Source organism: Sorex fumeus, unplaced genomic scaffold, assembly GCF_029834395.1.
Source record: "Sorex fumeus unplaced genomic scaffold, SorFum_2.1 ptg000006l, whole genome shotgun sequence".
Taxonomy (NCBI): domain Eukaryota; kingdom Metazoa; phylum Chordata; class Mammalia; order Eulipotyphla; family Soricidae; genus Sorex; species Sorex fumeus.
In genome coordinates, this window is record NW_026606063.1 from 40,129,626 (window position 1) to 40,188,089 (window position 58,464).

A 58,464-nucleotide genomic window follows, 5' to 3' on the forward strand; every position below is an offset into this window, starting at 1 on the left:
TAGAACCAATAAAGATTCAAAACTGTGAGTGTAAATAATTTCTTAAGGAAAGGCAAGTAATCTTATGTGACCAGAGAAAACAATACAAACTGATAGTTCTGATTCTAATTCTGCTTTTGTGACTACAGCACTGATTCTTAACTTCTTTCTATTCATTTTACTTTATACTCTTCAAGTTATTGGTAACTTGCCAGAGCTTTTGTTTATGTACGTAATATTTTTTAATATTTACTATCTTAAAAAAAGAAATATTGTTTTAAAATATTTAGTTTGAAATAATATAAAATAGCATTAATGAAAATTAATCAAAATAACATTTTATTAAAATTAGTTGCTTTCCAAACAATAACAAAAATAAGCAATAAGAATGCCTTTCTTTTACATTCTTTTTGAAACTACTTTTTGTGTCTTGCTTAACAGAAGACAGATTTTCATATATGTTTCTGCTCAAATCAGTTGCAATATCACACATCCTATTGCCTCTGGAAAACTGTACTGTATACTTGTGATAGAAATTAAGAAGGCAAATCACGTTTTCATACTGTAAAAACAATTTTGAACTTCCAGGCGCTCTGTAGAGTTCAGGGGAATCCATCTCCAACCCCCCACCCACCAGAGCTCCCTGGCCCGCTCTCTGAGAATCACTGTTCCAGAGCAAAAGCAGTAGATATTACTGGGAGGAAAGCCAGAATTTCAAATTGGTAATGATGATTCTAATATTAATAATATTGAGAACTAACATTGATGAGGTGCTCACTGTTCTTATTCTAAGCAAAAACCCAAGTAGGAGTTGCGATTATACTTTCCAGATAAGGAGACGAAGGACAAAGAAATTAAATAACATGCCCAAGTTTACATAGCTAATAAACGACGGTGAAGCTGGGATACAATGCAAGCGGGCTGGCTACAAAGCTGGTAGTAACCACTACACCATTCTGCCCCTCTAACACACAAAGGCCTGCAGTGTAACTGACAAAGAGTTGAGTCATCCCACTCATGCACTGCCCCCTCTCCCTGCCATTTTCAATTTCAATGCTCTTTTCTCTTTTCTCGCCTGCTTGGGGAACTCATGTTTCTTTTCACTCTGCAGTAAGTTCTTTTTCATCACCCATTGTTCATTATTCCCACCACTCCACAGAAACTGCTCTCTCCAAAAGCACCAATGACCTTACCATTACCACTTTCTGTAGCTACTCAGCTCTGTGAGAGGTGGGCTATTGTTGCCCATTTTCTTTTTTACTAAAAGTCTCTCCTCTCTTGGTTCTTCAGACACCAGATACTTATATTTCTTTCCATTTTTTTTTTTTTGGTGGGGGATTTGCCTTGCAAGCATCCAACATGGCCGACCCGAGTTTGATTTCTCCGCCCCTCTTGGAGAGCCCGGCAAGCTACCGAGAGTATCTCACCCGCACGGCAGAGCCTGGCAAGCTACCCGTGACGTATTCGATATGCCAAACACAGTAACAACAAATCTCACAATGGAGAAGTTACTGGGCCCACTAGGACAGTGACAGTGATAGTGGTGGGGGAGGGGAGAATACCATTTGTTCAATAATACTTTTTCTGAAAATCTTTTATGAGGTCCTCTTCGTGTGTGTGTGTGTGTGTGTGTGTGTCTGTCTGTCTGTCTGTCTGTCTGTCTTTGTTGGGGGCTGGGGGTGGGGTTGGATCATACTCAGCTGTGCTTGGAGCTTTCTCCTGGGTTTGTGCTCAGGGATCACTCCTGGCAGGATTTGGAGAACCATATGTGGTATCGTGGATCAAACCTAAATCAGTAACATACAATCACCTTTACTCCCTATACTATGTTTCTGGCTCCCCGGGACTTCTTCCTTAACCTGTATTTTAAACTTCTTAATTCCTCAGTATTGTATCTTCTCCAACTGCCACACCATCTATCTCTGTGACTTTATTTACTAAATATATGTTGTTGACACCCAAAGACATGATTTATCCAAGTGATGCCTAGACTTTCCCAAACACCTTAAATTTAGCACATCCAAATCCTAATACATCATCTCTTCCTTTCAACTGGTCACTCCTTTCTTAATCTATGATCTGGGTTATTCAACCACTGTCCTCCATGACCCAGACACTTGGGAGTCTTTCCAGACTTTTGCTTCACTGCTAAGATCTGCCTAGTGGTTCTAGCTCTGAAATATTTCTGAAATCTTTTCTTCATCTCCACTGCTTCTACCCTAGCATAGACCCTTTTCTTCCACCTGGATTACTACCCTAGCCCCATGAGTAGTTCACTTCCTCTAACTGTTGGCATGTATACACAGTAGCCAGAAATGCCACTGCATATAATTCCAGACCATCATTTCATTGAATCCTCAATCATTGGTACATCTCGGAGGTAGGCAAAACACTGAGGTTTTGTAGATGCTACTGTTGAAATCTTCTTTCTAAATCCTCTGAGAAACTAAGTTACTGCATAAATTTAAACTGGTCCCATGCTTCCCATGGCCTTCAGAATAAAGCCCAAATCGGTGTTCCAGTAATTATGACTGAGAAAAATGATTTCAAACCTTGTAGTATAAAATAATAATTTTACTAGACTCCTGGATTATGTCTGTCAGAGATTTGGAAAGGGCTCAGGAGGAAAATAATATTTGCTTCTCCTTTTTTTTCTTTTTGGGTCACACCTGGCGATGCACAGGGGTTACTCCTGGCTCACGTACTCAGGAATTATTCCTGGTGGTGCTCGGGGGACCATATGGGATGCTGGGAATCAAACCCTGGTCGGCCACATGCAAGGCAAATGCCCTGCCCACTGTGCTATTGCTCCAGTCCCTGCTTCAACTTCTTGAGAAACTCTACCCTTTCGTAGGGATGCATCTTTGGATTCCAACTAGGACCTCCAAAGACTTATTCACTCATACGTCTGGTGCCTGGGGTTGGTGGAAAAGATTAGTACTGCTTATATGGTGACATAGGACAGTGAATAAGGGGCTTGCCTTGCACATGCCTGACCTAAATCCAATCCCTGGCATCCATATGGTCCCCCAAGCCTACAAGGAATGATTCCTGAGCACAGAGCCAAGAGTTACCCCAGAGCACCTAAGTGACACTTCTCCTTGTTACTTGGTGTTTCAGTAACTTGGTCACCTCAGGGTAGAAATATTTCTTAATGGCATTCAAGTCTGAGCACCCCAGAAAACAGGATGAAAGTCACTTTGACATTGACTGATGCTGAATTCATACAGTATTGCTTCTGCGACATTTTAAATTAAATTTTTTTTAATTTTTAAATTTTATCTTTATAAGGTTGTTCACATCAATTGATTGCATTCAATATTTGAACACCAATCTCACCACCATTACACCTTCCTACCACCGTTATTTCTAATTTTCCCACCACCACTCAAGCCTCTCTGCCACAGGCAGATGCTAGAAATTTATTTTCTACTTCTTGTTATGAATATTATGAGATTTGCGTGGCTATAAAAGCAGCTGCACACTTCTGGAATTCTAAAATTTTAAATAATTGGGCTCCGGAGACATCTCTGTAGTGAGCTAATCTGTTCCGAGATTCATTTGAGAGTCTCTGGATCATAGCCAGAGACATCAATGCACTTAAATGGCACCTGGAGGCAGTTTGTGGGTGTGACAACCAGAACTCTGATGGGTGCAGGGAGGTGGGAAGGAGTGGCCCGTCCCAATCCCTTGAGGCTTAGAGTTTACAGTCATTGGTCCTGCTACCTGGGTTTTTCTTCTGAAAGTTTGTGGCTGCAGGGGCTTCATTTGGAGTAGATGGAGAGAACACCTGTTCCATCCGAGGTGCCTCCGTGAAATCAACTTGTACGGGGTTCAGAGAAATCTCTGGCAAGCTGCTGTGTTCCAGGATTCATTCGTATGTCTCTGGATCAAAGCTGCTAATAGGCTTAAATGGCACCCGGAGGTAGTTCATGGATTTGACATTCAGGACCCCAAAGGGGTGGGGAGATGGGGAGGGACGGCAGTCTCCGTCTTCTGTGACATTTTGTTGGTTATATACATGTGTATCCAGATTCAAGGAGAAAGGACACAGACATCACCTCTCAATGGAAAGTAGCAACTATAGATGAGAGATAGCAGATTGCTGCTCTCCCTGGAAAATATCATCTGTCATACACATCTCATCCAACTTTTCCTACGAACCCAGTCTCCCCTGTTGGCCATCTGCTCCAGCAACTTTCTGCTGCTCCCTGCTATTCCATGTGCTGCCCTTTCCTGCAGATTCCTATACCTCCTTTAAAAGTTAGCGCATGGTTCAGAGATAGTTTAGTGGGTAAGGTGCTGGCCTTGCATGCAACTGACCTGAGTTTGATCCCCAGCATCCCATATGGTCCCCTGATCACTGCCAGGAGTGATTCCTGAGCACAAAGCCTGAGCACAAAGCCTGAGCACTGCCAGATGTGGCCCCCCCAAACCAAAAAAAAAACAATAAGAACTTGAGTGTCACTTTATAACAGCCGAACAAGGCTATCATAAATTAGAAAATAATAATCTTGTCATTTTCAGGCAGAACAGAGCAAAACAATGGCTTTATAAGAATTAAACCACATTTCAGAAGTGACAAAGAATAAGGTTTGAGGGGGTCAGAGCTAGAGTACAGCAGGGAGGGTGATTGCTTTGCATGTGCCCAACCAGGATTCAATCCCCAGCACACCCTATTGTCTCCTGAGCACTGCAAGGAGTAATTCCTGAGCCAGGACTAAGTCCCAAACACAGTTGGGTGTAGCCAAATAAAAAGAATAGGGTGAAGATCCAGAAATTAGCATTAAAGCCAGAGACAGAATCCAGAAATAGATCCAAGGATACACTGGAATTTAATATTTGATTAGTAAGTGACTTTTCAAATAAGAAAAATGATAAAGATATATGTCCCAACTTTCACCTTAGAGTCCACTTCATCTAATAGTTGTTGGAAAAATTGAATATTTAAAACATATCTTTCTGAGGCCAGAGAGATAGGATAGCTGGTAGAGCATCATCCTTGCATGCAGATGGCCCAGGTTTGGTCCTTGGTATCCCATATGGTCCCCCAAGCACCGCCAGGAGTAATTTCTGATGCAGAGCAAGGAGTAACCCAAGAATCTCTGTGTGTGGCCCCAAAACAACAATGAACAAATCTTCCTTCTGAGCTATCTACTCTGCTTATGCTCTTCCTAACTCCACCCTTGTCTACCCTTCTTTGCTTCAGGCTACTGGACACACTTCAGCTACTGCTTCAGTGTCCACATCATCATCACCACATAAGGCTACCCAAGTGAATACCATTCTACTAAGGAAGCAAAATTATTAATAATTATAATACAGAAGGGGCAAACTTAAGAATTGAGTGCAAAAAAATGTTTTTAAACTGTCCGTGATGTTTAAGTAATGCAAACTGTTCACTTAACATTCATTTATCTATTTATCTTCCCTTCCCTTGGTTGTCTTTCCATTGTACTGGAATCATAATCTTGCTTGTGGTGCTCGCACACTCCATCAAGGCACACCAGGAGCCATACCAAGACTGCAGTCCTCACAGGGTGTGCCAAGAGTCATGTAGTTGGTTGCAGCGGCAAGGATGACAGCAGAGCCAGGTATCACACTTAGCGGTGGGATGGGGAGTTGCCAGGGACAGAACTTGTAACCTCACTCATGCATGGCAGGGGCTCCACCAGAGTAACTTTGCTAGTACCTAACATGTATTTAATTGAGTACCCAGTAGGTATCAGGCACAGTTCTAGAAAAGGGAGAGATAATGATGTAGCTGATGGTAATACCATTTCCATTAGTGGTAGACATTACCATTAGAGTTACATGCTGTTTCCATTAGCAAGGGACAGCCTATATGATGTGGTTCCAAAAGGCTATAACAGAACCTTTCTTGGTTTGTAGTAGACTAGCTTATCTAAATTTGTTTAAACTCTATTATGTTTGCACGATGAAATCACCTTATGACGCATTTCTTATCATAAATCTTATCATTACATACTACAGAACTGTAGAGTATGGGCTATCCCAACTACTTATTATCAGGAGCTGTATATCTTTGCCTGTTGGCTCTCTTCATTGACCAGAATACTGATAAATGAACATTTTCACAAAGCCAGAAGTATGAGGTAACACGCACTAGATAAAGTCTTGATTTTGCCTTTGCTGTTTATTTTTATTCGCTTAGTTTGAGTTTCTCAGAAGCATACCTGAGATAAGAATATATGATTTTAGGAACTGAGAAATGCTATGAAACATAAGAAAGGGTAGATAGAATGGCAGAGAAGGGATACTATTTAGGTAGGTTGATTAAGAAAAATACCTCCAGAAGAAAAGTACCCCTGAGAAGGCAATATTTGAGAAGTTTCAATGAAGCTGGAGAGTGACTCTCACAAATGTATAGTAGAAGAATATTCTGTTTCTATTACTATTTATTCTATTTCCAGGTGAATGCCATTCTATTGGGGGACTGGGAAATTAATGCAAATTATAATTTAACTCTCCTCTCGGAGAGCCCGGCAAGCTACCGAGAGTATCCCGCCTGCATGGGCAGAGCCTGGCAAGCTCCCCGTGGCAAATACAGTAATGACAGCAGGTCTTATTCCCCTGACCCTGAAAGAGCCTCCAATCACTGGGAAAAGATGAGTAAGAAGAGGCTGCTAAAATCTCAGGGCTGGGAGGAATAGAGACGTTACTGGCGCCCGCTCAAGTAATTTGATGATCAACGGGATGACAGTGATACAGTAATAATTCAGGTAGGGTAGACTTAAGAATTGAGGGGCTGGAGTTATAGCATAGCGTGTAGGTCGTTTGCCATGCACATGGATAACCCAGGTTTGATTCCCAGCATCCCATATGGTCCCCCAAGCACTGCCAGGAGTAATTCCTGAGTACAGAGCCAGGAGCAACCACTGTGCATTACCAGGTGTGACATCCCCCCCCCCAAAATGAATTGAATGCATAGAATTTTAAAAGTTCCATGTATAATGTTTATGTAATGTGAACAGTGTTCATTTAACACTTATTCATTTGTGTGCTTATTAATTTCTCCTTTCCTTTTTTGTTTTCCAGTGTGCCAGCAACACCCTTTCTTGTTGCTGCTCTCACATGTAATTGGGATATGCCAGGAGTCATACACTGACTTTTCATTGAAAATGATTTAGTGAATTTTGGCTGTTGACTTTGCTTAATGAAATTTGGAATTCAGCTTTGGTCAGTAGCATCTAAAATATCTTGCCTGGCAAAAGTTACTAGCTTGATTCCTCTCTGGTCTTGAATTCAGTGAAAAGGAAAATTTACCCTCATTATTTGCTCTTGCACAGAAAAAATATACTCATTCCTCAGAGTCCTTGGTCACTCTAGGAGAAAGTAAGGGCAGAGGATTCTCTTCATTTTTTCATATGGAGTATCTGAGCGCTAGAAAGAGAGTCAAAGGGTCTTATTCAGATGGGTACTGAGTGCAGGCAGTGACACCTGACTCTGTGAGCCCCGAGGATCATTCCCGTCATGACTTCCATCCTCTCTGTCCTGTCTAACTTTCCTCTCTACCCTCTATGTGTCATTGTTACAAAGTCATCTGCCAGGAAATAAGAGGTATCAAGTGCTGGAGAAGTCACAAATTCGCGTCACTATGCTTCCTCTTTCCTGAGACCCTGAGGTCTCAACTCTGCCTGCCCAGGGACAGAAGCAAGTGTCCCTCTTGCCAGCTTACTATGCTGACAGCTCTAATTGCTAAATGAGCAGCCTGTTTTTAGTGAGGAAGAGAGCGTCTCAAGAGTGTCTGGGCTTTTGACAGTCCTCAGAAGGGAACACAATATTGCGCAACGCAAAACTACCACCTCAGCAAGAGAGGTCAGCACTGGATTTTCCATTACAGGAGGGGTAAATTTGGAACCCGAAGACATTCCTGGAATTTTGGTTCTGAGATATAGTGGACAGACCCTGTGAGCTTTGCTTTCAGCATGCAAGCTACTATATAAAAATAATTCGAAAAAATTAAATTGGGTAGTAGTGACAGGGTAGATGGGTTCTGCTAATGTACTCACAGCATGAGTCTTTAAAGTCCATCCATAAATAAATGGTTTAAGCATATGTACATGTTGGCTAGTTATATGAAGAATTCTAAAACAGGATCCTAAAAAGGTGGCAATTTTATGGAAGAATAAATAAGGTAGTCTTGATAATATAATTAGAAATTCTACACAAAAAAAGGAAAAGGACCACGAACAGAAATAAGCTCTGAGAAAAAGAGGAAATCACTACTCCCAATGTTCTTAAAATAGAAAAATTTGAAAAATTAATATTTTGATAATTGAAGCCAAAAATGCCTAAGAAACTGCTGAAGAAGTTTGGAAACTTTCATCAGCCAACTCAGCTCTCATCTCAGATATATTATGTTATAAAACTTCTACCAAATTTTCTGGTTAATGGCGCTGATAAAATATGCTCATCCACATAGTCTTGATTTCTCACTAGTATAATGTTTATAACATAGCTATACTTTAGTTTCTGTAGCATTTATTTATAATGCTCCCTTTCTTATTTTTAGCAATTATTCGGAAAATGTTTAAACTTATAGAAAAGTGGACAGTATACAGGATAGCCACATATTCATTACTCAAAACCAGGCTTGTTTATATTTTGTCATACCGACCTTACATTTTTATATGTGTCTTGCTAAACCATTTTAAAGTTAATTTCATATTTTGGTTCTGCTTTGAGAGAGGGGTTGGGGTTTGGGATGGAAACATTCGAAATATGGTGGTGGGAAGGTGTAATGGTGGTGGGATTGGTGTTCGAATATTATATGTAATCAAATATTGTAAACTACTTTATAAAATAAAAAAGTTTAAATCTTAGTTCAAGAGCCACCTTTTTAAAAAAATAAAGTTAATTTCAGTTATCAATAAAGTTTATCCTTAATCATGTTATCTTAAAGCCCTAAAAATTATAAGACTATTCTCCATATTAATGACTTCAGACCTTACTATAAAGTGCTGATCATAATAAACAGTATAGTGTAGAATAAAAATGGTTGTACAGACCAATGGAATAGAGTTCAGAAACTAGAAATAAACTCATTCATACTTAGTCATGAAATTTACATACAAGTGGTACTACATGGAAAGTATCATTTTAAGTGAAATGAGTCAGAAAGAGCGGGATAGATACAGAAAGATTGCATTCATCTGGGGAACATAAAGCAACATAATGGGAGACTAACACCCAGGAGTGACCGAGATTAGCACCAGGAATTTTGCTCCATGACTTGGAGGCCAGCCACACGTGCTAGGGGAAAAGGAAGCTCAGATAGAGAAGGGAGCACCAAATAAAGGGTGTTGGGAGGATCCTCCCAGGATGGGAGAAGCATGCTGAAAGTAGACTATAGACCAAACATGATTGCCACTCAATGCCTCTCTTACAAACCACAGAACCCAAAAGGAGAGAGATAGAACAAAAGGGAATGACCTGCCACAGAGGCAGGGTGGGATGGGGGGAATGGGGGGTAGGAGGGATGCTGAGACCCGTGGTGGTGGAGGATGGGCGCTGGTGGAGGGACGGGTACTTGATCACTGTATAACTGAAACCCAAGCACAAAAATTTGTAAATCTATAATTGTACCTCGTGGTGTTTCACTAATAAAAAAAGAAAAAAAACTCATTCATACTTATAAAAGCAGTTAATTTGCTACAAAGGAGCTAAGACCATACAATAAAGGAAAGCATTTTCAGAAATGGTACTGGGATGTCTAGATTTTTGGTGTTTTGGAGGCGGGGGATCTTGCTCACTTCCACTCTGGAGAAGCCTGTACTCTGTCTTGAATATGTGCTTCTTTCTTTCTCTCCTTTCCCATCTTTCTAAATAGTTTTCAATAAAAACTATCTTGCTTCACACACACAAATACACAACACATACACACACAAAATGGTGCTAGGAAACCTGGATAGCCAAGTGAAAAATAATAATAATAATAATAATGAAACTGGAGCATAACTTTACACCATATCACTGTATCACTCTATCACTGTCATCCTGTTGTTCATTGATTTACTCGAGTGGGCGCCAGTAATGTCTCCATTCATCCCAGCCCTGAGATTTTAGCAGCCACCAGACTCCCATGGCACCACATACAAAAAATAATTCAAAGTGGATATAAGCATAGAAACCATAAGATGCTCATAATACTTAGATGATATACTCATAAGCATAGTCTGCAGAGATGAATTTGGGGACTCAGCTTCCATAGCAAAGTTTTCAAAAGCAAGATAAATGGGACTGCATTAAGCTAAAAAGCTTTAATACAGAAATAAGTCGTACAACTCAAGATAACAGCCCAATCAAAGAATGGAGAGAAGTGAATAGACACTTCTCCAAATAAGGCATACAGATGACCAAGATGACCAATAGACCCATAAAAAATGTATAATCTCACTTATTATTAGGGAACTGAAAATAGAAAATCACAGTGAGCTTTTTTCCACTCTGGAGAAACTCATGCTCTATCTTGAACATCTCTCCCCACCCCTTCCTCTCTCTCTCTTTCTCTCTCTCTCTCTCTCTCTCTCTCTCTCTCTCTCTCCTCTTAAGTAAATTTCTTTAAATAACATTATTTTACTGTAAGCCATACCCACACCAGGCTCTCACATCACACCTCTGAAAGTGGGATTTGTTAAAAAAAAGTAGCAAGCAACATTGTTGGAAGGAGCATGGCAGAATGGAACTGGTGTGGGCTGGAGCAATAGTACAGCTGGAAGGGGTTGCCTTGCACACAGCCGACCCGGGTTCGATTCCCAGCATCATCCCATATGGTTCCCTGAGCACCACCAGGAATAATTCCTGAGTGCAGAGCCAGGAGTAATCCCTGTGCATCGCCGGATGTGACCCAAAAAACAAAAACAAACAAACAAACAAACAAACAAAAACAACACAAAGGAACTCGTGAACTTTATTGGTGGAAACGAAAATTGGTACAGTTTCTATGGGAAAAATATGAATATTTCTTTAAGACACAAAAATAGAAATAAAGTATGATGCAATAATACTATCTTAGGTATTGACCTAAACTATGAAAATACTAATTAAAAATATATAAGCATGGTGGTGGAAAATGGGCACTGGTGGAGGGATGGGTATTCAATATTATATGACTGAAATGCAAGCACTAAAGTTTGTAGGTCTATAACTGTACCTCACAGTGATTCACTAATAAAAAATAAATATATATAAGCACCTTTACGTGATGGAAGCTTTATTATAATGTCTAAGCTATGAAAATAGCCCGTTCATGGATGATTGGATAAAGCAATTCTAATATTGGAATGGAATGGAATATTACATAGCTATTTCAAAAGACAACTTGACAACGTGGATGGAACTTGATTATGCTAAGCAAAATGACTCAGAAAGTAAATGATAAGGCTGGTGATTTTTCTCACATGTAGAACATAAATAATCAAACCGAACTAAAAAATGATCACAGAAAAAATAACTTAAGACTCTGCATGATGATTTCCAGGAGGGGAGGGGAAGAGGGGTATCATGAAAGGGTTTAAGAGGTCAGTTTGGTTAGGGGCTGGACAGATAGGAGAGGGTAGGATGTTTGCTTTTCATGCAGCCTACCTGGGTTCAATCCCCAGCATCCCATATGGTCCCCCACGCGCTGCCAGGAATAATTTCTGAGTGCAGAGCCATGAGTTCCCCAGAACATCATCATGTGTGGCCCCAAAACAAAATTTAGAGGTTAGTCTGGTCATGGCAGAGCCTGGCAAGATCCCTGTGGCATATTTAATATGCCAAAAACAGTAACAACAAGTCTCACAATGGAGACGTTACTGGTGCCCACTCGAGCAAATCGATGAACAATGGGAGGACAGTGCTACAGGACAGTGCGGTCTGGTCATAGGCACTAGAACTTTGTTGTAGGTGTAGTGAAGCTTGTACATACATAGTGAGATGTAAATCTGTACTCTAACTCTTTATATAATATATATCTTTTTTTGTTTGTTTGCTTTTGGGGCCACACCCGGCAATGCACAGGGGTTACTCCTGGCTCTGCGCTCAGGAATTACTCCTGGCAGTGCTCAGGGGACAATATGGGATGCTGGGAATTGAACCCGGGTCAGCCATGTGCAAAGCAAACACCCTACCCGCTGTGCTATCGCTCCAGCTCCTATATAATATTTTAAACCAATTGCAAAACATTAACCATTTTAATTTGAAAACTGGGTCTTACGAGCATGCATGCCTCAGAAGTATGCTGCTCTACCGATGCTGGCGTGGATGTGGCGAAAAAGGGACACTCCTTCACTGTTGGTGGGAATGTCCACTGGTTCAGCCCTTCTGGAAAACAGTATGGACGATTCTCAAAAAATTAGAAATTGAGCTCCCATTTGACCCAGCAATACCACTCCTGGGAATATATCCAAGAGAGGCAAAAATGTATAGTCGAAGTGACATCTGCACTTGTTTGTTCATTGCAGCGCTCTTTACAATAGCCAGAAACTGGAAGAAACCTGAATGCCCAAGAACAGATGACTGGTTAAAGAAACTTTGGTACATCTACACAATGGAGTACTATGTAGCTCTTAGAAAAGATGAAGTCATGAAATTTACATACAAGTGGTACAATATGGAAAGTATCATGCTAAGCGAAATGAGTCAGAAAGAGAGGGATAGACATAGAAAGATTGCATTCATCTGGGGGATATAAAGTAACAAAGTATGAGATTAATACCCAAGAATAGCTGAGATCAGCACCAGGACAATTACTCCATAACTTAGAGGCCAGCGGGTATCCTAGAGGAAAGGGCAGTTCAGATAGAGAAGGGAGCACCAAATAAAGTATGTTTGGAGGATCCTCCCAGGAGGGGAGATGCATGTCGAAAGTAGACTATGGACTGAACATGTTTGCCACTCAATGCCTCTTTTGCAGACCACAACACCCAAAAGGAGAGAGAGAACACAGGGGATTGCCCTGCCACAGAGGCAGGGGGGGATGGGGGGATGGGGGTGGGGGGATATTATCCATGGTGGTGGAAAATGGGCACTGGTGGAGGGATGGGTATCTGATCATTGTATAATTGAAACCAAAGCACAAAAAATTGTAAATCTACAACTTTAAAAAAAATAAAATAAAATAAAGGGGGGAAAAAAAAAAGAAGTATGCTGCTCTGTCTGTGTTTAATGAGGGAGAATGAAGAATCAAGTCTCAGTGTCTAATGTCAGCCAGCAGGGGGCGCTGTTCATTGTTATTCGAGAGACCCACCACAATGGACCTCTACACTTGCTATGTGATTGCTACAATAGGAAGCTGTGGCATATCATGTTCTGCCTCTTTTTGTTTTGTTTTTATTTTTGGGCCACACCCAGCACCTCTCGGGACATACTCCTGGTCTGTGCTCAAGGATGACTCCTGGCTGGACTTGGGGGATTGTATGTGGTGCTAAGGATTAAACCCTAGTTGGCTGCATGCTAGGCAGGAGCCCTACCTGCTCTATTTTGGGCCCCAAAGTTCTGGCTCTTAAGACACCTGTGTAGAAATACATTACTTCCACACATGCAATTCTGTGTCCATGCCTAACTTACAAAGGCAGGAAAGAGCAAACTACCGTGAATCTGGAAAAAGTACTGGCGTCTTTGTGAATGATCTTAATGAGACAGACCTATGACCTACTAGGTACAGCACAATGATTGTCCCCCAAGTTAAGTTCCCACCATTGCCCATTCCTGGGTTACCTCTTGCTCTTCGAAGAAACTTCTTTCCCTCTCCCTGCCCCCATTCATTATTCATTCACATCGCCTCTATAACCTGGCTCCTGCTCCCTCCATTGCCCCTTAAGTGAACTCCCCTGCTTGCATCTGCTTCTGGTGTCTGTTCTCTGACTTTCGATGATATAAACATGGGACGGAACTGCTCTGCTTCCAGGACATGCCTGGCACCCCCCACAGCCAGATTAGACTGTGTCAGCCTCCCATCTGACAGCAGAGGTCTAGACACCCAGAGTCTCGGCCCTTCGAGCGAGGAACAAATACCAAAGCTGTGTCTGAGGACGTGTGCCCAGGCTGAGGAACGCAGGCAAGTCAAATCATCATGCAAAGAGCCAGAAGGGAGAAACAGGATCCTGAGACAAGGTCAGGAAGCTGGGAAACATGAGCGTAAAGACCAGCAGACAGGACACTGCAAATAGAAACTCCATAAACAGCCTCTTCACACCTACGGTTTTCCAATGAAACGATTTAATCAAAGTAATGCCTGCACATGTTTTCCTAAACAGGTTGGTTTTGCGAGGCGTTTAATGAAAACCTCTAGTCCCCTCCCCCCGCCCGAAACAATTTTTGCTTTCAGTGAATCTTTTCTACTTATTTCTTTTGATATAGAGCTTCATAGATTCCTAACTTGATAATACCCCTCTGTTCTCTCTTAAGTTTTATATTAGCTTATAATTTTTCTGTGAAGTAGGGGCAATTAGTTCTCATGTCACTCACTGCATGCTTTCCTTTCCCTATTCTCCCACTATGATTATGTTCAGTTTTTCTTAAATCCACTTTCAATGTCAGCATGATAATTATTAGCATATAGGGGCCAGAGAGATAGAACAGCAGGTTGGGTGCTTGCCTTACTTGCAGCCAGCACTGAAACCAAGGCAGGCTTTGATCCCCAGCATGCCATATTGTCCCCTGAACCCACCAGGAGTGATCCCTGAGCGCAAAGCCAGGAATAAGCTCTGAGCACTGCTGGGTGTGGTCCAAAGAGAGAGTGAAAGTGAGAAAGAGGGGGAGAGAGGGAAAAGAAGGAAAGAAAAAAAATAGGGGCTGGAGTGATAGCCCAGCGGGTAGGGCATTTGCCTTGCACACGGCCGGCCCAGATTTGATTCCCAGCATCCCATGTGGTCCCCCAAGCACTGCCAGGAGTAATTCCTGAGTGCAGAGCCAGGAGTAACCCTTGTGCATTGCCAGGTGTGACCCAAAAAGCAAATTAAAAAAAATAGCATATTGGCAGCAGAGCATAATGATTAAGAGTAAGACATTTGCAGCTAGATTGCTTAGGTTTGAGTCCTGACCCCACTCAGCTGTGTTAGTGATGGGCTAAATTGTGTCTCTCTTTGGTGCCTGTTTTCTGATCCCTGGAGCCTCCCTAGGGATATGTTACCCTACATGGTGAAGGGACTGTGTGATTAAGATAATACTTTTCAGATGGAAAGATTATCCTGGATTACCAGGTGGGACAATGAAATCACCAGGGTCTTATTATCAGAAGGCAGAGGAATCAGAGAGAGAGAGATGTAAGAGAGATGTAAGAAATCAAAGGGAGAAAGGGTGCTAGCTCAGCTGCTGCCGGTGAAGATGGAGGAAGGATCATCCTACAGAGAATGTAGAAGACTAGGATGGAAAAGAGCCTCCGAATGAAACAGACACCTTGAGTTTACTTTATTTTATTTTTGACACCTTGATACTAAGGACTCCTGGCTTCCAGAATTGTAAGATAATAAATTGCTATTGTGTTTAGCAGTTACGTTTGCTTACAGCAATAAAAGAAAACGAGTACATTATGTGACCTTCAGCAAGGTATTTGGGCTCTTTGCCAAAGATTTATTTGAAAAACCCGAATGAAGTGAGCTTTTCAAGGGGCCTGAGAGAAGCGCAGGGGTTAAGGGTTAAGCTGAACCTGGTTGCAATCTGGACGCTACAGAACATGGTCCTTGAAGCACTGCCAGGTGCAGTCCCTGAGCACAGAGCCAGGAGTAAGACCATGGCTGGGTGTGCCACCCCCCTCCCCCACACACAGACAAAAGTTAAATTTATCTTCTAATTTTGATGGCACTATCTTCCTATATCTCCTGAGATTTTAATTGTCTAAGAGTGATTTTATTCTAGGCGATAATGTGGTTGTATTTAGTATTTAATGAATCCCCCACCCCACTCACCAATTCATAGGTTATTACTGAATTTCCAGGGTAACCCTGTTTGGAGCTGGAGCTTTTGGAGGGCCATGAAAGTCTGGCCAGGTGTTTGAGATGAATGTGCTTAGGAAAGTGGGCCCTTCAGATCTCTCCCCGCTGAGCTGCCATGTGTGATGGTAGCAAAAATTTGGCTTCTATGAACCAGGAATTGGCCTTCACCAGGTTTGCCAGCACCTTGATCTTAAACTTTTCAGCTTCCAGATCATGATAAACAGTGAGGTTTTAAGCCATTCGATCTATTTTGTTAGGGCAGCCAAAATAGCCCAAACCGTTTAGGTTTAGAAATGATTATCCCCACTGCCCCCCTAATTTTGAAGAGCATAGTTCTGGCCTGCTATTGCCTTTAGAAAGTGTGGCTTTTTTTTTTTTTTTTTTTTTTTTTTTGCTTTCTGAATCACACCCGGCGATGCACAGGGGCTACCCCTGGCTCTGCACTCAGGAATCACTCCTGGCAGTGCTCAGGGGATCATATGGGATGCTGGGAATCGAACCTGGGTCGGCTGTGTGCAAGGCAAACGCCCTACCCGCTGTGCTATCTCTCCAGCCCGAGTCTGGCTTTCTTGATACCTGGGTTTTGGTGTGTAATCTGCTCCTTCCTAGACCTTGCAGATTGTGAGACCACAGTCACAGTCATGGTCCTCCCATTATTCATCGATTTGCTCGAGCGGGCCGAGTAACATCTCCATCGTGAGACTTGTTGTTACTGTGTTTGGCATATCGAACACGTCACGGGGAGCTTGCCAGGCTCTGCCATGCGGGCGAGATACTCTCGGTAGCTTGCCGGGCTCTCCAAGAGGGGCGGAGGAATCGAACTCGGGTCAGCCATATTGGCCGCTTGCAAGGCAAACGCCTTACCCGCTGTGCTATCGCTAGTGCGCAGTACTTATACGGCAGTACGTGAGACCACAGTATAGTCCATAATACCACACCCACATCATTGAGCCAGTGCCACAACAAACATGGTCTCTAGTGAGCACCACAGCCGAATATGTGAACACTGAAACCAAAGCAGGAACCTTCTAGTCCCTAATCCTCTCCCTAACACAACACACAGACATTGCAACAACAAAGGAAAGGGAACAGAATGGGGTAACAAACTCTGCTTTTTATATGTGGCAGTGAGTTTTTAATCCTCAGCCCTCTCTCTTCTCTTGCCCCACATGTAGGCAAAGCACTAAAGCAAATACTTCCTCCTTCTGGAAGTTCAAATCATACAAGCCTACACTTGTACATGCAAAACCTCAGTGCCGACCTCCTATCTAGCCACAATCCAAACCTGATTGCCCTTCCTGCCTCTCCTAAGACCTTATTTGACCTGCTTGAGAGCCTGGGTTATGTAGACTCATTAGATTCATGATAAGTCTTTTGATGTCTTCTTGGTACATATGTTGATTATCTGTATTGACATCCAAATCCATTCCCACTTGCAAAGTAACTATAATACAACCCCACCATTTATTACCTTAATGATCTTGAATAAGTTAAATGATCTTTTCTGCCTCATATCTGTAAGATGGTGATAATAACTGCACTCACACTGTTGTTTTGAAGTAAAGTGCATTAATTTATGGGTTTTTTGTTTGGAGGGTTTGGGACCACACCTGATAGCTCTCAGGGGCTCCCCCTAGCTCCATGTCTGGGGAGATCACTCCTAGTGATCACTCCTAGTATTTGGGGGACCAGTGTGCTGGGAATGGAAGTGGGGTTGGTACTTGCACACAAAGCACCTTAGCTCTGTTACTCTCTCTCTCTAGCCCAGGGTTAATATATATTAAGCAATGTCTGGCACCCAGTTCATTAAGTATTAAGTATTCATTAAGTACTATTTTCTTTCTGGTGTGAAAATGTTTTCCATTTTATGTCTGTTTTATCATTTTTACAGTGATTCTAATGCCATCGATTATTACTAGAGTAAAAATAATAATCTAACTTTATTAAAATATGGCATACCTAATACTCTAACATCTATACATCTATTCTCTGCTTCTAGAAATCACTTGTGCTTTGTCTCCTATTCTCTTTTTTCTTTGCTTCATGAGACAGTTTTTCAACCTTATCTTCCAACTCGCTGTGTGCTTTAAATCCATTCTTCTAATTACTAGTAGAATCCCTGTTTTTTAATTATACACTTGGTCTTCCAGACTTCTCAGCCTCTGCTGCAATGGATTACCTTTCCCTGATTAAGTTCTGGATAGTAGAATGTCATCAAAATGGTGAATGATGTACTTTCTTGAAGTCTCTTTAAGAGAAGTCACAGGGGTGCAGAAGAGATAGTACAGCTGGTAGGGCACTTGTCTTGCATGTGGCCAATTCAGGTTCTATCCCTGGCACCCCATATGGTTCTCTAAGCACTTCCAGTAGTGATCTCTGAGTGTAGAAGCAAGAGTAAGCCTGGAGCACTGCCAGTGTGACCACAAAACAAACAAGAGGGAAGACACAGTCTGCTGTCTGGAATGTGGAAGCCCTGGGCCTCACAGGCTTATTAGATGCAAATCTAAACTATAACTAAATTTTAGGTTTTTTATTTAATTTCCAGTAATTCTTTAATTCATTTTCTCTGAATCTTCTTTCTTTCATAGTGTGTTTGTGTGTGTGTGTATGTGTGTGTGTGTGTGTGTGTGTGTGTGGTACTTGGGACCAAATTCAGGATCTCGAGCATGAAAAACTTGAAATTTACAACTGAACCACACCCCCTTGGACTGAATGTTTCTTTTGTTTTGTTGGTTTTTGTTTGGTTTTATTTTTGTTTTGACCAGCAGTTGTCAGTGCTTAGTTCTGCTCCTGAGCTCAGGAATCACCCCTGGCAGGACTCAGGGGACCATATAGGTTCTGGGGATCTAACCCCTGTGGCCACATACAAGGCACAACCCTACCAAGCTGTACTGTTGCTCCAGGTCCCTGAATGTTTCTTTTTTTAAAAATACTATTTTATTCTTTTGTTGTGTGTTTGGGAGGGGATGGACCCACCCCTCAGTATACAGGGCTTACTCTGCATTCAGGGGCACTTCTAGTGGTGCTTGGAGGATCATATGTGGGTGCCAGGGATAGAACCAGGGTCAGCCACATGCAAGACAAGGGTCTTAACTCTTGTCCCATCTCTCTGGCCCCAGTATTTCATGATATGATATCTTATCTTTGAAGGACATTAGTTGCAGAGGTTCTGGTTTTGTTTTGTTTTGTTTTGTCTTGTTTTCAGTCTTTGGGCCACACCCAAAGGTGCTCAGGGCTTACTCCTGACTCTGTTCTCAGGGTCACTCCTGTTGGTGCTTGGGGAACCATTTGTGGTTCCAAACTGGTTTTGTAGCATACAAAGCAAGAGCCTTCAACCCCTGTACTATCTCTCTAGCCACTGATTAAGGCATTTAAACAGACCTTACAAGAAATGCTTAGGTCTTTTAGGGGGAAAAAAAAATTACTTGCCTCCAGGATAGCTTCCTTGTAGCCTCCACTATCCTTCTTTTTAGCCTCAGCAATAGTAACATGCTTCTCCGTGGTAGAGCTTGGGACCCAGGACTAGAACTCAGGGCCTTGCACCTTCAGGCATATGCTCTACCATTTGCACTCTCTCCCCGGGTGCCTGTTTTATACCTTTTCCTTGGGTATACTTCAGATGTGTGGTGAGAGAGGGATTGAAATGAGGAAGTCTCAGAGCTTTGAAATCCAGAGTTTTCAGGTCCACAGCGTGCCCTTGCATAATTTGAGTTACTCCTGGGAACAAGGAAGATAACACAGAGGGCTGTGTAGGAGCTCTACATGCTGGAGGCTGATTTCAAGGCTCAGTAGGCACAATTCCCCCAGCACCTGGGAGCAAGCCCCAGCAACAACCCAGAGTGGCTTTTGACTCCCAATAGGTGTGGCCCAAAGTCAAGAAGAGAGAGAAGGAAGGACTGATTCTTTGAACATCAAAGGACGCTTTCTTTTTTAATTTGTTTGTTTGGTTTTTGGTTTTGTCTGGGGACCCCACCCAGCAGTGATCAGTGACCACTCCTGGCTCTGTGCTTAGGGGCCATACCTGGTGGGATCAGGGGTCATATGTGCTGGGAATCATGTTTGCAGTACCTCTGCACTCTGTCCAGTCCATCAAAGGATACTTACTTTTTGGTGGGGTGAGGGCCATACCCAGTGGTACTCAGGGATTACTCCTGGCTCTTTACTCAGGGATCAGTCCTGGCAGGATCAGGGGACCATACAGGGTTCCAGGGATCAGACATGAATTGGCTGTGTACAAGACAAGTGCCTTACCCACTGTACTATCGTTTCAGCTCCAACCATCAAAGGATATTTAATTTATTTTTTTAAATTAGTGAAACACCATGAGGTACAGTTGTCAACTTACAAACTTTCATGGTTGGGTTTCAGTTATACAATGATCAAGTACCCATCCCTCCACCAGTGCCCCCCCACATACTCCCTCCCCCCCCCCCCCCCCGCCCACACACAGGGTATTCCCTTTTGCTCTCTCTTTCCTTTAGGATGTTGTAGTTTGCAATAGAGGTATTGAATAGCCATCATGTTCAGACTATAGTCTACTTTCAGCACGCATTTCGCATCCCAAGCGAGTCCTCCAAACGTCCTTTACTTGGTGTTCTTTTCTCTATCTGAGCTGCCTTTTTCCCCAGCATCTGCTGCTGGCTTCCAAGCCGTGGAGCAGACCTCCTGGTACTTATCGACTCCCATTATCAAAGGATATTTTTAATTTAAAAAAGGCAACCCACAGAATTAAAGGAAAGTATGCAACATATTTTGTAAGAAATTAATCACTGTCACTGTCCTCCCATTGTTCATCGATTTGCTCAAGTGGGCCCAGTAATGTCTCCATTGTGACAACTGTTACTGTGTTTGGCACATCAAATTCGTCACGGGTACCTTGCCAGGCTTTACCGTGCAGGTGAGATACTCTCAGTAACTTGCTGGGCTCTCCAAGAGGGGCGAAGGAAAGAAATTAATACCCACAATATATAGTAGAACTCCTGCAATTAAAAATTATACCAATAGCTCAATTTACAACATGCAAAGAACATGTATGGATATTTTCCCCAAAGAATACATACAAATATCAAAAATAGACATGTGAAAAAATTCTCAACGTTATGAATAATTGGATAAAGCAAATAAAAACCACAATAAGATGCTACTTCATACTCATTAGAGTAGCTATTAACTAAAGATAAATAAAATCAAATAAAACCAGGGAAATGTGGAGAAAATGGACCCTGCAAGCACCCTCATGGTAGGAATGTAATATGTGCAACCACTGTAGAATAGTATAGCTGTTTCACAGAAAAGTAAACACAGAATTTCTCTGTGACGCAGCAAATATATATACTCAAAAGAATTGAAATCTGGGACTTAAGCATATTTTTGTACAACAGGTAACAAATTCAAATTCCACTGACAGTAAATGCATCCCAGTAAAAGCATTGACAAATGGTATTATCTACAGATCCAGGGATGCACCTTATCAGCAGAGCATACCTCACTCATGTGAGGCTCTGGGTTTAATCTTTTGAGCTGAAGAAAATAAAGAGTAGCTTGTAGATGCACAAACAATAGTTTACTATTTAGCTTTATAATTTGGGGGAGTGAGGGTGTGATTTTTTTGTTATTCTTTTGCTTTGCTTTTAGGAGTCATACCCTGAGTTGCTCTAACACAGTGTTTGGAGATTCAACACCAGGGATTGAACCCAGGTCTCTTGTATGTAAAGCATATGCTCCATTCTTTTGAACTGCCCCTGAAACCCCTCAGCTTTAAAATGGAATGACATTCTGAAAGACACAACAACATATATAAACCTCGAAGACTTTGTAGCACTGTAGCACTGTCCTCCTGTTCATGGATTTGCTCCGTGGGCCCAGTAATATCTCCATTGTGAGACTTTTTGTTACTGTGTTTGGCATATCGAATACATCAGGGGTAGCTTGCCAGGCTTTGCCTGTGGGCGAGATAACCTCGGTAGTTTGCCAGGCTCTCTGAGAGGGGTGGAAGAATCGAACCCAGGTCGGCCGGGTTGGCTGCGTGCAAGGCAAACGCCCTACCCGCCAGATATGAAAGGGGAGAGTAGAGATGATTTCATTATGAGGTACTAGTCAAACTCATAGAGACAGAAATTTAGAATGATGGTATTTCAATGGCATGGGGGGGAAGGTACAAAGGGAAGTGTATTATTTACCCATATAGAATTTTAATTTCAGATGAATAGAACTTTCTGGAGGAGCTGGAGCAATAGTACAGCAGGTAGGACGCTTGCCTTGCATGTGACCAACCCAAGTTTGATCCCTGGCACCCTTATAGTCTCCCAAGCCCACTAGCAGCCATCCCTGACCACAGAGCCAGGAGTAAATACTGAACACCACTGGGTGTGGCCCAAAACCAAACAAACAAAACCAAAAACTTCCTGGGGATGGGCAGTGGTAATGGTTGCAAAACATTATAAATGTACTTAATGCCTAAATGTACTTAATGATCTATTTACTTTAGATGGTCAAAATGGTTTATGCTAGGGAAGTATGGTTTTGTTTTGTTTGTATTTAAGACACACCAAATAGTGCTGGGGCTACTTCTGGTTCTGTGCCTGAAAGTGGCTCTCCCAGAACTGGGGGATCATGCATCCTGGGGCGTGACCCTGGGCCTTCTACATACAAATGTGTTCCTGCCCTTTGAGCAATCTCTTCTGCTCCTGTTAATAAATTTTTAAAAAGTTTTGCTGTGAAGTGTACTTTTTACCTAAATGAAATAGAAGAGATTTGTCTCAAGGTTAATATTTATTGAAAGAACAGCAGGAGATACAGGGAAGAATAGAGAATCTCTTCCACTGACATCATCTCCTAAAATTTTAAGGTTTTGTGTTACATATATTTGTGGGATACACACACACACACATATATATATATATATATATATATATATATATATATATCCCTTTGGACTCCTAGCTAGTTTGCATGTCACTACCAGGAAAGTATGTCTATCCTTGACTGTCTTTTGGCTTTCTCATTATGAAATTATAAGGGGGTTGGTAAAATGAAGGGAAACAATAGCAACCCTCTCCCATATCCCATCACTATTCTAGCAATAAATTTAATCCTTGAAGATTATTTCTTATTATGCCAAGATGCAAGATGGACCTAAAGACTCTCTTCTTCAAAGCTGTCTAGCTGAAGGCCAATTTATGAAAAGAAGCAGTGGGAAGTACAAAGAAGCTATCTTGGAGAAAGATTTTCTTTTCAGAGAGATGAATTTTTCTAGTAGAATCCATTTAAATTATTTATTCAGTGGCTGTGGAGATAGTAGATTAAGGCGCTTGCCTTGTATCCAGCTGACCCAGGTTTGATACCTGGCACTACATTTTGTCCCTCAGTACCACCAGGAGTGAGCCCTGAGCAAAACCAGGTGTGGCACCCAGCCCAGCTCCCCTCCCCCCCCCCACAGAAGTAATAATTCCTTCAGGAAAGTTGAATACCACAATAGTTTATTCTTAATTTTTACCTAATAAATAATAGGTCAGATATTCATGAAGAGACCAGTGATCCTGAAATTGTTTCATGTAGTAATTTTATTCTGGTCTGGAGCGATAGCACAGCGGGTAGGGTGTTTGCCTTGCATGTGGCTGACCCGGCCAACCTGTGTTCGATTCCTGCATCCCTCTTGGAGAGTCCGGCAAGCTACCAAGAGTATCTCATTGACAGAGCCTGGCAAGCTATCCATGATGTATTCGAGATGCCAAACACAGTAACAAGTCTCACAATGGAGACGTTACTGCCTGCTGGAGCAAACCCAGGAACAACGGCAGGACAGTGCTACAGTAATTTTGTTCAGCAGCCCCACTTCCTTCTCTGAATTATTTAGGTTTTGGTTATGCTCCTTGTGCATTTTTCCTGAAAAACCATCCTTCATTGATTACTGAACTGTTTTATTTCCACTTTTAGCACTTAAGGCAACATGATGTTTTTATTATTTATTACTTGTCTACTGTTAGTTTCCTTCACTAGAAAATAGGGGCTATGGTCTATCTTCATTATCTTATTCATATCATAAACCCACAGCTTAAATCAGAACCTGGAACATCATAACATAGTCTAAATAATATATATTGAATGTGTGGATTATTCACTTATGTTAACTAGATTATATAGCTGACATATTATTTTTTAGTCTGTGTTCATTGCACTACTCTTCATTTATGTCATTTATGCAGTCACATACTAAACCTTTACTTCATGTCAAGTATAGAGTTGAATTTGGAGATGGGAAGAAGCAAAGACTACAAAGACTTACGAAGAAATTCCCACTTCCTGAAGGTAACATTCGGGACACTCTAAATACAACGGGAAAATAGATTTTATTTATTCTAATCATCCAAGAAGTTAGATTTGTTTCTAGAAGTGTGGAAGAGTCCCTCATCTTCTATCCAGGCCCTCCAAGCGCCCCAACTTGCCAATTTTCCGCAAGGCAGCGCTGTACCAGGCGCTAGCCTGCAGTGCTCAGCCCAGTTCCCTCGGTAATTGACAGCAGGGGAAATCCCACTGAGTCCCGCGTCTGCGCCCCTCCTCGCTAGACTGAGCAGCGCAGCCCAAAGGGAGTGGCTGCTGACTCCACCAATGGAAGGAAGCAGGAGCCAAAGCCTGTGTAAACAAACCCAAGAGGTACGGAGCCTTATGCTCCTCCCCCACGTGGGGACCGCTCGCATCCTTGGCCCTATGCCTATCCAGGACCTTCGTGGCGTCCTTTCAGCCAATCAGAACCCGTGCGTCCCGCTGAGAGGCGCGCCAGCCGAGAGAGCAAAAAGGACAGACATCAATACCAATCAGAAGCTGGGACTTCTGAAGGAGCGGGCGGGAACCGTCTGAGCTGTAGACCAATGAGCACCCTTCGTGCCCGTGTAGGTGCCTGAGTGGCATCCTCTTCGGCCCAATTAGCGAACGGGGCGGTGCCCAGCAACCAATGGCATGGGTTCGGGGGCGGGGTGAGGCTCCAGTGTGCTGTAAGAGGTAACCTGGCGAGTGGTAGCGGCGCTCCTCTGTTGCGGTGGCTCACGCTTTGGTACTAGAGGCCGACTGTTCTGGCAACGGCGACGACCTTCGCGACGGAGGCTTTCGGAGAAGCGGCGGAGTTCGGTGTGGAGGAAGAAGGATTTGTGGTTATCCCAGGTGGGCTCGGACGTCCCGGCTGCCGGGGAAGAGGGGACCCGCGCGAAGCGAAGCGCCGCTCCGCTGGCTCCGGGGGCGCCGTGCGCTTCTCTTTGGCGTCTGGGCTTGGATGGGGGGGGCGCGCGCCTGTCCGGGCTGCCGCAGGGAGGGCTGAGCCCGGGAGCCCCACGTCGCGGGCTTTCTCGAGATGGGGCATCCGCTAGTGTCACCCTCGTGTGGGGTCTGGATGGCTGTTTTTTCCTGCAGAGGCGCTCTGTTCCTCCCCTGCCCTGCTATCCATCCCCCCACCCTAACTTCCCTAGACCTCCCTCTCCCCCTTCTGCTACTCGGGCTACGATACCTGGCTGCCGAGTCCCCATCTTCCCCGGTGCCGCTGCGCGGGGCGCCCGGGCCGGCCGTGCGCGCCCCCCGTCCGCCAGCGGGGAGGACCCGGAGTGGCGCATTTTCGCCCCTCCCCCACTCGCGGGCCCCCGCGTTTCGGTGCGTTTCTCCTGCTCCTTCCACCTGCCGCTTTACTCCAGCGCTCGCGTTCCGGTGCCTGATTTGATTCTAGGATCTTGTCCTCGTCCTCCCTCCCCCCCGGCCACTTCTTCCCTTCCTCGAGTGAGTCCCTGTACGCCCCCCTCCCCGACCCCCGTGCATCCCACTCGCCAAGGTTTTGTCCTCATCGCCCAGGGAAACAAATATTTTCCGCTTGCTCCCTCCAGCTGCTGGAAGGTGAATACAGACCGGGAGCTTTACAAGAGCTGAGAACTTTAATCGGTTTTGTTGATGATAAACCGCCCTTGTTTTCTTTAAAAGGGCATTTAGTCACCATCTCCTCTCTTAGGGTCTTTGTCCAAATACCGCTGTTGTGGGTGATTGTTTCTGAAAACGCAGGTGAGAAGAGTTTGCCGGAAGCAAGAAATTGAAATGCGTTTTTTGCTTTGTAAAGTAGATAGAATTGGATAAATTGGCAGAGTTGGTAGCCAAAGGGCCTTGCCCCTGCCCCCAAGTTTGTCTTGAAATACATGTCAAAAAATATATGTATGTTATATAGGTGTTATACAGCACCTGTTCAGCACAATGGGATTTAATCACACCTAGCCTGCGGATGGTATTGGATCTGTTTTAAAACAACATTCTCTATTCCCCTTTTAGAGAGAATTGAAATCAGCTTGGATTTCGGTAGTGTTGGTTTTAACCATATGTTTCCAGACAAAGCAAACTATCATCAGCTAAATGAAATTATGCTAAGAATTTTAGGGTGGGAGTAGGTAACTCACCACACCTAGTTTTGATTGAGATTTTTAAGAGTTGTGAAAATACTAATTTAGATATTGGACAGTAAGGGGTGGAGGAAATTGAAGTACTGCAATTGCACCTGATGGAGGAAATTGAAATACTGCAATTGCACCTTTTTTGTATTGTGTATGACTGTGTGGATGAGTATAGACTTGGGAAAGAACGGGAATAAAACCTTTCAATTCTGTAAGTGCTTAAAATGCAGGAGATTACATAAATTGGAATTGTTTTTCCTAGTTTTTAGTGGTAAAATGTCACTGGTAAATTTAGCATCATGTTTTGACCAGAATTTTGTGAACTTTTGTGAAAAAAATCTTATTTTTCCCAAATTGTATTTTTAACATATATCGATGTTTTCTTGTGTTTTACTAATTTAAAAATATCTCGTATTTAGAAAAGCAGAGTGAATTAAAGCAAACCTTTAATTAGAGGAGGCACTATTGCCTCTAAATTGACCATATGTTTGAGCTCTGTTAATCATAGCTTTCTAACAAATTCCCATTTATCCAGAACAATAAAAAGAATCTGTCCTTCCCATCCCCACTTCATGCAATTATCAAAGAAAAAATTGTCCTAGACAAATTGCAAGTCTGTGACTTGGTCACCGTTTTAAATTGGTATAAAACTGAAGCTTAAAGTTATTTTGTACAGTCTTTTACAGGTGTATTAGCACTTAGTAATTGTTTGCACATTTAAAGGACTATAGCTATGATTCTGGCTAGAGACCTTGTGATTTAAGGACATCACAGTTTATTGGAAGAGCAGTTCTACAAGCCAGAAATCAAATGCAGAAGGTTTTGTAATATAGGGTGTACGCAGATCCCAGAGCTCTATGAGCCCACATTCTAGTCTCATCTACTCTAGACCTTCTAAAGTGCCATTTTTAAACCCATCTGCTTCCCACACCTCTCAGAGGCGATGTTCTCTCTCCTTCAAAGCCCTATGTCCTTGGTTAGGTCCTAGTTAAAAAACCTTGAAACTTGTCGCTGGCCCCCACTCCTTTCAGGTAATTGTTTTCTGTATCTTTACATTATGTTTAAAAATTTTTTTATTATTGTTTACAATATTATGGAATTTCAAGAGTTTATCTTCACACACACCTCTAATATTTGAGTAACTGCCACCATTCCCTCCATCATATTTCCAGGACTGTCCTACCACCAAAAAAAAAGACCTCTTTCTTCGTTTCTCCCTTCCTCTCTCCTTCCCTCCCTCCCTCCCTCCCAGTTCTCTCTGGTAACCTCTCTTTTCTATGATTTTATTACATATAATGATAGTTTCTTCTTAGGCACAGTAGGAATGGTCTATTAAGTTATCTCAAACATTAAATCTCCTAACAGAACTGTTTTCTTGCACTGAAAATAAGTGCACGTTTCACACAGATTATAATCATTAATCCCAGATACAATTTATTTTTAAGAGATTTTGTTTTCTTTATTTAAAAGAGAGAGAGAGAAAGAAAATGTGGCTCAGAAGTTTTTTAATGACTTGGCTTGAGGCTAACCCTTGGCCTGGCCTGGTATTCAAACCCTGTCCTGCTGACCCCAGAGCCTCTTGTGCTACCCTGCACTGCCCCCTACTGTCTGCGTCCTTTTCTTGTCCCTGAGAGCAGAAACCGGAGGCAGTGTTGGTCTGTCTTCCCTGGAAAGTGCTTGAGGCACGACCAAACTTTTTTTGCTACTTCATACATGTCTGTGAATGTCTCAGAAAGCACCACCAGTATAGATTTTGAATTTAGAAATAAATGTTAGCAAGTTTGGTGAATTACCAAGTAGAGAATCCACAAATTATGAGGATTACAGAAATCTATTTTTCTATTTTTAATCCCCCAGAGTTTTCCTTTAGTTTGTTTGTGAATAAATAGAATTTTCTCACATGCTTGCATGTGTGAAGCCTTGAGTACCCCATCATTGCAAGAAAAAAATACTCCTGTTAGTATAAAAAAAAAATAGGGGGCTGGAGCGATAGCACAGCGGGCAGGGCATTTGCCTTGCACGCAGCTGACCCAAGTTCTATTCCCAGCATCCCATATGGCCCCCTGAGCACCGCCAGGTGTAATTCCTTATAGAATAACTTGGCAATATTTATTATAGCTTTTATGTATTTTATTTCTTCTCCTGCCTCTGCCACTTTCTTGTTTTTGATGTGCTGACCAGGCATTGGACACACTGTGTTGCTTGTACATTTTTAGCTGTGGTATCCACTGCAGGTCACAATCAGGTAATAGTTTCTGTACACTTTACCTCAGTGCTCTCCAAGGTTTGCATTGTGCTTACTCCTGTGCTTTTTGGGTGGTCAAACTCTTAGTTGAGGTACACAGAGTTGGTGGTGCTCGCACTCCCACTGTGGTACTCATATTTGTGCTTAGCCAGAGCTCCCGCTTCTTGACTAGAACACACATTTTCTTATCTGTGCTTGCCAGGGATTGCACCGTATTTTGTGATGCTCAAACACACCTAGCTAGTAAGGCAAGAAATGTCTTTTTTTTTTCTTTTTGGGTCACACCTGGCAATGCACTGGGTTATTCCTGGCTCATGCACTCAGGAATTACTCCTGGCGGTCCTCAGGGGACCATATGGGATACTGGGAATCGAATCCGGGTCCACTGCATGCAAGGCAAATGCCCTACCTGCTATGCTATCACTCCAGCCCCAAGAAGTGTCTTTCGATACCAGGAAGGAGTTAGCAGCCAATTTCATTTTAGGGCTAAAATACTTATCAAAGTAGAAAGTGTAAAATGTTTCTGGACGGCTATGCCTTTGCTTTAGAAGCTGTTTTCTTTTTTGTATTTATTTGTATTTTTTGCATACACATTTTCTGTTGTAAATATACATATATACATTTTTATATATTCATATTTTTAAAGCTGCCCAATTTCTGTGTTGCCACCAGAGGACTTTTAAAAAGCAATGAAGGTGGGCCAGGGAGATAGCTCCAAGGACTGGAACATGTGCTTCTCATGCAGAAGGCTGGAGTTCCGTCCCCAGCACTGAATGGTATCCCTGACCCCAGCACTGCTGGGTACCATGAAAGTAGCGCAGCTTTGTCTAAGGCACATCTAAGAAGGGCACAGGCCTGCCTCAAGAGCAGGGATTCAAGCCCTTTAGTCTGCGTGTGCCATGCATAGAAGATATTTAAATATATAAAAAATGAAAATAACATTGCTCCCTGTTTTAAAAGAAACTGCAGGGGTTTGTTTTTGTTTTGCCACACCTAAAGCTGAGGGCTTACTCCTGGTGGAGCTTGGGGGACCAAATGGGGTGCCAGGAACCAAACCCAGGTCCCCCACATGCTTTGAAGGCCATTCCCTGGCTCTTTTTTACATTTTAATAAGTGTATGTGTATTATTAACCCTTGTCCATGCTGAACTTCCTGCCCATGCACTTCAGTGAACTTTGAGAAAGCACTTTGTCCGTTTTTCAGGGGGAGTCACCCAAGGTGCTGGCGGGCCATTTCCAGTGATACTTAGCCAACCAGCCCAGCTGATTTCAACACTCAGTTTAGCAGTAAGTTCCTCCAAGCTCACATTGTAGTGTCAGGGATGAAACCAAGATGGGGCCTTGCTTGCACCCCAGCTCCCCATACCCATTGGCCCTCATTGGTCATGTTATACTTGTGTGATTGCCTTTTTCTCTGCTGCCCATTTTCTATCAGAGTATTTCTTTTTTATATTTTAATTTTAAAGATTTCTTTATAGGCTAATGATTTATTTATTTATTTTAGCTTTCGGGGCCACATCCAGCAGTTCTCAGGGGTTATTCCTGGCTCTGTACTCAGGAATTACTCCTGGTGATGCTCAAGGGACCATGTGGGATACCAGGTTTTAAGCAGGGTTAGTCAGCGGAGTGCAAGGCAAAGTACTACCAGCACTAGTACTCTGGCCTCAGGAGGCTAATGATTTAAACCTTGTAACTAGTATTACGGTTGCAAATACTTTTCCCCAGAAAGTTATTTCCGCAGTAGTTTTTCTTTTAACTTTACTTTGTCTTGATTCCCCTCCCCCCCTTTTTTTTAATGTAGGAGTACTGCTATTTATTCAGCCACTGATAAGCTGATTGAATTAGGCATGAACTCCACGTTACTTTTATTTTTTTTCATTTTTTATAATTTTATTTATTGAATCACCGTAAGAGCAGTTACAACGCTTTCAGGTATAAGTCTCAGTCATACAGTGAAACACCCATACCTTCACCAGTGCCCATTCTCCACCCCCATAAACCCCAGTATATCCCCTTCCCGCACCCTCCCCCTACCTGTGGGGAAGATGATTTCCACATTACTCTCTCTCTACTTTGATCACATTCAATATTTTGACACCAGACCCACCATTATTATTTGGGATTTTACCCCAACACTCAGATCTGCTGAAAAGTCAACAGTAGAAAATTTGTTTCCTATTGGTGGTTAAGAATAACATGTGATGTCACATGGCTGCAGTAGTGGCTGCGTGATTTTGAAATTCCAAAATTTTAACACCTAAATCTGGAGGGATTTCTGCCCAAACCTGCTGGGTTCCGAGATTTGTTACTGAGTCTCTGGGATCATGGCCCTTAAGCAGCTAGATTAGGAGCCAGAAAGGCCATTCATGGGCAGCGACCTGGGGTCTCGTTGGGACGAAGAGGAAAGGGCCGGCTCCACCCCCATCCCGTGAGGCACCCACGTGTCTCATCACTGAGGGTCTAAACCTGACTGTCCAGTGGCCTCTGGAGGATGGCAGCCACTGAGCCACCTAGGGGGAGCAGGTGGAGGGACAGCACCCTTTCCCCACTGGGGTGGCCTGGCGACAGTAATCTATTGCGGGTCCAGATGTGTTTCTGCCAAAAACCACTGGGTTCCGAGATTTGTTTCTGAGTCTCTGGGATCATGGCCGTTAAGCAGCTTGATCAGAAGCCAGAGAGGTCGTTCATGAGCAATGACTTGGGGTCTCATTGGGGTGGGAGGGAAAGGGCCGGCTCCACCCCCATCCCATGAGGCTCCACATGTCTCGTCACTCAGGCCCTAAACCTGACTGTCCAATGGCCTCTGCCCTCCCCTTTTATTGAGAGAAATGACATTTACATCATTGTACCTTATATATCATATATATACAGTATATATCATTGTATAAATTTAATGCATTCAGGGTGAGAGTTTGATTTGCCTGTTGTAAAATGATTACCACAGTAGGTTCAATTACCTTCTATATTCTCAATTAGATACAATAAAAAGAAGAGAAAGGAAAACAAAAAATATTTTCTCCTTGTGATGCGATTTACTCAACAACTTTGCCATATATTCTATAGCAGTGTTAGCTATAGTTATCACATTCTATATCTCCAATACAGATTTATAACGACTTTGTGCCTTTTGACCACTTTTCTCCTATTCTCCCTCATAAGTCTTTTTATTTGCTAAGCAGAAGCATTTTTGCTTGCTTGTTTGTGCTATATTCAAATTCCAGTCAGTGATAGCACAGCGGGTAGGGCATTTGCCTTGCACGCAGCCCGCCTGGCTGAACCAGGTTCAATTCTTCTTCCCTTTCTTGGAGAGCCCGGCAAGCTACCGAGAGTATCTCGCCCGCACGGCAAAATCCTGGCAAGCTACCTCGACATATTTGATATGCCAAACACAGTAACAACAAGTCTCACAATGGAGACGTTACTGGACCCGCTCAAGCAAATCGATGAACAATGGGAGGACAGTGCTACAGTGCTACTTTGGTCTTTAAGACTTTCCTCCATCCCAAGGTTAAATAAGGTTAACATTAAATTTTTTAAAAAACATTGTCCCACTTTTGTTTCCCTTTGATTCTTCAATAACCAGGACCATGCTTTAGTTTACTCTTGGAGGAAGGATATCGCACACCTGGTTGTGAGTGAGCTAGATACTGAACATTTTCCTCTTTTAAAAACAAAAAACAGGCTGGAGTGAGAGCACAGTGGGTAGGGCATTTGCCTTGCACGCAACCAACCCGGGTGCAATTCCCAGCATCCCTGAGTACCTTCAGGAGTAATTTCTGAGTGCAGAGCCAGGAGTAATGCCTGTGCACCGCCAGGTGTGACCCAAAAAGCAAAACAAAACAAAACAAAACAAAAAAATAGGATCACATCTACTGATAAATTGGGGCACACAAGCTTGGGATGCACTGCTGGGTGCTCTGGGGCCAACTAGTGCCAGGACCTCACACATTCTAGCATCGTTCAGCCTTAATGAACTTTCATCTCAGCAGGGACTCGCAGAGTTTGTCGTGGCACCAGGACCCTAGACAGCAGAGCCACGGAGCTGGCCTTGGGCCTTTGCCAGGGATGCCACTGCAGCCTGGCTCACACTTGCAAGTCAGGCACTTAGCTGCTCAGTTATCCCGAAGTCACCCCGCCCTCGTTTTTACATATTCTAAACCCTAATCTGTGTTTCATACCCTTCTATGGGAAAGTAGACGAGTCCAGTTGTTTTTGTGTGAAAGTAAACCAAACCAGTTGTTTGCCCTCTTGTCCCAGGTTTGAGCAGCTAGTTAGTTGTCGCAGTGACTCATCCTTCCACTATGTGAAATGCAACTTTTGAAACAAACCAGATTCCTATGTCTGGGCTTTCTATTCTGTTACATTTATGCTCATTCTGTGCATTCAATTGTCCATTTCTCTTCATTCTTAAAAAAAAAAAATTCTTGACATTTTATGCTATTATGTGAATGGATAGGAAATTAGAGTCTGTTCTCCACATTTTCAGAAAGTACTTGGATTTTTTTTGGAATTTAACTGAATCTATAGATTTGTATGAAGAGTAAACATTTTACCATGTATTCATATATTTGAGTCATTTTAGGTACATGACAATAAATTGCTTTGTGTTCTATACTTATATTTTTTTCCCAAGAATTTTATAATTTTGTGATATTATAAATCAGGTTACTTTTTTATGTTTTCTAACATAAAACATAATGTTAGCTTATGCAGAAGTAATTGGTAAGTAATGTCAGCTTATGCAGAAGTAATTTTTATTTGTAACCAGTCTTTCTGTTAAGATGGGTTTCTTTCATCACAAAATTATTCTTCAAAATATATAAAATTCCTCAAAATAATTGACATGAATTTCCAGTAGCAGCATATTAAATGAAAACAGAGCTACATAAAGATACATCCTTAAAATTTTACAATGTTACAGATAACCACTTTGAAAGCTGGTTGAAATCTGAGGGGGTGCTGAGATCCAGTGCTTTGCACATAGGAGGCCCAGGTTTGATCACCTGCATCACATGATCCCCTGGGCATATAGCTGGGAGTTACCCCTAAAATTCCCAGGGTTTGGCCCAAAAAAACAAAAAATGGGACCAAAAAGATAGGACAGTGGGTAAGGCACTTGCTTTGCATACAACCTGCCTGGGTTCCATCACTGGTGTCCCATATGGTCCCTGAACACCACCAGGAATGGATTCCTGAATGCAGGGCCAGGAGTAACCCCAGAGCACCACTGGGTATGGCCTAAAAAAACATCTGAGGGAGAGGGCTTGGGAATTAATACAAGGATCAGGACCCCAGTTCAATCCCCAGCACTTAAGGGCCTGATAGACTTGTGATGGTGCTCATGTAGTGGTCCTAGCACTGTAGGGTCCCAGCACCAAACTTCCAGTTGGTTAACCAGCTGTCCCTAGGGATAGCCCTAAGGCCCCTGAATAAAGCTGTGGGAGACCAGGGAGAGCACACCAAGAAAAACAATAAAAACAGAAGGGAAAATAATTTCCCATCAAGAATTCCTTTCGGGGGGGAGGGACATACACACAATATATTCTCAGGGATCACCCCTAGGGATGCTTGGGGGATGCTGGGATTGAACAAGGTCCATGTGCAAGGCAAGTTCCCCACCCACGGTACTATCTCTTCAGCCCTAACCAAGAATTCTATACTCAGATATGAGTAAAGTAAAGTAAAGTAAAGGCCCTCCCGTTGATCATCGATTTGCTCGAGCGGGCCCAGTAACGTCTCCATTGGAGACTTTGTTGTTACTGTGTCTGGCATATCAAATACTCTCGGTAGCTTGCCGGGCTCTCCGAGAGGGGCGGAGGAATCGAACTCGGGTCGGCCATGTTGGCCGCGTGCAAGGCAGACGCCCTACCCGCTGTGCTATCGCTCCATACTCAGATATGAAGATAGAATAAAGACACTTTCAGGGGCCAGAAAGATAAATATAGAGGTTAAATATCATGCCAGGAGAAGCCCTGGAGCCTGCTGAGCACTGCCCAGGGGTCCCAGGTAATTACAGGCACCCCATGGCCTGAGCAGCACCACATCCTTTGTTCCTCAGGTTGAATTCCTATGTCCTGAATTGCTCAGAAGGGACCCAGGAACTCTGAGCACTACCTGGGAATTTTCCCCTAAAAAAAAAGACACATTCACATAATCAAGAACTAAAAACTTTGCTACATTTGCACACCCTTTAAAATGTATCTATTAAAGGTTGTACTTTCAAAGATGAAACAATGGGGGCAGGGTGGGTAGAGTTGGGGGGGGTATACAAGATCACACTAGAGCTAAGAAATAGGTTCCAACAGAGGAGAGGAAATGCTCAGCATGTTGGTGAAAGAAAGGCCTAGATGAGGCCAGAGTGATAGAATAACGGGTGGGGCATCTGCCTTGCATGCGGTTGACCCAAGGTAAATCCCTGGCATCTCATATGGTCCCCTGAGCACCACCAGGATTGATTCCTGAGTGTAGAGCCAGGAGTAACCCCTGAGCATCACTGGGTATGAACCCCCCCCCCCCCCGGCCAAAAAAAAAAAAGCACCTAGATGACAGTTTTGCAAGTGAGGAGAAGCCACTCAGAGTGGACCATGCCATCTTTCTTCAAGATCATGAAATTAACAGAATGCATGTGTGTGTTTGAATGCAAGGAGAGTACATAGTATATCAGTACATAGAAAGCCAACAAGAACATTATTTTTATTAGGGGGAGGGAGATTAGGCCACATCCAGCAGATGTACTGGGGATTGAACCAGGGTTGGCTTCATCCAAGGAAAATGCTTTAACCTCCATACTATCTCTCTGACCATTATTAAGTACAGCGGAATGTGCAGGAATGAAAAAAAAAACAATGATTTACAAATGACTTGACTTGAGAAGAACATTTTCATAATACTAGTAACAGAGAAACTAATTATTGACCTGACTAATTTTACCTTTTGGTTCCATGAAGAGAAAGAATGGGCACTAGGAATAATGAGGGTGGAAAATTAAATCTTTTATCTTCCAGATAAATCAATAGAGTCTGAGTTGGTTTATTTTTATTTTTATTTTAGTAGCATTATGAGCATGTCGTGTAGAGATACAGAGATAAATGCAGAGCTAGAGAGATCACTGAAAAGGGGAACACATGATTCATGTTTACAAGGCCCAGGTTCAATCGCTGCTACCATGTGAGCTCCTGAACACTGTGCAAAGCCAAGAGAAGCCCCAATGTTGTTTGATGTGACCTCAAGCAAAAAAAATTAAATTTTTTTTTCAAGAGAAAATCAGGGATGACTAGGTGTTTGCCATCTTCTTTCCAAGTTAATACCTCTTGTTTTCTTAGCAAATTGCATTGGATAATAACAGTTACATATGGTTTCTGATACCTCTACCCTATCTTTTTGTCTTTTATTTGCAGTACAAAGATCTAGCCACGGGCCTCACACATGTGACATATGTGCTCTACCACTGAGCTATAACCCTGGCCCTTTTTCATCTCTGTAGTGGAAATACACTGAAGGTTTGGGACAGAGAAGTGACTTAATTTACTGATTAAAGAAGCTTGATTTTATGCATTAAAAAAATTAGTTTTATGAAAAATTGAATTTTATTAAGTACTTCTGGTAATTATTGAGTTTCTAAGATTTTTGTGTGCCCTGTTAATAGGATTAAACTTAAATATTTTTTAATTTCAGACCATTACATTTCCAGACTAAACCTTATTTTGAGGGGTTTTAAAATTTTTCTCATTTTAATTGTTGGTGGTGTGGAATTTGGTTTGTGGTTTTCTTTTGTGTTTTTTGGTTTCATTTAATATATTGAATTCCTGTAGATAAATCTTTGTAAGGCTCTCTTGGTTTCTTTATGATCTGAGGCAGTGGGATTGTCTGCTTTTGAAAATAGATGTTCCTTAGCTTCTATATTGGTCCTGCCAGCCCTTTAAATATATAATAGTTTCTGGGCCTGAGAGAGAGAGTACAGGGGTTAAAAATGCTTGCCTTGCATGTGGCAGACCCAGGTTTGACCGTTTGATCCCCTGCATTGCACTTGGTCCCCTGAGCATAGCCAGGAATAGCCTCTTGGTATTTCCAAGTGTGGCCCCAGCCCCCAAATGGCATCTCAGCAGAAGTGACATTTTAACGGTGATTTTCATGTAAACAGAAGCAGGATAGAATACAGTTAACTAATAAGAGTTTGCTTTGGTTTGGTAGTGGTTTGGTGCCTTGGTTTTTTTTCAGGCTAGTGTAAGGAGGAATTACTACATTCACTTCTGAGGGTTTACAAGGGCTTTGTTTTTAGTACTGAAGGGATAGGTGTAGCTATTCAGTTTCACAGTCCTGCAGATACACAAAGTGTGCCTAGCAGGACTCTGCTTTAAATTCTTCTGAAAAAAATGTGATACAGTAAAACTTTGCTTGGGTTTGGAAGCTATTGAAGAATGGGATATTCCCGCTTAACTCTTTTCAATTTGGAAGTGTAAAAAGGTGGGGCAAAAAAACTCCCAACTTTCTCCTGATTGCAATCTTAAAATGTAGCAAGCAGTCCCACTTATCTGCTTGTAAATCTAATATTCTCTGACCTAGTTAATGTTTTATTATGTGAATTCCTAACATGTTTGAAGTTCACATATGAAGATCCTAAATATTTTTCTCCCTCCCCCCTTTTTTTTCTTTTTCTTTTTGGGCCCATACCCAGCGATGCTCAGGGGTTACTCCTGATTGTGCACTCAAGAATCACTCCTGGCAGTGCTCAGGGGACCATATGGGATGCTGGTGATTGAACCCAGGTTGGCCGCATGCTAGCAAATGTCCTACCTGCTGTATTATCTCTCTAACCCCCTGTTTTCCCATTTAAAAGAGAATAAGAGAAACTCTTCCCCCAAAGAAAAGTCACTGGAATTATTTTACTTACTGGAATGTTGGAGAATATAGTATTCTGTGTAAAAACACCAGGCATGCTTCAGTGTTAGGTGTTTCATCATGTTTCAGTAATTTGACATTGTATTTTTGTTTTGTTTTGTTTTTGGATCACACCCAGCTATCTTCTGGACCTACTCCTGGCTCTACACTCAGGGATTACTACTGGTGGGGCTCAGAGAAATATATGTGCTGTGGGAATTAAACCTGCTCTGGGCATGTGCCCTACCTATTGTACCTTCGCTCCACCCCCCCAACATTGTATTTTTAATGTAGTACTGGCATTTCCTATAATCCCTCTGAAGATGAAAACTGAAGGCCAGTATCACAAATCTGGCATCTGAGCTGGACACAGGAGTCAATTATGAAAAAATAGATATACACTTAAACACACTTTTTTTTTGAACTGAAGACAAAGATGGCGGTGCTGAATTTAGGGATATAGAATGCTCAATCTGAAATGAAAGAAAACTGAAAAAAATTTTTTTTCACTTGTCTACTACCTGATTTCTTTTATCCCTCTACTGACAGATTCACTTTTCAAGTTGACCAGCCGGTCTGGCATTGACTGTTGTAGTAATAACCATATTGTAAGCGGTTTGCTTAGACTTCCCTACTTGGAAACATTCCTGTTTTGCTTTCTTGCTGCTGCTTCAGAAAATTTGGAAGAGGAGAAGGAAAGTCAGGCTAGTTCCTGTAGACTAGAATGGTAGTGCCAAAATGATGGCTGCACACCAAAACACCCCACATAAAAACAGATTTGGGGCCCCCATCTCAGACCATCTCAGTATTCTCCTTGGACCAAGCCTGGGTGTCTGCTTGTTCTTTTCTTTTACCCCCCTTTGTTGCTGTTATTGTTGTGACAGAGCATCTGTATCTGGCTGCGCTCTCGGGGTTGCACATTTAATTGTTCTCTGCTATACTCCAGTTGCTGGATACCTCACACTCTGTGCAGCACGGGGGTCCCAGCCAGGAGAGCCACCTGACCATGGCACCAAGGCAGGCAAGCCAGCCACTGCCCTAGTGTCAGTATTTTCAGTGACTTTCTAAAGTAATTTTATGCTTGCTGGATTCTGACGGGACCAGTGTGTGACCCAAGTGAATTTTCACCAGCCTTGTGGTGATATTAGAAAAATTAGAACTGCTTAGAAGTTTTTGATGAAACCTAATTAATTCACGCTAATGAATTATGTCAGTTAAGGACGTCAGTATATGTTTAACATACCCTTTTATAAAGTAATATTGATAAGGATAATTACCTCCTGATTTTTTGGGGGGTAATTGGTAAGTAATATTATATATATCAATATAAGTAATATAAGGATAATTACCTCCTTGATTTGGGGGACGGAGAAGGGGCATATTTGGCAGTGCTCAGGGCTTACTCCTGGCACTATGCTCAGAGATTCCTGTCAGGACTCGGGACATATATGGTCCTGGGGATAAAGCCAAGGTTGGCCACATGCAAGGCAAGTGCCCTACCTCCACTGTACTACCCCCTGTTCCCCTCCTTAGTTTTTTTTTTAAATGTAATTCTAGGGGCTGGAGAAATAGCACAGCGGGTAGGGTGTTTGCCTTGCCGGGGTTCGGTTCCCAGCATCCCATATGGTCCCCTGAGCACCGCTAGGGGTAATTCCTTAGTGCAGAACCAGGAGCAACCCCTGTGCATTGCCAGGTGTGACCCAAAAGGGGAAAAAAAAATGTTACTCTATACTGTCCTCAAAATAATTTTGAAACTTTGGCCAGAGAGATAGTACTGGGGTTAAGGCTCTTGCCTTGCATGGGGCTCACCCCATTTTTATCCCCAACACCACATGTGGTTCCTCAAGCACCAACAGGAGTGACACTTGAGCAGAGGGAGAGCCAGAAGACCTGAACACTGATGGGTGTAACTCAAAAACCCAAACAACTCCTCCTCCCACCCCAAAGATTAAGTACCTCTGATCTAATCATTTTTGGAAATTATTGTGAAATTGCTTTGGAATACAAGACCATATTTGGTTCTAAGCCTTTGTTATGATCAGTGGTTTCTTAACTGTACGTCATATGTCCCCGCAGGGCCCCCAGGATATTCCTAGGGGGCCACAGCACAAGACTGGGGGCTACGGAAGGAAAAAAGCTCAAAAAGGGACAAAAGGTCAGATAAAAGATTGTGAAACACCAGGCTGGGCCACTTATGGAATTCAGAATATTTGAGATTTGGAAGAACTAGTTTGCCTATATGTTATATAATTCCCTGCAGCAGTCTTAATCACACACACACATTAATACTTCTGAGCAAAATAAAGGTATTCACCCAAAAAAATGGAAGAAATGGAAGCTATATATAACTTCACATCAGTTCAGGACAAGTTTTAGTGTCACCTGAGTTTTGACATGAAACTTGGAAAATTTTTTTAGAGCTTTTTGGATTTTGAAGTTGTGTAAGGGATTATCGACCTATGTAGGGGTCTGGGTTCTGATTAAAGTGTCAACAGACTTCAGTTATTTGGGGTTTGTGTATTTATGGTAAAGAATATAATTTATTTGTATATTGTTAGATAAGGGTAGAATTATTTTTTCTTCCTAAAACTTAATTTCTATTGAATAGCATGTTTTGGATATATATTTTTATAGCCCGGTTCACCCATTTTTATATCATTCTGGAACTAAGGTGGGAAGTGTGAGAGTGTAGAGACATAAGTTTTGGAGACATAAGGATCTCTATTTGGTGGGGGCCAGAGAGGTGGTATAATGGGTAGTGCACTTTTCTTGCATGTGCCCATCCCAGGCTCATTTCCCAGTACCCCAGATGGTTCTTCAAGTCCCTCCAGGTATGATCCTTGAGTGCAGAGCCAAAAGTAATCCCTGAGTACAGATACATGTGACCCAATTATTTTTTTAATATCAATTTTTAAGCCTTAATTCTGACACTTAGTAGATAGTATATATTGCAAGATACAGTAAATATTGGTAAATCTGAGTGATGAGGAAGTCATATTAAGAACTTAGTAAGACAGCACCTATCTTATAGGTATACTGTGAAGATTAAAAGAGAGACTAGTAGGATACCACTTACGCTCAGGTATTACTCCTGGCAGTGCTTGAGGAACCATCTGGGATGCCAAGGATCAAACCGGGGATGACCACGTGCAAGGCAGGTGCCTTACCAGCTCTACTATTTCTCTTGCCCTTTTGTTCTTTTTTCTTGCCAAGGAGACCAAACTGAAGGACTGTCAGGATCATCTTGGCTCACGGTGGCCATGTTGAGGACTTAAGCCCATAACTTTCCATTCGCCAGGCAAGCATTTAAGCCACAGAGCCACCTGTAGGGCCCTGATATTGTATTCTTTTCTTGTTTATTTTTGGGCCAGTAAGCCCAACAGTGCTCAGGGCTTCCTCGAGGCTTTGTGCTCAAGAGTTACTCCTAGCAGTGCTGGGGTGACCATATGGGATACTGAGGAACAAACTCTGGCTGGCCTATGCAAGACACCCTACCCACTGTACTATTGCTCTGGTCTCAGATATTTTGTTAACTTTCCCCCTTGGATTTGGGTAGATTACTTGTTTTCTGTATGTAACTAGATTGTCCAATGATGTCTTTCCTTTAGAGGGCTGTGTAGACTTATTTTAAACACTTTCTCTTTTCACGACCTACTTCTCTCTCACCCTTGCACTGTAGAGACATTAATTTCAGCATCTTCAGTCAGTTCCATGCCAAAAAATTCAGTGTCCTGAGCTTTATATAGGCTGGCACTTTTTTTGAAAGTGGAGTTTACATTGGTATAGAGTTCCCATTACACAGTGTGAGACCTTTTACTATCTGTAACATTTCACATTTGATACCTTTTTCTTTTTCACTTTGTAATAGCATCACTTCCCAATTAGCCAGAAAGAAAAAATGGTTCCCTTTCTCCTGTGGAGCAGCTTTGCACTTAACCCTGGTCCTTCAAAGAGACTCCTTCTACCCCAAGTTAATTTTCAAGGAATTTCTCCTTTCTTTTCATTTAGCTGTTCTCATTAAGGTCACCAGAGGATCCTATATTCTGTGAACACTCCTCAGACTTCTGCATGCCCTCTTTATGGGGTATTTTCTGTCATTGCTATAACAGATCACCACAAACTGATGTCTTTAAATAACATACATTCTCTTGCACTTCTGGAAGCCAGAAGTTAAAAAATCAAGGTATAGACCACACGCACTCTTTCTGGAGGTTCTGGAGAATCTCTTCTTTTGACTTCAACTTTCGGTGGTTATGGCATTACTTGACTTGTCATCACTCTGGTCTCTTCCTCCTTGGTCTCATTACCTCCTCCTCTTTGTTTCATATCTCACTTTGCTTCTCTCATAAGGACACTTACCAAATTGAAGACCCGCTGGGATAATCTTATTAATGTATGATCTATCTCATCGTGGTCCTTAATCATATTTGTCAACACTGTCAGCAGTGTCCTCCCGTTGTTCATCAGTTTGCTCGAGCGGGCCCAATAATGTCTCCATTTTTTTGAGACTTGTTACTGTGTTTGGCATATTGAATACGCCGCGGGTATCTTGCCAGGCTTTGCCTGTTATCGCTCCAGCCCTTTTTCCAAAGAAGGTAGCCTGCAATCGGTTCTAGGGATTAAAACATTTAGCAATCCATAGGTGGGCCTGCTACTACCTTCAGCCTTGTCATTGCACTGAGATTTTATCATCCCTTGATTGCCACACTCTGGCTTTTTTTCTCAGTTCTCTGACTCTCACACTTCTTTCCTCTACAAGACTGCAAGATGCTTAAACGCTTCAAGGCTATGTCTTGGGTTTTCTTCCATTTCACTTGGTCCTTTTTTTCTCATTAATACATTCCAATACCATGATTTCAGTTATCATTTATATATATATACTCCAACTTTTAGGCTGGAGCAATAGCACAGTGGGTAGGGTGTTTGCTTTGCACACGGCCGACCCGGGTTCGATTCCTCAGCCCCTCTCGGAGAGCCCGACAAGCTACCGAGAGTATTTCGCCCGCACGGCAAAGCATGGTAAGCTCCCCGTGGCGTATTCGATATGCCAAACACAGTAACAACAAGTCTCACAATTTGTTGTGTGACGTTACTGGTGCCCCCTCAAGCAAATCGATGAACAACTGGAGGATAGTGCTATTCCAGCTTCTATAGCCAGATACAACCTACTCTTCATGCATATTGACAACCTACTTAAAATCACCATTTGAGTGTTTCAGAGAACATTGAATATTTAATGTATCCAAAATTAGAATCCTACCTTTTTTAACCCCTACTTCCCATCACTACCTATGAATAATTTGCCTTCCCACAGAGTTCTTGTTGAGTGACATTACCATTCTCCCAGTGTCATCTTTGATATTTCCCTGATTCTTTCCCTTCATCTACTTCATCACCAGAATCCTCCTAGAATAGTTTTGAAACCTTCCTCATCTCCCTTCCTGACATTGTTTAGGTCCAAGTAGCCACCGTTTTTGTTCCTAGCCCAGATCTTTCATTGCTGACTCATCTCAGTCTCTCCCATCCATACTCCCTTTAAAAACCTTAGTGTTCTCAAAGTATAAGGTGAATTATGTCACCATGCTGCTAAGAAGCATTTTCATATGCTTTTAGGATGAAATTCAATATCCTTCCAGTGTCCGGTATTACCTGGCCCTGTGTGCCTCTCCAGCCTTATCTCTCTTCCTGTCACTCTTCACTGGTTCAGATTTGCTCCTCCAACTGTGTATGCGTGCCTAACCTTCATTTAGTTCCTGAAAGGTCCCTCCTGCCTCTGGGGGCTGTACATGCTTTACCCTTCCTTCTTACTGCTCCCTCACCTATTCTTTAAAAGATGAAGTTTACCTGCTCAAGGAAATATTTCCTAATCATCCTGTCTGGATTTCTAGTCTTTGTTTTGATTTTACTTTTCTTTTTAAACACACTGGGCAGTACTCAATCCTTACTTCTGATTCTGCTCTTAAGAATCACTCTCTTCTGGTTCTGCACTTAGGGATCATTTCTGGTAGGCTCGGGGCACCATATGGGGTGCCAAGGATCGAACCCACGTCATCATATGTAAACAAATGCTGTACCCCCTGTATTATCTCTGCAGTTCCCCCAGAGGGATTTCTGGACGAGGTTGAGGCCCCCATATAGTTTTCTAATAATCCTTTCATCATCACCCTCTGTTGTATCCATCATAATTATTTATAATAATTTTCATGTGGGCTGGAGTGATAGCACAGCAGGTAGGGCCTTGCACGTGGCTGACCCAGGTTTGATTCCTCCATCCCTCTCAGAGAGCCCAGCAAGCTATCAAGAGTATCCCGCCCGCGGGGCAGAGCCTGGCAAGCTCCCTATGGTGTATTCGATATGCCAAAAACAGTAGCAAGTCTCACAATGGAGACATTACTGGTGCCCGCTCAAGCAAATCGATGAACAACGGGAGGATAGTGCTCCTTACAATGGTAAATTAAACTTGTTGGTTGGTTGCAATCTCACATAAAGGCTTGGTCAGGAGATGGTTCTATCTTTTTGGTTTGGGTGCCACATCTAGAGGTTCTCAGGGGCTCTTGTACTTGGGGGACACTCCTGGCAGTGCTCAGGGAATCATGTTATGCTAAGGGTCAAACCCAGGCTGCATGAAGGCGAAGTATAGCCCTGATGCATTGAGCATGCAGGAGGACTGGCCCAAGGTCTGTGAACTTTTTTGTTTTGTTTTAGGGCCACATCTGGCAATGCTCAAAGGCTGTTCTGAACTCGGTGATTGGTAGTCATTCCTGGCAGTATTGGAGTGAGCGTAGGTGGTGCCAGAGATGGAACTCAAGCCTCCCCAATGCAAAGCATGGACTCCGGACCTCTAAGTTGTCTCTCCAATCCTAGAGAAGATAAACCTCTAAACTCACTCACAGGGTTGCTAACAGAATTTAATTTCTTGTCACATGACCTCCATAGTATATTCAACTATACAGCAGCCATTCTGAATGCTTGATCCAACTCAGGTAACCAAACATTTCTTCCGTCTTTGGAAGCTTGAAGAACATCCCCCACTATACCAAAAGTTAACACATGCCTAGATGTGAGTAAGGGTCAAGAGAATTAATGAAAGAGGGGGAAAGGTACAAACAATATTAAGAGAAACTCCGTGCTCCTTAAGCATGGTGGATGGGATGCTGGAGAGGAACTGGGAGCAGAAGAGATGTTCGATGATGGAACTCTGTAAGTAGGAAATTCAGGGACATTATGGGTAATGACCTCATTTCCTTGGTGTTGGAAGCATTCAAATGTCATGCCTAGAATTCATGACAGTCTCCAGCAGAATCTCCCCTTCTCTACCTCACGGTTAAAGTGAAGGGCTGTGTTCTACAGCAGTTCATTGTCACCTAGTAGATTTATAGATGGGGTTCTTGAACTAGTCTGGCAAGAAAAGTTAATTAACCCCTGAATATGAATACATAGCATTGTCTGGACAGGTTTTTATTTATTTATTTTTATGTGAAAAATACAGGCTGGATGGTATAAAACTCACCACAGTGTTAAGTAACTGACAGTGAGAGATTCACTTTCCTAGTCCTAGCTAATCCTGTTTCTCGGTATTTTCCACTTCCAAAGCATTTGTATTAGTAACACCCCCATGTTGGGTTTATGGTATATTTCCATTCTCTTTCTCATGAACAAGTGCATCCTGCGATTTGCTCTCTCTGCTCTTCTTACGGTTAAACTTGAAGTTATTCTGTTCTTCCTCTCTCTTCTTCCTGTGTGGTCATAAGACACTCAGGATTTATGGGCAAAGGCAGGTGTTTTAGGAAACTAAACTGTGATATTCTGGGGCTGAGAACCAAATTGATTGGGAGAACTCATTGTGCTTATGTGTGAAAGGAAAAATGACTTTCACATATCTCTAGTAATGCCATATAACCTGCTACCAGCAAGATTCAAGACTGGGGTCAGAGGGATTGTAAAGTGGTGAAAGCTCTGGCCTTGCACTCAGCTCACCCAGGTTTGATCCCCAGAATCCATTTTGATCCCCTCAAGCATGGTAACAAAATAGGAGACCAACACCCAAGAGTGGCCGAGATTAATTCCAGGAATTTTGCTCCATGACTTGGAGGCCAGCTGCACACGCTAGGGGAAAAGGCAGCTCAGATAGAGAAGGGAGCACCAAATAAAGGGTGTTGGGAGGATCCTCCCAGGATGGGAGAAGCATGCTGAAAGTAGACTATAGACCAAACGTGATTGCCACTCAGTGCCTCTTTTGCAAACCACAACACCCAAAAGGAGAGAGAGAACAAAAGGGAATGCCCTGCCACAGAGGCGGGTGTATGGGGGGTGAGAGGGATACTGGGACCCATGGTGGTAGAAAATGGGCACTGGTGGAGGGATGGGTGCTTGATCATTGTATAACTGAAACCCAAGCACAAAAATTTGTAAGTCTATAACTGTACCTCATGGTGTTTCACTAATAAAAATTAAAAAAAAAAAGCATGGCCAGGAGTGATCTCTGAGCTTAGGGTCTGAAGTAAACCCTGAGACCCGCTGGATGTGGCCCCAGACCCCAATTGAAAAAGAATCTCTGCTTAGGTATATCCCACTTTTGTAGTTTTCTGGCATTTAAAGCTAGCTTCTTACAAATGTTATGCTGCAAATGGAAGTCGTACTGGTAAAAAATTTGTTTCCTCCCCTCCACAGGCCTATGGAAATATTATGAAGCCATTTTTGGGAATAACTACTGCTTTCTTTAGTCTCTCCAGATAAGTTGAGCAGACATTCATGTTAGATGGCTAGTTAAATCAACAGTGGTTTTGTCTTAAGTGGGCTGTCTTTTTGTTTTTGGGCCACACCCAGCAGTGCTCAGGGCTTACTCCTGGCTTTGCACTCATTCCTAGTGGGGCATAGAGGACTTCTTGGCCGGTGCAGGGAATCAAACCTCGTTCGGCCTCCTGCAAGGCAGACACCCTTCCCCTGTGCTTTTCTCTAATCCCAAATGGATTCTGTCTTTGAATTGTTAAAAGACAACAATTTAATCAAGTAAAATTTAAAGATCTTATTGATTTAACTCAATGATTTATGAATCAAGCAGTTTTCCATCCAGACAAATACAAAGGAGTTCTGAGCGCTGTACCAAATGAAAGATTTACAGGCAGAAAGGGGTGGGACAAGGAAGTTGGACTGAGGAAGAGTGATTGTTTACGGCAAGGTCACCTTCCTTTAGGGGATTGTTGAGGTCGATCAAGCAAATTATCTCACTTGTGCTGGATCTGGCAAATCCAGATTGACTGGTTTAAGATTCCATTCCTGGGAGAGGATGAAACTAATTAAATTTGCTGTTAAATCTTAGTTTGGTGGTGTGGACTTAAGAGTAGTGGCTCTATTTCAGATCTGTTGTCTTCTAACAGAACTATCAAAGAAGTTGTTTTTCCACCTGTTTTTCACAGTTTATAATTCTGCCTCATTTTTCGAGATTGGCTTTCCTAAGTTTAAACAGACCAGAAAATTTTTTGAACTTTAAAAGGGATTAAGCAATAATTTTTACCCTATATAGAAGCAGAGGACTTTTTCATGTCTGTTGCCAAGATGTAATAAGTTAGGACATAATTTTTAAAAAGAACTTCAAGAACTTCTCGAAGGAGCAGGCAAAGCTGGAGGTGTGGCAAGGCTGGAAAGGGAAAGTTGTCTGAGGAAAGTGATTAGCGGTATTTGTGGGATTCCTCCTGTTCTAGTGACTCACCAAGTATATAAACCTCAGCCTTGCCTTTCAGAAGTTGGTAAGATAATCGGGGACGGTGTTGTCTGAGTCTTTGAGTTCCAGGGCTACATTCCTCAGTGCTCAGGGAGCCATGCAGTGGCTGGGATCCGAGCCAGGGCCACCTCACATTGAAATGAAGAGCAGGAAAAGATACATGCCTGACAGGAGTGAACATAGGTTTGGGGACCAAAAAATAGGCAAGTAAAAAATAAATTATATTTTTAAAACCTTAGCCAGGGGGCTGGAGCAATAATAGCACAGTGGGTAGGATGTTTGCCTTGCACGTGGCTGACCCGGGTTCGATTCCCAGCATCCCATATGGTCCCCTGAGCACTGCCAGGAGTGATTCCTGAGTGTAGAGTCAGGAGTCAGCCCTGAGCATCACCGGGTGTGACCCAAAAAGCAAAAAAGAAAAAAAAAAGCCTTAGCCAGGACTGGAGAGAAGTACAGGAGGGTAAAGCATTTGCCTTGCATGTGGCCAGCCCCAGTTCGATTCCCAGCACCATGTATGGTCTCCTGAGTACCACCAGGAGTTACCCTGAGCACTGCCAAGTCTGGCCCAAACTGCCCTCCCGCCCTTCCCCTAAAATAATTGCCAGAAAGACATGCTGGCAATTATTAAAGATTAAAATTAAGTTCAGCAAAACTGTGTCCCCCCCCCCCCAATTCCAGTAGTAATTTGTAAGTCAGAGAGATGTGTAGGACGTAAGGTGTTTGTTTGCCTTGAGCAGCCATGGATACGCAACCATGGTTCATATCCCTGTACCACATATGGTCGAATAGCCCCTGAGCACTACCAGCAGTGGCCCAGACCCCCTGCATTATTAAAAAAAAAAAGCTGCCATGTGTTTTTATTTATACATTATTTTATGAAAAATACAATCATTACAAATAAAACAATTATTTTAAAAGAAGGTACATATCAAGGAAAAATAGTCAAAATACTTAAGCAGAAAAATTGCAAAATAAATGTATGTATGTATATATGTATATGTATATATATATCCACTAAGCATGTCTCAAAATATTCATCCTCAGTTGAAAATCAAAGACATATGTATGTAAACAATTAATCACAGGTTTTCTCTTTCAAGATCAGCAGTGGTTTAAAAAATAACATGGGGGAACCAAAAAAATAGTTTAATGGATAGGGTGCTTGCCTTGCATGTAGCTGACCCAGGTCCTACTTCTTAGCATCCCATATGGTCCCTAAAGCACGGCCAGGAGTAATGCCTGCTGCAGAACCAGGAGTAACCCTGAGCACCATCAGGTGTGGCTCCAAAACCAAAGGATTAATGATAAATAATAAAGGGGCCTGAGCGATAGTACAGGAGGTAGTGTATTGTGCATTTGCCTTGCATGCGGCCAACCCAGGTTCACTCCCCAGCATCCCATATGGTCCCCCAAGCCTGCCAGGAGTAATTCCTGAACACACCACCAGGAGTAACCTCTGAGTTTTTCAGTGTGGCCCCAAAGCAAAACGAAAAAGCAAACAAACAGAAAAAGGAATATGGCTTGCTCCTTCAAGCCCATGTTCTCCAAGAGAGAGGGAGGAATTGAACACAGGTTGGGTTCCATTCATTATGCATTATTGCTCCAGCGATAGCAGGGCTGGTAGGGCGTTTTCCTTGCACACAGCCAACCCGAGTTCAATTCCTCCACCCCTCTTGGAGAGTCTGGCAAGCTACCAAGAGTATCTCGCCCGCATGGCAAAGCCTGGCAAGCTCCTCAATATGCCAAACACAGTAACAACAAGTCTCACAGTGTTACTGGGCCCGCTCGAGCAAATCGATGAACAATTGGAGGATAGTGACAGTGACAGTTAACAATATTTGATTACATTTAATATTCGAACACCAATCCCACCACCATTACACCTTCCCACCACCATATTTTGGATATTTCTATGTGGAACCCCAACCCCTTGCCCCAAAGCAGAACTGAAATAATTTATTTTGTGTTGTTTCTTATGAATAAACCAATAAAAATGCTCCAAAAAACTTTCCTTAGGGGAGAGTGTGTGAAGATCATTGTATTTCACTCAGCGCCCATTAAGCTCTTCTATAAGAGATTACTAATATGTTGTTAAAGGTTGAGCCTTGTGTGCTTACACACACACATACACACACACACACACACACACACACGTAAAAATATATTTCCCTCAAAGATTGGTTGCCTTCCGCATTAAAACCCATCAAATGTGGTGTGCTGGTGTGCTACTCTTGGACTATGAGTGGTGTGAGGTTTGAGATGTCCAGGAATAGATTCCCTCATGAGTGAGACTTGGCCTGAGGGGTGACAGTTGAGTTCTGGAGGTTTTTAGCTTCAGGGACTGGGTCCCTTGGGGCAGGGCCCCGCCCCCGGGGTGCCTTGAATGAAACAGCCTGGCATGGTGACATGGCTATGGTGAGTCATTTTATGCTTTCTTCTGAGAGGACAATGAGTCTTTGGATGGCGTCTGTTGATGAGATTATCTCATCTCTCTCTCTGTCTCTTTGCCTATGACTTTTCCCAGCCTGCCAGGAGTAATTCCTGAACACAGCACCAGGAGTAACCTCTGAGTTTTTTTACATGTATTTCCTTTCTTTCCCCCCATAAGTCCTTCTCAATAAGTTTTTTTTTTCAATAAAAACTATCTTGCCTCTCACTCTATGTATTGCAAAACATAATGCCAAAAAGGGCGGAGGGTGTGTGTTGGGGGGGAGGGGAGGTAGGGTGGGCAGATGCCTGCCATAGAAGTAGGCTGGAGTCTGGGAGTGGCCAGAGACGGATATAGAGGATATTGGTGGTGGGAAAAGCACACTGGTGGAGGGCTGGTTGTATGACTGAAACCCAATCACGAGACCTTTGTAACTGTATCTCACAGTAATTTAATTAAAAAAAAAAAGAGTAAGTGAACTTAAAAAAAAAAACACAACTATCTTGCATCACTATTTCACCTTTTCCTCAAATTCTTTCTGCAAGGGAAGGCGAGGGAACCAGAGCACCTGTACCAAGACTGGGGATAACTTTCTTTTTCTTCAAAGAATAGTGTCTTACTCCAGCCTATGTTCATGGCTCCCCAAGACATTGGTATTGGTTGGCAGTGATCATCTCCCACGTTGTGCGGAATATGTGAACTTCAGAGCTTGGTGGCTTCCTGTGGGACTGGTCGGGAGTGAGTGTCGATGCCATGTAGGTGCTTGTAGCAGATTTGACCAGTCCTGATGCAGCCAAATGTTTCCTCTAGTGAAGGCAGCTGAGGTGGGTGGGTCAGCAGAGGGGTAGAAGCCCTCTTTCCTTGAGTCTTCTCCCTTGCTTCCTGTTTTACAGACCTACTGGCAGCACAGTCAAGTAGACAATGGAAATTTCGTATTTCAAGCAGGGGGTGGCAAAAAGGAAGATGTAAATGACCTTGGGCAATTTGATTTCCTAAAAATGAGGGGAGGGGAAACACGATCACGATACAGAGGAGCAGGTTCTTACATACTACTGGTGGAAAATTAAAATCTATGACGGGGGAAAACCTCAGCCTAGACAAACCTAAGGGCTTGGGAGTATGGCTTAGGAGAGCACCAGCCTTGCAGGGACAGGACCTCGAGTCCACATTCCTAGTACAATCCCTGGTGCTGTCTTTTGTGATCCCAAGGCCCGCAACCAAGTATGCGCTCTCCAGCATACCACAGCCCATTGTGTGTGGACATCCCAACCAAGTTTTCAACCCCTAGCAAGCACCCATCATTGAAGCAACAGGAGGGGGAAATTCGATTTAAAAACAAGAGCCAAAAAACTAAGTTTCTAGTACTTCTAGTTCTATTACTAGGGATTACCCTCAGGAAATCATAAGAAAAGATGAATAGGAGTTCATCCAGGGCTGGAAGAGAGTACAGCGGCTAGGACGTGTGCCTCACGTTCACCCGATCCAATTTGATTTCCAGCACCACCTGCTTTCCCTGAGTACCTCTGAGTGTGGCCTTGGAGGCCTCCAGCACCTCTGGGGTGGCCCAGGTAACCCCTCAGTAACACAGGGCCTGAGCAGCAGCTCATCCTCTGACCCTTGGCAGTTAACTGCCAGTGCCGCTGGCCAAGAGTCACTAGTGGGGTCCCTAGGCCTTTTGACAGTGCTTAAGAGGGCTTCCCCCCACACCAAAGTATCCACCTGCATCATGTGAAAGCATTAATGACACCCTGAAAGACAGTGTGGCAATGTTAACATACAGATAAGGAAAAGGAAGTGATGGAGGATCATGCTATTATTCTAAGAAAGGACTCTGAAATACTTGTGCAAACGTATCTGCATAAACATAGTGGAAGTTAGAAAGGTTATATGTTGCACATTCATTGTTTTTACCTTTGAATGGTTGAAAAACTGGTGGCCTCAAATTTCTCCTTTTCTGTTTATCAATATAAAATATTTTTAAAATGTGTTCTAAAGAAAGCTTATGAAATAAGGGTCAGTTGCTTACAGTGTTCACGTGAAAAGTTCATTTTATTGAACTGTGAATGTTGCTTAATAGAGTACTTGACTTGTGTGGGTTCAATCCCTAGCACTGGGTGGGAAACAAGCATTTTTCCAGGGCTAGAGATGTGTCAATAGCTAAACTGATCAGCCTTGCAAGCATGATGTTGAGAATTCAATCCTCAGTGCTGTCCACATGCACAGAGCATGATCCTAACAGTTCTCTCTGGATCCCAGCACCACAAATGATTTCCTGTCACACTACAGCCAAGTGTTTGCAAACACTGTGACTAAAAAGTATGTCATCCCCAGTGACCACTTCACCTAAAATTATAGTAAGCACTCCAGTAAGCAGGTGAACCTGTTCTCCCTCGCCCCCCACCCCCAAGCATTACAATCAGAATGTTTGTGAGCTCCACAGCAAAAATTGGGTCCTAGAACATTCAGAAATTTGTCTTGAAAAGATCCCACTCCTACTCCTCTCATCCTCTTGCATAGAAAGGCTAACCAACTTGAGATACTTTATTCTTTTAACTCTTAATGATTCATTTTTTTTAAGATTTTTTAATTGAATCACTGTGAGATAGACCCTTACAAAGCTGTTCATGATTAGGTTTCAGTCATACAGTGTTCCAACACCCATCCCTCCACCAGTGTACATTTCCTAGCACCAGTGTCCCTAGTTTCTCTCCCATCACCCCCTCACCTTACCCCCAGCCTGCCTCTATGGCAGTCTATCTGTCTGTCTGTCTGTCTCTCTCTCTCTCTCTCTCTCTCCCCCCCCCCCACACACGCCCCCCTTCTCCCCTCCGCCCAGGGGGGAGCCACAGCTGGCAGTGCTCAGGGTGTACTCCTGGCTTAGTGTTCAGAGGTCCATGCAGTGCTGGGGATCAAACCTGGGGCTTCTGCATGCATGCAAAGCATGTGTCCGGTCCTTTGAGTGATCTTCCTGGCCCTGAGCACTTCCAGGAGTAATTCCTGAGTGCAGAGTCAGGAGTAACCCCTGAGCATTGCCAGGTATGATCCAAAAACCCAGAAAGAAAAAAAAAATTAAGTGGTTTTCATTTCTTGATCCTTGTATTTATTTTATTTTGCTCTTATTTAGGTTCGATCATAATGAATGGGTCCAGTGTAGCGAATACATCACCCAGTGTGAAATCCAAAGAGGACCAGGGATTAAATGGGCATGAGGAGAAGGAAAACCCATTTGCAGAGTACATGTGGATGGAGAATGAGGAGGATTTCGACAGACAGGTAAAGAAAAGTAGAAGGCAATTGGTATATGCAACTCAGCAATTATGTAATGTTTCATTATTGGCCTGTTTAAAAAGAAATCAGGTTTGTTGACTTGAGAATTAAAATAAATGGAGGACTGGTCTGGGTTGGCCGAAAAGCATCTTCGTTTGGGAAGAAATCAAGAGTACCCTTGGAGAAAGATACTGGTATTTTCCTGCCACACTGCACAGAGTAGTTGATGCTGTGGTGATCCGGAGGCTTCTGGGGAGCAGCAGCAGCAGCAGCTGTGTGCAGACAGCTCAGCCTTCAGGGCCCCAGATAGGAGCTCCTGGCCTGGTGGTATGTGAGCCTGAGGTCGAGGAAGTTGGGTTGGAAGAGGGGAAGGCTAGGCTGCTCCACAAAGTCAGAGCAGTAATCAGCAGTCTTAGATTAACCCTCCAGCATCAGCATTTTAGGTCCAGAGGATTCTTTGACCATTTGTCTCTTCCATGGGTTTGGTCTGCCACCCCCATGGCATTTACCAGCTCAAGAGCTAAAGGGTAACTGGAGAGAGGCAAATGAAGGCTAAAGTTAGGCATTTCCCTTTAATTGATATCAAAGTTCTCATGTGCCTTCTGGGAAGATTTCTTGATGAATAGATGACCAGAGCCATTATGTAAAGTGGGAGATCATTTCTTTAAATTATTTTTTGTTTGTTCGGGGCCACACCCAGCAGTGTTCCCAGCTATTCCTGGCTTGGTTGATGTATTGGCCGGGGTGGGGGGCATATTTTTTCATGTATTGAACCTGGGACTTCTGAATGTAGAAGATGTCCTCCAGTCCATTGAGCTATCTCTTTGGGGCCACACCCTGAGATGCTCTGGGGCTATTCCTGCCTCCGCTCAGGCATGACCCTCCTGATGGTTGGAGGACCATATTGTTGCCTATGATTTGAATTGGGATAAGCCACATGTAAGGAAGCACCTTACCTTCTGTTCTGTCTCTCCCACCTCCAGAAATGTGGTTTTTACTCTAATAGTCTAGTGTCTGGAAAGAAGGCAACAAGTTTTAGGGGGAAACCAGCAACTTCCAGACCAAGTATCTCACTGTTAGGCTCTGTTGAGTAGCCCAAACTGTTTACTATCACTTTTGTGTCCGTGTAACCCATTTGTATGATTGTACCGCGGACAAGGGTAAATGTAGTTAATACTCATGGGTCATTAGGCAAAGTTAGGGTAGCTCTTAACCAGTCATATTAAATCCTGTGTTCTGGAAATATTGTTATTTCAATTACTTCATAATTAATACACTTGGGGATTTTTTTTAAAGAGTATCTGATTGCAGTGTTGAAAAACTTAAGTCATGGTACCAGTGACTTTTACTCTGAGTTAATGAGGTTAACTTTTGGGTTTCCATTGGTTATTTTTGTTGATCTGTGGTGGCAATACAAGTGAATGTTGTAAGTTACCAGGTGACCTGCAGCAAGGGAAAGAAACCTATTCAAATTACACTTCAGAGCACAGTGGGAATTTTATTAAGAGTTAATAGTGTCCACAAAGAAATACCCTAGAACACTGCTTTAATTTTGGATTTAGTTCTGAGTTATTTAAATACTCAGATTTCTTCTTTATTTGAAAAGAATAATTGACCTGTAACATCATTTTTAAGTGGTATGCCAAACTGGTATTCTTTATGTCTTCCTAAGATCCTGAAAGTATTTTTTTCACTATAGGGGTTTCATTACCAAAAAAGTGGGCCAAAAACTGAATTGGTTTTGATTTATTCTCCACTTCCAGGTAGTGATCCAGTTACATAGTTCCTTTATATTTTTTTTAATATTTATAAAACGGGAATTTTAAGAGAAGACTGAAAAATGAGCTTCAAGAGCTAAAATGATTTTCATATGTGCCATATGAATAGGAAAAATTGGATCACAGAAGATATGCAAACACCCGCAGTTCTTGCTTCTTTGTGTGTGTGTGTGTGTGTGTGTGGTGTGTGTGTGTGTACTTGTGTGTGTGAAGCAAGAAAGTTTTTTATTGAAACTTATTTAGAAAGATGTGGAGAGGAAAGAAAGGGAAAAGTACATGTTCGAGTGAGAACACAGGCTTCTCCAGAGTGGAAATAAGAGAAACAAAACTTTTCAGGTGAGAACAGGGGTTTGAAAACCACGCCTTTTGCTATATTGTACAACTGTTTCCTCAGTCCTATCGTTGAATTAAAAACAATAGTAATTATATTTTCTCTAGCCCGTCATTAGAAGGAACATCTTAGACTCCTACAAGTTCACTTTTAATGGCAAGGAATCACCTGTGCACAGAGGTAGAGGAAGGGTATATCACCTGGAAGAGCGGGTCTGAACTGCTCACTTGTGCTTGTTAGGTGGAAGAGGAGCTTCAGGAGCAAGAGTTTTTGGACCGTTGCTTCCAGGAGATGTTGGATGAAGAAGACCAAGACTGGTTTATTCCTTCACGGGACCTGCCGCAGGCCATGGGACAGCTGCAGCAACAGTTAAATGGACTGTCTATCAGTGAGGGCCACGATTCTGAAGAGATTTTGGTAAGAACTGTACCTGGTTCCACATGTGATACGGGGTTTGAGTCAGGCTCAGCTTTCCAGTCCTGCCGCTTTGGGAGTCCTCTGAGCTGCTGTTGTTCCCACTCCTCCCCCCTCCCGCCCCGCCATTAATGAAGGGAGACATTGATGCTGCAGCACCCTCATAAATCACTGTGAAAACATCACTGCAGTTTCACCAACTTTTATTTTCCCCTGTGGGCTTTTCAAAGTATAATCAGCATTAAAAATAAAAATGTAAACACAGGCTAAGGAGAACGAAGGTTAAGGCGCTTGGTTTGTATCCCACCAACCCTGGTTTGGATTCTTGGTCCAAATGTGTGGTCTCCTGAGCACTATTGGGTGTGACCCAAAAATGAAACCAAAAAAAAAATGGAGCATAGAAGAGGTTTGATTGTTGGTTTTGTTTTATTTTGTTCTGTTTCTATTACTATTATGCTTTTGGGGCACACCCAGCAGTGCTCAGGGCTGACTCCTGACTCTGTGCTCAGGGATTGCTCCTGGCAGGCTCAGGGGACCATATGGGGTTATGGGGATCTAAAACCAGATCAGCCACACACAAGGCTAATGCTGTACCCACAGTACTATAACTCCAGCCCCAGAAGAAGTTTGGTTTTAAATTATCATTTGCTAAGGTCAGGGATAAGGTTCAGTGGTAGAGTACTTACATGTATGAGACCATGGGTTCCCTGGTGTGGCAAAACAAAATGCTGCTTTCTTTTCCATTTACTCTCCCTCAACCTGTCTTGGTAGTTCTGAATAATGCTAATATAACAGAAAACTGAGTTTTGGAAGTAACATACTCCTTAAGAGGTTGCTTTCCATATATAATTAGAAAAATATGATAAATGAATTCCCTGTCTTCCATATTTAGTGTCAGAATTCTGAATGGTGTAGTTCTCATATTATTCCTGTTCTGAATCACTGACCCTGAAGTTCACTAAGGTTTTAAATGTTCACAGCAAACTTAGATATCAAAGAGAGTTCAGAAATAAATATTTTTTAAATTTTTTAATCAGGATAGTGATAACCAAACTGTTTTGATTGGAATAGTCTGGTTTTCATTGTGTTAAGGTACTCAGTGAATAAAAAAATTTCTTTTTTGGGCCGAACTTGCAAGCCTCTTATGAAAACATTATGAAGGGAACAGGATTCTAAAGCAGGAAAGAAGAAATGAGGGAGTAGTCAGGACTTAGTATATTAGGAGCTTTGGAGAGCAGCCCAGCAGTAACGGCCTGAGTTGCAAGGCATTCTGCTTTTCTCCCTCTCCTTGAACTTGATAAATATGTACTGGGAGTAACAGAAGCAGACATATAGTAAGCTTTAAAGTGCAGCTTGCTTTGGATTTACTGTCTCTTTATTCTCATTTCAGAACAAAAGTAACCTGAACCCAGATGCGAAGGAATTTATTCCAGGCGTGAAGTACTGAGCTAACAGAGAGTTTTGCGAGAGACTTGTATGTCCTCACATCTGGGGACAAAGCTACACAAAAAGGCAGCGTTGCAGAGGGGGTGGGGTGGGTGAAGGGTGCACAGCGGGAATGGGGAACAGTGGTTTAACTTGACATTGCGACTGGAGGAACTAATGTGCTCAGTCTTACTGGACAAACGTCTGCGTATTTCTCTTTTGTTCTCCATAGTCATTTGGAGCAGTTTCCTGTTGTCGTTGTTGTCGACATCTCTGAGTTAAGGAATTGGCAATCTTTTTTTTTTCCCCTTCATCAGAATTTTTCTGCTGTATGTTTTTAAAAATAAGTTGACCAAGAAAATCTGGGTGTTTAAGAAATGCCCTGCTCGTCCTGCTGTACAAGTCCCAGGGGCAGTGGACACCTGGATAACTACTTACGAGTCTACTTAAGCTGGATAGGAAGAGAGACACGTGGGAGAAGCAGGTGTTGCAAGCCAAAGCGTGAAGCTCTGCTTCCGGGCTTTCCTGCGGTGAATGGGGGTTACTGGTAGCCTGCTGTGTCCTTGACTCCCGGCCTGAATCCGTTCAAGAAAACACAGACTTAAAGAACTGGTTTACAATTCATCTTTAATGGTTTATTGGAGGTCTAAAATGTTACTGTCACCTGTCGTTCAGCTACTGTTTGCCTTCTGTTCAGCCTCTGTTACATCTACCATCATCACTGCAAGTTTAAAAAAACACTAAAGTTGACCTGTCACTTTATCCCCTTGTGTGTAGTCCCCTCTGTCCTGCCCACCCCACTTTGTTTTTCAGAAGAGATATGTTACCAAAGGTTCACGAAAGGCATGCTAGGCTGGCAGTCATCCTATACCTGGAGAGGTCGTCCTTGAATTGTTCATCCTCATTCATTGTGTCTTAAGTTTATTTTGACAATTTTTTTTCTTTCTATCCCATGAACACTTAGTCCTGGTATCTTAATTCTTAGAAAGGATTATGCCCTTTGCAAGTAAATCATTTTTCAGGACACTAGCAAGTAGTTCAGTTCACAACTTGAGTGCTTCTCCTCACCATACATGATTATGCAAAATAACCCTAAGAGAAGTGAGGGAAAAAAAAGACCAGTGAGTCCTGAGATTGACCCAGATGACTGGGCCTCACTGGAATAGTTTCAGCAATTGTAGGATATTGGCATTGGCACACACCCATATTTGCAGGTTTTTTGGTGGGTGTTTTCTGAGTATGTTCTCATTATCCCTTCCTGCCTGTAATTTTCTGTGGGTGGAGCTGGGGGATTTGTTGATAATCATAAGGAACTGAACTGGACACTAGGAACTCTCCTTGTGAGACAGATGTTAAAGGACAGAGTCATGGAAAAGAATATGTATCCAGTCCTGGCCATTCTCCAAGGACAGGGAATTTCAGAGGCCCGAGGAAGACAGTGGCGGCCTGTTAGGAAAAGACCATGGCACTTGAAATAAAGTCAGTATGTGGATGTGGGACAGTGGGAGGAGAGGACTGGGATTGGAAAAACTTAATTTGGTTTTTCCTTATGCATGCCCTTGTTAACTTTTGGAACACCCACAGGCGAATCTCAGATTTAAAACATGAACCTCAACTTTCCTCATTTGAGCATAGGATGATATCATT

The 58,464-nt window shown here is 42.7% G+C and overlaps 1 protein-coding gene across 1 annotated transcript; it reads left to right on the forward strand.

Annotated features, from left to right (window-relative positions):
* The first annotated feature begins 24,903 nt into the window (after positions 1-24,903).
* On the forward strand, positions 24,904-57,876 carry PAIP2B (poly(A) binding protein interacting protein 2B). Its single transcript, XM_056126261.1, has 4 exons — positions 24,904-25,073; positions 52,727-52,875; positions 55,219-55,395; positions 56,783-57,876. The coding sequence occupies exons 2-4, from the start codon at positions 52,738-52,740 to the stop codon at positions 56,837-56,839; spliced, it is 372 nt and encodes a 123-aa protein (XP_055982236.1). The 5' UTR covers positions 24,904-25,073; positions 52,727-52,737; the 3' UTR covers positions 56,840-57,876.
* Positions 57,877-58,464: the final 588 nt, after the last annotated feature.

Bases quoted from the DNA above. Each gene is read 5' to 3' on its own strand.
- PAIP2B (XM_056126261.1), top strand. From the start codon at position 52,738: ATGAATGGGTCCAGTGTAGCGAATACATCACCCAGTGTGAAATCCAAA. The intron at 52,876-55,218 runs GTAAAGAAAAGT...TGTGCTTGTTAG, and splicing joins AGGAGGATTTCGACAGACAG to GTGGAAGAGGAGCTTCAGGA. The intron at 55,396-56,782 runs GTAAGAACTGTA...TTCTCATTTCAG, and splicing joins ACGATTCTGAAGAGATTTTG to AACAAAAGTAACCTGAACCC.